This window comes from Schistocerca cancellata, chromosome 10 (genome assembly GCF_023864275.1).
Source record: "Schistocerca cancellata isolate TAMUIC-IGC-003103 chromosome 10, iqSchCanc2.1, whole genome shotgun sequence".
Taxonomy (NCBI): Eukaryota; Metazoa; Arthropoda; class Insecta; order Orthoptera; family Acrididae; genus Schistocerca; species Schistocerca cancellata.
Genome location: NC_064635.1, coordinates 111,821,724 through 111,893,812, shown reverse-complemented (window position 1 = coordinate 111,893,812; position 72,089 = coordinate 111,821,724). Strand labels below are relative to the sequence as shown.

At 42.5% G+C, this 72,089-nt stretch overlaps 1 protein-coding gene across 1 annotated transcript; it reads left to right on the top strand.

Moving 5' to 3' along the window:
* The first annotated feature begins 13,502 nt into the window (after positions 1-13,502).
* Positions 13,503-56,098, top strand: LOC126106828 (uncharacterized). Its single transcript, XM_049913224.1, has 7 exons — positions 13,503-13,637; positions 32,275-32,341; positions 34,283-34,335; positions 37,833-37,868; positions 38,388-38,514; positions 47,482-47,564; positions 55,938-56,098. The coding sequence occupies exons 1-7, from the start codon at positions 13,584-13,586 to the stop codon at positions 55,983-55,985; spliced, it is 468 nt and encodes a 155-aa protein (XP_049769181.1). The 5' UTR covers positions 13,503-13,583; the 3' UTR covers positions 55,986-56,098.
* The last annotated feature ends 15,991 nt before the right edge of the window (positions 56,099-72,089 follow it).

The following is a 72,089-nucleotide window of genomic DNA, read 5'->3' as shown; positions in this document are numbered from 1 at the left end:
CGGACGTGAAAACGAATGGAATTCATACAATCTGACGTCGTCTCCTCAAAAATTGCAGCAGATGAAAGACGTTAACGTCGTGACACAACAAGCACCAGAGAAATGTAGCTCTGCTGGTGGCTGGGGCCACTCGTTATCCTGGTCGCCGTACCCAGGTGTTCGATTGCTCTCGTCCTATTGGCCCCTTTCTCGTTCCGCCGCCTCCTCGATGCACCGCCAGAGATGTTGCTTCACAAGGAGAATCGATACATAGACTCAGACGACTACGGAAGTCAGGGATGAATCGATAAGGAGCCATCGCCACGGTCCACTGCTGCATAGGCGAATAGGCGAGGGTCGGACTAGTGTGTATATATGTTTTGTTTTTTATGCTTTATCCTAAAACCATTTGAGGCATTTTTTTTAAAATTCAATATCTTTGGATTCACCAGTTTTCACACTACCAGAATCATTGTATCTTCAGCATATTGACCACCATCTTAAAAAAAAATAAAGATTTATGCAATCTGTCCACATTTGCCCCATGGTGGGGCAAATGTGATCACTGACTCATACTGCCCTGCGTGGGGTAAAAGTGGACAATATGTTTGTCATATAAAGCGAAGTTCCCAAAAGAGCAAAAGAGAAGTTTTATTTATTACTTGATAAGTGTGAATCATCAATATTAACCCAAAGAATTTCTTTTTGTTTTTACTTTTCAAAATGAACATTAAAGAGCAGTATCCTCCCATGCTATCGTGTCCCGCTTGTTTTTGAAGAAGACAGGAGACAAATAATATCAGAACTCTCCACTATTGACTCATCTGCGACAAAAGGGAATACAAATCGAGATCCTTTTTCCGCAGATAGGAAACATACACTTCCTCTTTCCGAACTATATTCACAACTTGCCCAATATAATATTTAAAAGTCTTCTTGGTGGCAAAACGAACCAAAACAAAATCACCAGACCTCAGTTCTTCATCATCTGCCAGCATATGTACAGTTTGGGCTTCATCATTGTATCTTTCACAACATCCCTTCTTCTCAGTTTTCAGCATAGTGAATGAAAGGGTTTCCAATTCGCTATCTGTATCATCACTAATTTTATTTTTTGGAGAGGTCTTGAGGTTCTTCTTGCTCTGAAACAGTCTTCTTTAAAGCTGATCTCATTTTACCCACCACTGCCGCTTCCAATTCGTCTTTGATTGGAGTATTAGTGTAAACTGCAGTTTCCTTTGTTTCCATTTTCCTTCTCATCTTCTAGCTTTTGGGGAAGATCTACAGTCTTCAGGAGTTGGAATTTCAGTTAGGACTACACCTGAAATGGAAGGTGAAGCATCACAGAAACTCGCAAGTTCCACAGGAGAAGGTGTTTCACAACTTGATGTAGAGGCTGCTGGCTGCTCAGTTACTTTCAATGGCCTAAATTCGTCCTCAGTGAATGCCAACCTATTAAGTGGCCACAATCCAGGCACTTGAAGCCAGATGCGATATTTTTCTTTGGGTAAATGAAAGTGGAAATGCTATCCCACAAAACATAGCGATCTCAGGAATAGTGAGTGGGCGACCAGGATGCATTCTCTCCCAGTCAGCCATTTCTATTCTTAGATCTCCCTTGAATGGCCCAAACACAGTAATATCTAGTGGCTGCATCCTGTGGGAACAATGTGGTGAGAATGTAAGCAGAGTGAGTACAGCATCTCTGGCCATATTGCTAACATCAATGCTGATGTGACTTGCATCATTGTCCAGAAATATCAGTAGTTGATTGTCTTCCGAACCGCTTATCTGCGTAGCTATATGCTTCAAAACTTCGAGCAACAATTCGGCTGCCATGTATCCATATTTGTTGGCGAATCCAATACTACCATTTGGCGCATCATGCATAAATTTGTCTTTCGTATGGACTCGTGGAAAAATGAACACTGTTTGTATGGCCGTCCCTGAGGCTGAACGGAAAGCACACATGGTGACATTTTCCCCTCTCTCTTGTGATGCTACCATTCCCACTTACTTCTTACCATGTTCTGCAATAACTTAGGAGGCTGCATTATGGTACGAATGTCACATTACCAAAGTTCATTACTCTGTCTGAAGTGAACTTAAATTTCTGCAGTACACTCAAACAATTGTCAAAGGAAAGGTTAACATTTACTTTGTTACATGCTGCATCCCTCCTGAAGCTCTTATTTTCAGGTCTACAAAGAGGTAGTTTCGGTTGCATATCTAAAAATCAATATTACAATCCTTTCCTGCCATACGTCTTACAGTCCAGCTCCTAGGCAAATTGCTTTCTATCATACATAGACGCCAGTAAACACATAAATATTAAATTTTTCTTAGTCTCTTCATTAGTTTCAAAACCTGCGAGTGGCGTAAGACATACAAAACAAAAACTTTTACTTATCTTCATTTTCTCTTGTTGGTTCCAGTTCTTCCATCTAGGAGTACATTCCTGCGGCTGAAATTTTGATTTATAACGTTCTGGGTTCCTGATAACTAAATAAGTGATGAAGATTTGCGTGTATCATCCTTGAATTTTATTCTTTGTCACTTTTTTCAAAATCAAACCGTCATTACAATTTCCACTTCTACCACACCACAAATTACATTATTAGTGACACAATCAAAAACACGTCTGATTCCATTAGAGGCAAAACCATTATTACTATCTACTTTCTGTGGTACTTAGAGTATTCCAGGGAGTTAACGAAAGAGTTTACAAACTTTTTTGACAAAAGAAGAATCTGCTTCAACTTATATCATTATTTTATAAATGAGTCCAGAAATGAGTTTAATAAATATCGTCAGATTGTGCAATTAGTAATAGGAATTTTTATGTATGCCAGATATTTCGTAATTTCAAATATTTATAAAGAAACAGTAATTTAAGATGCATCGATTGTAAAAACTGAATTTCTTCAACACGATACCACAGTTCATCAATACTAGTGACTGGCGTATTGTGACGAGCCAGTTGCTCGGCCACCATTGACAAGACGTTTTCAATTGGTGAGAGATCTGGAGAATGTGCTGGCCAGGGCAGCAGTCGAACATTTTCTGTATCCAGAAAGGCCCGTACAGGACCTGCAACACGCGGTCTTGCATTATCTTGCTCAAATGTAGGGTATCGCAGGGATCGAATGAAGGGTAGAGCCACGGGTCGTAACACATCTGAAAGTAACATCCATTGCTCAAAGTGCCGTCAATGCGAACAAGAGGTGTCCGAAACACGTAACCAATGGCACCCCATACCATCACTGTAACCAATGGCTCCCCATACCATCACGCCGGCTGATACGCCAGCATGGAGATGACGAATACACGCTTCCAATGCGGGTTCACCGCGATGTCGAGAAACGCGGATGCGACCATCATGATGCTGTAAACAGCACCTGGTTTCATCTGAAAAAAATGTTTTGCCATTCATGCACCCAGGTTCGTCGTCGAGTACACCATCGCAGGCGCTCTTGTCTGTGATGCAACGTCAAGGGTAACCGCAACCATTGTCTCCGAGCTGATAGTCCATGCTGCTGCATCGTTGTCGAACTGTTCGTGCAGATGGTTGTTGTCTCGCAAACGTCCCCATCTGTTGACTCAGGGATCGAGACGTGGCTGCACGATCCGTTACAGCCATGCGCATAAGATGCCTGTCATCTCAACTGCTATTGTTACGAGGCCGTTGGGATCCAGCACGGCGTTCCTTATTACTTTCCTGAACCCACCGATTCCATATTCTGCTAACAGTCATTGGATCTCGACCAACGCGAGCAGAAATGTCGTGATACGATAAACCGCAATCGCGATAGGCTACAATCCGACCTTCATCAAAGTCGGAAACGTGATGGTATGCATTTCTCCTCCTTATACGAGGCATCACAACAACGTTTCACCAGGCAACGCCGGTCAATTGCTGTTTGTGTATGAGAAATCGGTTGGAGACTTTCCTCGTGTCAACGCGTTGTGGGTGTCGCCACCGGTGCCAACCTTGTGTGAATGCTCTGAAAAGCTAATCATTTGCATATCACAGCATATTTTTCCTGTCGGTTAAATTTCGCGTCTGTAGCACGTCATCTTCGTGGTGTAGCAATTTTAATTTCCAGTAGTGTAGTATACAAAATCAAGTGAGATACTTTCAGCGAAACAGCCAAGAATGCTCCCTTATAACTGACATGGGATTAATCCTGGCATTGGCTACTTCTATACAGGGTGTTACAAAAAGGTACGACCAAACTTTCACGAAACATTCCTCCCATACAAATAAAGAAAAGATGTTCTGTGGACATGTGTCCGGAAACGCTTAATTTCCATGTTAGAGCTCATTTTAGTTTCGTCAGTATGTACTGTACTTCCTCGATTCACCGCCAGTTGGTCCAATTAAAGGAAGGTAATGTTGACTTCGGTGCTTTTGTTGACATGCGACTCATTGCTCTACAGTACTAGCATCAAGCACATCAGTACGTAGCATCAACAGGTTAGTGTTCATCACGAACGTGGTTTTGCAGTCAGTGCAATGTTTACAAATGCGGAGTTGGCAGATGCCCATTTGATCTATGGATTAGCACGGGGCAATAGCTGTGGCGCGGTAAGTTCGTATCGAGACAGGTTTCCAGAACGAAGGTGTCCCGACATGAAGCAATTGATCGGCGTCTTAGGGAGCACGGAACATTCCAGTCTATGACTCGCGACTGGGGAAGACCTAGAACGACGAGGACACCTGCAATGGACGAGGCAATTCTTCGTGTAGTTGACGATAACCCTAATGTCAGCGTCAGAGAAGTTGATGCTGTGTAAGGTAACGTTGACCACGTCACTGTATGGAGAGTGCTACGGGAGAACCAGCTGTTTCCGTACCATGTACAGCGTGTGCAGGCACTATCAGCAGCTGACTGGCCTCCACGGTTCACCCAACAATGTGTCAATCCTCATTTCAGTGCAAATGTTCTCTTTACGAATGAAGCTTCATTCCAACGCGATCAAATTGTAAATTTTCGCAATCAGCATGTGTGGGCCGACGAGAATCTGCACGCAATTGTGCAATCACGTCATCAACACAGATTTTCTGTGAACGTTTGGGCAGGCATTGTTGGTGATGTCTTGATTGGGCCCCATGTTCTTCGACCTACGCTCAATGGAGCACGTTATCATGATTTCATACGGGATACTCTACCTGTGCTGTTAGAACATGTGCCTTTACAGGTACGACACAACATGTGATTCATGCACGATGGAGCTCCTGCACATTTCAGTCGAAGTGTTCGTACGTTTCTCAACATCAGATTCGGTGACTGATGGATTGGTAAAGGCGGACCAATTCCATGGCCTCCACGCGCTCCTGACCTCAAACCTCTATATTTTCATTTAAGGGGGCATTTGAAAGCTCTTGTCTACGCAACCCCGGTACCAAATGTAGAGACTCTTCGTGCTCGTATTGTGGACGGCTGTGATACAATACGCCATTCTCCAGGGCTGCATCAGCGCATCAGGGATTCCATGCGACGGAGGGCGGATGCATGTATCCTCGCTAACGGAGGACATTTTGAACATTTCCTGTTACAAAGTGTTTGAAGTCACGCTGGTACGTACTGTTGCTGTGTGTTTCCATTCCATGATTAATGTGATTTGAAGAGAAGTAATAAAATGAGCTCTCACATGGAAAGTAAGCGTTTCCGGACACATGTCCACATAACGTAATTTCTTTCTTTGTGTGTGAGGAATGTTTCCTGAAAGTTTGGCCGTACCTTTTTGTAACACCCTGTATATAAAAAAAAAAGGTTATGTTAGAAAAGGGTGTCCCATTACACCGTGCTTGTATGTCAGTCCAGAGTGTAAATTTAAAACTTTCATGAAGTATTGAGCTAGTAATTTCTCTAGAAGATCTATAAATACCTTGAGAACTCTGTATTTTTACTCTGTCGCATTAAGTGTTTGGATTTCTTCATCTGAATTTCCAGAATCACTTCCATCATATGGATCTGAAAAAAAGTATATAACGTAGTCTGGCACAATGTACGGAATAGAAAAGGATTTTTGCAGCTGCACAACTGTATCTGTTATTTGTCTGAGACAGAGAACAATTGAATCCTTATATGGTGGAATAGTTGTTTCGAAACTCACCTAGACGGATCTGAAAGCTTTAAGCAGTTTATTAGCTGTGGTGATGCGTTTGTGTAGTACAGACTTCTTTAATCAAACTATCTCTGCAGTTCGTTGAATTCTCCCCTTTTTGAACAAAAGTTCTTTTACTGCTTTCTGAACGTTTTCTTCATCAATATTAGCCCTGACGCTTTTCTGGATATATGTCCTCACCATCTACAATATAGATAATTTACTAAAATCATTCATAAACGTAAAATTATGAAGTTGGCTCCCGCTCTAAATCAGGACTGGCGTAACTGTGGACACCATCCACAGTTGCCCCTCTTCAAGTGTCCACAGTTGACCCAAGGAGACATTTTGGATATGAAATCAAATTTTAGCAAATGTGTTGTATTTAGATGAAACATTACAAAAGCAAAATCTTTATAAATTTATAAACCACAACTGATGATATGTTCAGTACTAACCTTTTGGAGTAATCTTGGGAACTGTTTATGAGAGAAATCGAATAGAAAGGGCAGACATCCAAATTTCACTTTTCTTGCTTGCAACAGTAGCCAGACCGGCACCAAATTTTGTTTGGTTGTTTACTAGATTCTACAGAACTACCAACATGAACATACAAAAATTCCAAAGATTATTTCACTGAAATAATTATGTGTCCAATCTTACCCACGTTCACACTATCCCGACCCTCCGGGTAGGTAGAGGTCTCTTCTGTTTTCTGATGAAAGCTGGTTCTGCCTCGGTTCCAGTGATGGCCGTGTGTTGGTTAGGAGGAGGCCAGTTGAGGACCTAGACCCCAACTGTCTCCGTGTGAGAGACCTGAACCTACACATGGAGAATGCGAGGTCTGGGGTGCTTTCTGACGTGACATGGCTTATGTGATTATCCCACGCACCCTGGCTCAAAGACTGTACGTCAGTTTGGTGGCTCGACCTGTTCTGCTGCCATTCATGTACAGCGTATCAGTGATGTTTCCTCCGAGAGGATAACAGTCGCACGAACACCACTGTTGTAACCCAGCATCCTCTAGAGAAAGTCGACGAGTTGCCTTGGCCTGCTCGATCACCAGATCTGTCTGCAGTCGAGCACACAATATCGGACTACAGCTTCAGCTTCATCCACAAACAGTATTAACGGTCCATATATTGACCAACCGAGTGCAACAGGCACGGAAATCCATCTCGCAGACTGACATCCGACATCTGCAAAGCACAACGCCTGACCGTTTGCATGCTTGCATTCAGTATCCTGGCGGTTAGACAAATTACTAATGTAACAGCGTTTCTCATTTGCAATGGCATATCTCGCGCTTGTGATCCTGCAATGTTAAACACTTACATATGTTACCTAACAAATTTCATTACCCTGCATTAATTATTGTTTGTTGTTGAGACTGTTTCTTACCATCAGTGTATAAATACAGGGTTATTACAAATGATTGAAGCGATTTCACAGCTCTACAATAACTTTATTATTTGGGATATTTTCACAATGCTTTCCACACACATACAAAAACTCGAAAAGTTTTTTTAGGCATTCACAAATGTTCGATATGTGCCCCTTTAGTGATTCGGCAGACTCGGCGCAGCATGTCCCCATCAATGAGTTCGAAAGCATCGTTGATGCGATCTCGCAGTTATGGCACGTTTCTTGGTAGAGGAGGTTTAAACACCGAATCTTTCACATAACCCCACAGAAAGAAATCGCACGGTGTTTAGTCGGGAGAGCGTCGAGGCCATGACATGAATTGCTGATCATGATCTCCACCACGACCGATCCATCGGTTTTCCAATCTCCTGGTTAAGAAATGCCGAACATCATGATGGAAGTGCGGTGGAGCACCATCCTGTTGAAAGATGAAGTCGGCGCTGTCGGTCTCCAGTTCTGGTATGAGCCAATTTTCCGCGGGCTACGCGTGAAACTTCCCGCACGCGTTCAACCGTTTCTTCGCTCACTGCAGGCCGACCCGTTGATTTCCCCTTACAGAGGCATCCAGAAGCTTTAAACTGCGCATACCATCGCCGAATGGAGTTAGCAGTTGGTGGATCTTTGTTGAACTTCGACCTGAAGTGTCGTTGCACTGTTATGACTGACTGATGTGAGTGCATTTCAAGCACGACATACGCTTTCTCGGCTCCTGTCGCCATTTTGTCTCACTGCGCTCTCGAGCGCTCTGGCGGCAGAAACCTGAAGTGCAGGTTCAGCCGAACAAAAGTTTATGAGTTTTTCTACGTATCTGTAGTGTATCGTGAACATATGTCAATAAATGGAGCTACAGTGAATTTATGAAATCACTTCAATCATTTGTAATAGCCCTGTATTTTGCCGGCCATCTCCAGTAGAGTTCGTAAACCCGTTTTACACAATAAAAAAGAAGTGATAATAAAATGGCGTAGTGTATACCACGAGTCGAGCTCGGTTGTAAACGGCGGCACGAGACCAACAACATTTCACAGTGGTGTTTCAACGTCGTTAGAGTCCAGGCAGCGAGTTCCATAACAACATAGCTGTAGCACCTGACGAAGACAACTTAGTCGGTCCTCGCAACACCGTGCATAAACGTGGAATCAACAACCCGACTGATGATGATGATGAGGTCCCATACCCCGAGGAGCGTAGGGGACGATACGGGAAACCCGCACGCCGCACTATGCAAGATCCTAGCGGAGGTGGTTTGCCATTGCCTTCCTCCGACCGTAATGGGGAGCAATGATGATGACGACACAACAATACCCAGTCATCTCGAGGCAGGGAAAAACCCCTGATCCCGCCGGGAATCGAACCGGGGCCCCATGAGAAGCGAGAACGCTACCACAAGGCCACGAGCTGGGGACCAACGCAACTGTAGACCCATAATTCTACACAGAGTACGCGAATGAACTTGCCCCCCTTCTAACAGCCGTGTACCGCAAGTCTCTAGAGGAACGGAAGGTTCCAAATGATTGGAAAAGAGCACAGGTAGTCCCAGTCTTCAAGAAGGGTCGCCGAGCAGATGCGCAAAACTATAGACCTATATCTCTGACGTCGATCTGTTGTAGAATTTTAGAACATGTTTTTTGCTCGAGTATCATGTCGTTTTTGGAAACCCAGAATCTACTATGTAGGAATCAACATGGATTCCGGAAACAGCGATCTTATGAGACCCAACTCGCTTTATTTGTTCATGAGACCCAGAAAATATTAGATACAGGCTCCCAGGTAGATGCTATTTTTCTTGACTTCCAGAAGGCGTTCGATACAGTTCCGCACTGTCGCCTGATAAACAAAGTAATAGCCTACGGAATATCAGACCAGCTGTGTGGCTGGATTGAAGAGTTTTTAGCCAACAGAACACAGCATGTTGTTATCAATGGAGAGACGTCTACAGACGTTAAAGTAACCTCTGGCGTGCCACAGGGGAGTGTTATGGGACCATTGTTTTTCACAATATATATAGATGACCTAGTAGATAGTGTCGGAAGTTCCATGCGGCTTTTCGCGGATGATGCTATAGTATACAGAGAAGTTGCAGCATTAGAAAATTGTAGCGAAATGCAGGAAGATCTGTAGCGGATAGGCACTTGGTGCAGGGAGTGGCAACTGACCCTTAACATAGACAAATGTAATGTATTGCGAATACATAGAAAGAAGGATCCTTTATTGTATGATTATATGATAGCGGAACAAACACTGGTAGCAGTTACTTCTGTAAAATATCTGGGAGTATGCGTGCGGAACGATTTGAAGTGGAATGATCATATAAAATTAATTGTTGGTAAGGCGGGTACCAGGTTGAGATTCATTGGGAGAGTCCTTAGAAAATGTAGTCCGTCAACTAAGGAGGTGGCTTACAAAACACTCGTTCGACCTATACTTGAGTATTGCTCATCAGTGTGGGATCCGTACCAGATCGGGTTGACGGAAGAGATAGAGAAGATCCAAAGAAGAGCGGCGCGTTTCGTCACAGGGTTATTTGGTAAGCGTGATAGCGTTACGGAGATGTTTAACAAACTCAAGTGGCAGACTCTGCAAGAGAGGCGCTCTGCATCGCGGTGTAGCTTGCTCGCCAGGTTTCGAGAGGGTGCGTTTCTGGATGAGGTATCGAATATATTGCTTCCCCCTACTTATACCTCCCGAGGAGATCACGAATGTAAAATTAGAGAGATTAGAGCGCGCACGGAGGCTTTCAGACAGTCGTTCTACCCGCGAACCATACGCGACTGGAACAGGAAAGGAAGGTACTGACAGTGGCACGTAAAGTGCCAGGGAACAATTCCTAAAATGCTACAAGGAGGCACAGGAAAGACAGAGGTTGGAATACATCTACGTCTACACGGTTACTCTGCAATTCACAATTGGGGCGTAACGCAGGGTTCCTCGACCCATCCCCCGACTAGGGTTGCACAGTGGAACCCCGCGCTGCAAAAAAGAGCACTCAATCTTTCGGTGTGACTCTGACTTCTCTAACTTCATTACGGTGATCACCTCTATCTGTGTGGTGGGCGGCAAAAAATATTTTTTGCCTTCCAATGAGAAAGGTCGTGATTCAAATTTCGTGAAAGATCTCTGCGCAACGAAAAGTGCCTTTGTTTTAAAGATCGCCACACCAGACCATCTGTCATATCCCTGACACACTCTTCTCTGTTTCGCGATTGTAAAAAACGAGTTGGTCTTCCTTTTGGCCAGTGTCGTCCTCCTCCGTCAGTCATATCTGATGCGGATCGCACACCTCAAACCAGTACTGTAGCAGAGGATAAGTTGAAACAAAGTCGTTAATCTTTTTTATTTGCACTGACTGACCAACAGAATTTTCCCTGACGAAGACAACTCAATCTTAACCTATTCATTTACTATCCACAATGTACAAGCCCAACGCAATCTGACTGTTGTACATTGATAACATAACTTCTAACAATTAACACAAAAGAATAGCTGTGAATTGCAAGAAATCCTAACAATAATACAAATCCACAAATACGAAATTAAAGAAATATGAAACTACCTCCAACTCTGTTAATTGCTTAAAATCATTTCAATCACGAATCCCGACAGCGAAAATCCCATTCTTTTTGATAAGTCACTTACCTCACAGAAAATCTTCATAAGACTAACTACAGGAATTACAGCAAGTAGCAGCAACAGCCAGCTTAATAAAAGGATTCTAACTACTATAGACTCTAACTACTAGGAGGTATATGGTTAGCGAAAGTAAGATTTTGAGGAAGATCAAACAGTCTATTTACAAAATCTTACGTTATTCATGTGGCATCCAGTTCCAAAAATTATATAGTTGTCAATAATTCCACTACTCAAACATTATCAACCATACATCCATTATCATATCTTTCCTTGCATATTTTCTTATAAGAAATTTAATCTCACTTTACATGCGTGTCCTACCAACACAGAGTCTCCAATAAGAAAAACATGTCCATACACATCTATTTCCACTCGCATACTGCTAGTTCATCCAACCACAGAATCGCTTGCCAAGGGCGCAAAGCACTGTCAGCGATATTAACACAATCTATAGCGCTGCCAGCATACAAACAGGCTACTTACGAAGTATAGTGTATCAGACTCTTTGGAAGGCCTGTATGTCTTCTAAATGTTCTGCCATCAAAATTCAGCCTTCGGTTCCCTCCCCACAAGATTTTCTATGTAGTAGTTCAAACTTAAAGTTTTCTCAATTATATTTCCTAGGTATTTAGTCGAACTGACAACGTCTAGATCTGTGTGATTTATCATTTACTGAAATTTAATGAATTCGCTCTTTTACCCTTGTGGATGAACTCACACTTTTCACTACTGGGCGTTTTCACATCACACAGGTATCATGTCTAAATCAATTTTCTATTGTTTATGATCGTCTGATGACTTTACACATGATAAATGACAGAACCATCTGCAGACACTCTAAGATAATTGCACAGATTGTTTTCTAAATCGTTTATATAAGTTATACACAGCAGATAAGCTCTTACACTTCTTTGGCGAACGACAGATATGACTTCGGTTGCACTCTGTGACTTCCATCAGTTACTAAGAACAGAGACGGTAATCCTCAGGTACGTAATTTATTTAGTAGTCCAATTTGATGAACACTTCGAAAAGCCTTCTGGAAATCTACAAATGCGGAATCAGTTTCAGACCCCTGTCGATAGCACTCATTTCTAGGTGTGAATAAAGAGATAGTTGTGTTTAAGAAGAGCGATACTTTCTGAATCCGTGCTGATTGTTTGTCTGTAGATAGTTTTGTTGGAAGTAATTCATAATGTTCAAGCACGTCATATGTCCCAAAATCCTAATGCAAATCGGCGTACGTTATGTGGATCTGTCATTTGTCGGATTGCTTGCGTTGACTACTGGTGTGACCTGGGCAGGTTTCCACTCTTCAGGTACAGGCCTTTATTAGAGCGAGCGGTTTTATTTGATTGCTAAGTATGGAACTATGTATCAGCGTACTCTGGAATTCTGGAATATTTAGTTCGCTTTCTTAGGTGAAGGAATATCGTAACACCTCGTTTAGTAGCTTCGCCCTGCCATGGTAAAATTGCAATTGTTGTCGAACAGTAAAGATACTGATTGTCTTAGTGCTGGTGTACTTTACGACAAGAGTCTCTTTGGATTTTCTGCCACATTTAGAGACAGAGTTTCGTTCTGGATATGTTAAAAGCATCTCTCATTGAAGTCCGCACTAATTTTCGAGGTTGAGTAAAACATCAGTAGTCTTAGAGATTTGACTTTCTTTTAAATTTGGTACATTTCTTTCGTTACTTCTGCAACGGTTTTATGGCCTGTTTTCTGTGGTATGATTATTTGGTATAAATATCTCAACAGTCACCGCTACTATTTCATGAACTCAAGCCACATCTGGTCTACTCTTTCATGGTTTTGAAGGGGGGGGGGGGACTGTCTCTTAGGAAGGCAATTTATATCTCTATGACTAATTTAGAACTTTGGGTAACAGTATAGAAGAAGAGGATGGCAAAGGAGAGAAAGTCGTGGCGGGATTGGAAAAAAGAAAGGAAGATTAATAGATGAGCTGCCTCCTAACTGAAGCCGCTCGACAGTACGGCATGCGAAAAGCTCCATGACTAAGTCACAGCCCACCGGTGACTGTGATGGGTCGTTTGTGAGGCCTTGCGCTCATCTCTGTCAGCCCGCAATTACGATAAATGACGCACAATAGCGCGGAAGGTCGAGTGACATCAAATATCGTCGCTGTCCAATCGCCATGTAATTACTCTGGAGCATGGTGCGTGTCCGCACGGTCGGCGTAACGACAGGTTTTAGCAAGGTCGGGAACAAGTGGTGGGTGGGGAAGTAGAGAGAAAAAAAAAGAAGGTTGGGGAGGCCGTGGAGCGGAATAAATACAGCGAACAGAGTCTCTGTTACGTGTGCACCGCAATGAGCCAGGGCGGTGTGGGCGGAAGGAAGGGACAGGAAAGAGACATAAATACAGGCGGCAGGAGCTGCGCGCGGCCAAGTTGCGACGGAAAACATAGGATATCACCATGATGCGTGCCGCGACAGCCGCTGCAATACTTCTGCTGGCCACCGTCGCCAAAGTAAGTTCTCCTCACTGAAGACAGGGATGTGGGTCGAAACGTTTCACATTCACTTTACTGAGGAGCTGAATTGCAGTTCATTCGTTGTATATATAATCCAAGTCTGCATTGATACCACACACCATATTGCATACGCTATGCTTTACTCTTCTCATTGTAGTATTGGCATTTTTGTACGGGAACAACGACTGTCAATAAATAAATTAATAATGACGGCGAGCTTGATTACGAGATAAATTTTCCACGCAGGTTGTGGTAACTTCTCGAAGCGTTTGTAGAACAAAGTATCTATTGCCTGACTCCTCTTGGTAGGTGCATTCTCGACATTTGAACACTCAATCGTTTGAAACGGACTAATACACTGAAAACAGTGTGTACTAGTTTTACCTACGCCAGGAATACACGAGGCTCATTCGATAAATAACGCTCCACAGTTTTTTTGAGAACTTATTCATTGTTAAGAGTTCGAATTTTATGATTGTGTCAGTAAAAGTTTCTTTTACTTGTACTGTTTTTCTACATACTCTATACCACGTTCTGTGCCCTTACGCCAGCGGTGTGTTTGAGAATGTTTTCCTGTTGGTAAGGACTTTTCCCGTGGATTCCGCTCTCATCGCCTTAAAAGTATGTCCCAATCAGTGAATTCCTAAGGGACGACTTTCACGAAAAACATATACTACTTAAAAGACGCACCATATCCACAATTTGGGGATACAACAATGAAATTTTAAGCCACGCTTAACACGAAATTAACACTTTTTCCTTGTATTACACATATATCACTTTTTAATACATATTTCACGTTGTTCATGAAATCCACAAATTTTATTTTAAAAAAATAACGTATATGCCTTTTCCTCAGAAGCTGTTCAAGAGATTTCTATAAAATTTTCTCTCTTTAATCCCCTTGCATATAGTAAGCTTCTCTCATGAATTTTTTTCGAATAGGCGAAATTTAATGATTTTATAATTCTGTAAGCATAACATAAAATTCAAATAATGTTGTGATCACTTCGCCACATAGCTTGAACTCACAATTTCAAAACTTACTCTTGAGACAACATTTATCGGGCTTATAGAAGTAGGTGTAAAAAAATCATATATAAAGTCTTAATAGATTATGAGAAAAAGATGCATAAACTTTAAAAAACATAATTTTCAGTAAATGCAGTTCAAATTACAACCCAACGTTTTTTCTTTTCACCTGTTCAGAAGGCCCCAGATTTGTAGTCGGGGTCCTCTTTCCCTTCAAGGATTCTCTTCTGGTTTCTTGTTTTCTGCTTTCTTTCCTTTACCAGGTCTTCAATTGACACTTTAACTGCAGAGGGGTGCTGGAAAAATATTTTTCTGAAAATATCTAGAGTGAAATATCCTATCTTAAAGCTTATCCTTTCTAATACCTTAATCCTCCGTATGTTTACACCATTCAATACGAGAATTACATCACGAGTTGCTATTCTGAAAGCAGTAGCAGACGAAAATGCTGTTTTATGGTCTCATATCCGTATGAGTGAATTTTAGGTGCTGTGTTTTGACATGAACACATTTTTTTGAGCTTAAGGATCAGCCAGAAAACTGCGAGATACTATTTGTAGGCCTCTCCTCGTGAATGTAATCCACGGAGTCGCTGTTCATCAAGCTAGTACTAAACTGTAGCTTTAAGAAGTGGGCGTGGTAGGAGGGTTGCCCCAGACATTTATTTATTTAGACACTTCGGATGCGTTTTCATCATTGAAACATTGGAAACTTATTGTGCTCGAGTTCGACTAATAAATAAGATATGAATTGAAAATTGACATTTTCTCTCAATTTCATAAACGTCTGCCCTTAAGTAGCCCAAAAAGATGAAGTATTAGGGAACCAAGTCTGCGCTATAGAATGGATGAGGCAGTTCAACACAATTTGGTGGTCTGCTCCCGGGTTCTGAGACTAGTAAGTGATCGTGCGTTGTCATGTTAGAACAAGATTTCTTTTAAATTCTCGTCAGACCGAACGCGTTGGAAAGGGTTCTGGAGCTTGTACAGACACATCACATATCTCTGAATTTGTTTACCTTTTGGCAACTCATCCACGACAAATACGCCGTCACTATCCTAAAAGACTGTCATCACGAACTGTACCTTGAATTTCTTATTTTTGGTGGCTGCCGGTGGTACCACTCCAATGTCTGCGTTTGTGCGTACGGCTCAAAATGATACAGACAGGTTTTGTCATGTGTAACAGTCCATGTGAGAAGGGTGCCTCCGCTGGCCTAAAACTGCTCCAAAAGTTCATATCAAATGGCTTTTCTTTGAATCTTTTAGTGTGTTGCGAGAATTCATGGAACTCACCCTGAGCATATCTTGGAACATCAAACAGTCCCAGTTGATGCACACTCACTCTCAATGCTCAGAGCTAGAGACAGCTTTTAAGCAGACACGGCTGTACGTGCGTGTCGTGTGTTTACAGAGGGGAGAGTTTTGAATGGCGGCCTACCTAGACGCGATGCCAATAGATGGTGACGCCATAAAATGTTTACAAGTACTAGATAAATCTGTGTTTGAGTAAACTGACAGACAGTGTATACATATTGGTGCTACGTTCATATGCGGATCGAAATTTATGCGTGTCAGTCTTATTAATTTCCTCCAGTGTCAAACCCTTGCATGTATCTAAGTGCTTATGCATGAGATAGTTTACTATGCACTGTCAGTGTAACTTAATTTTTATAAAAGATTCGATAATATGAATCAGTTCAACAGAAATCCTAGAGAAACTGTTGGTTATCACTTGTTTTAATACTCCTAATTCGAGCATTGTCTTTGTGTTTTTTATTTTTTGTGCGAAGTGTATGGTTCTTTTTTTTGATGAGATAGTGATAAAATGTTATAGATTAGTTACTCGTCTATAGAAAGCAGAAGGGTAAATAAAGAAAAATTGAAAATAATATTGGAGAAGGATGTGGTGCAAGTCCCTTACCGAATTTACTGTAGCAATTTCATACTTCCAAGTGCTTTGCTTGTTGGTGTCAGTTCGACCCCGTCTGCAGACTCATTTTAACCGTGTTAATTAGAATAGAGAATAAGTGGAATGAATGTGTACGAAATGTTGACTGATTCGTTTTACACCATAACGGAAATAAACCTAAATTAAAGCTGAATCTGAGCTATGATAATGTGGCAGAAAAGCACAATAACATTAAGCCAACTTCAGTTCCTTGTAACAGACCTCTAAGATGTTTGTAAAACGCGTGTTCAAAGTTTCACGGTGCTTCTGAAGATGATTTGTCTGTTGCAGCGAAGTGATTTCACTCAAAAATGCGTGATCTTCGGCTGACACAAGAATATTTGCAATACCAATACCCATGTCTCAGCTCCTAGTCGCTCGTAACACGTGATGGTCTCGGGAAACATCCATAGCCGAGCGATGCAGGAGAAATATAGACTAAAACAGTCGAATGTTCCATAAAAATATCAGACAAGCGATACAAAACCAGCTGTGTCATATTAAAGAGAAAACTAAGATTATTTTATTAATGTTCTTACACCCTTAATCGGTGCAGTAGTTTGCAAGATATTGCAGTTTGAGGATGTTGAAGTTCATATCTCGAGAATGGATAACACATTTTTAAAGAACAAAGTGTCAGTGGACGGAGGATGGCAAATGGTGTTAGGTCACAGTCATGTGTTTTTTGTAAAACATACAAAATTTTAACTATGGTCCGGAATATTATATCCGCGCTGTTAAGACGAGACTAAAATGTTGTTTAAGTAGTAAAAGAAGCCGCAGCAATTTGGGTAGGAATGCTTATAGGTGTAAGTATAATGTCCTTTTTCTTCATTATTAATTTTTGGTAGATGAAAATGACGAAGCAGCCATGCAAGGACTAAATCGCTAATAGTGTGAAAACTATGCTATTGTAAATCTGAATGCAGCACTGAAGAGCTGGAGAAATTTCGGACTATTCTGATTTGTCATATAAACATCTAAGATAGAAATAAGTAGGTCTAGTATACTGCAGGAACAGTCTTAAACAGAAGTGAGAAATGGTGACGGCCATCTTTTCCAGGCCGTTTTTAGTCCCGAGGAAGTCAGACCGAGAGGTTGTTTGGAGCAGTTGGTGTTGGTCAAGCATCGCCTGCGCCTACTCAAACGCGAGTAAACCAGTTTGAAATATTCCAAGTGTTGGAAGCAGAACTTGAAACTTTTTCTTTTTTAAGAAACTTAGCAGAAATTCAGCCAGTTTAACATGAAAATATTTTAGCGTTAGGACAACTTCAATGTGAATATCAGGAATGCGGTAAAACATCCAATCTCCGACATCGCTGCGACCGGAAAAAGCTCCTGCAAGAGCGGGACAAACGACGACTGAAGAGGATCGTCCAGTGTCACAGATGTGAAAGCCATTCTAAATGCTGCAGATTTGAATGCTGGGCCATCAATAAGTGTCAGCGACAATACGTCCAACGAAACATCATCGATACTGGCTTTCGAAGCAGAAGGCCCACTCGTGTACCCTGGATGACTACACGACACAAAGCTTTATGCCTCTCCTGGGTCTGTCAACACTGAAATTGGATTGTTGATGACAGTAAAGAAGTTGCCTCGTCGAACGACTCTCGTTTCAAATTGTATCGAGTGGATGGACGTTCACAGGTATGGACACAACCTCATGAATCCATGCGCCCTGCACGTCAGCAGGGGACTGTTTACGCTGCCGGAGGCTCTGTAACGGTGTGGGCCGTGTGCAGTTGGAGTGATATGGGACCCCTGATACGTCTCTGATTCGACTGTGCCCGGTGACACGTACGTAAGCATCCTGTCTCATCACCTGCATCCATTCGTCCATTGTGCAGTCAGACAGACTTGGGCAATTCCAGCAGCACAATGCGACCCCCCATACGCCCAGAATTGCTACAGAGTAGCTCTGAGAACACTCTTCTGTGTTTAAACACTTCCACTGGCCACCAAACTCCCCAGACATGAACATTATAGAGTATATCTGGGATGTCTTTCAGCGTCCTGTTCGGAATATCTTACACCGTCGTTAGAACTCAACAAAGTTAACATGTATGCGCTGTACTTGATTTTTGTAAATAACTTGATTGTGGGACTGCTTACTTATGAATCGACAGACATTTTGAAGACATCAGCCTGCCAGTTTATTGCGTCTGACCACTGCTAGTAATAATTGTAACACTAAAACATGGTAGTTCTTACAGCGAAGTAGTTGCAGTTACATAGTTACTGTTGTCTCCTGAAGTTAGTTATTTCGTGTATGTGTTACGAAGTGAATCAGTACCGGTAGTTAATTTCTGGCCCCTTGTCGGAACTTTCAGAAACTATTTTGATGAGATATTTAAGCATGAGTGATTTATTTGTCTCAATTTTACATGGTGAAGAGTAAGAAGCAAGTCTGTATTGCTGGATTGTGTGAGAAAGACACTATTCATACACTCGTTATACAAGATGTAACCTTCACCACAGCATTCAAAAATGGTTCAAATGGCTCTGAGCACTATGGGACTTAACTTCTGAGGTCGTCAGTCCTCTAGACTTAGAACTACTTAAACCTAACTGACCTAAGGACATCACACACATCCATGCCCGAGGCAGGATTCGAACCTGCGAGCGTAGCGGTCGCGCGGTTCCAGACTGTAGCGCCTAGAACCGCTTGGCCACTCTAGCCGGCACCACAGTGTGTCACGCGTTACTGTTCGTATTTGGAAAAATGTTAATTCTGGCAATTTAAGTAATTCCATGAAATAGTGACGATAGTAACGAAAAGTAAAAATAAGTTCTTTCGTTTCGTGACTGAAGCACAATCGAACCCTTTTCCATCCGGCCATCAGAAAATTTCATTTTACCTCCTCTGGGGGTAGCTTATGAGTGACCTACTCCACCACTCATTGTGACAGCTAGAATCCTGGTAGTCCTTTGGAAACTTACGAGTCGTTCCTTCCTCAGATCTGTCACGCCTTTTACGAGGATTATCCAGAAAGTAATTTTTTCTCAGCCGAAAACAAAGCTACGAATGCGAAACGTTACGTATGTATTATTTTAAGTCTCCTGAATGAGCACGCCGAGTTTCCGTCAGTTCCGATAGATACCGTAGCAGCAAGACAGTTGCAAAGGGGCGTTTGTAGGTGATGTACGTTACAAGCAACGTGCCGTCATTGGATTTCTCACTTCAGAGAAAGAAACTGTGGGAAATATTCAAAAACGCTTGTGTAAAATCTATGGAGCGTCTGCTGTCGACAGAAGTACAGTTAGTCGCTGGGTAGGAAGGGTTAGGTCATCAGAAGGCGGTTCGGCGTAGCTTCAAGATTTGCAGCGGTCGGGGAGACCATCGACGGCTGTCACACCTGACATGTTGCAGCGAGCTGATGTCATTCGCGAGGACAGACGCATTACGACTTGGCAGTTGGCGCTGCACCTGTCAATCAGCAATCAGCTGCAATTATCCGCGCTCTTGGATATTAAAAAGTGTGTGCAAGATGCATCCCGCGGTGTCTATCGGTGGATCACAAATCGCACAGAAAAGAACATCTGTCTTCGCAACGTTTTGAAGCTGATGGGGAGGCTCTCTTGTCCCGGATTGTGACAGGTGATGACATCTGGGTTTAACATTTTGGGCCCGAAACGAAACGACAGTCGATGGAATGGCGACATTTCCAGTCCCACAGACGATGGAAGCAACTGCTACCGACGGTAAAGTCATGATCACAATGTAGCGGCAGCCGCGGACCCAGGAGGACCCGCAAAAACACTTGTATGATAAACAATAATTTAATTTAGTGTTTGTATTTCTCACGTATTTCTGCAGAGCAGTGAACTATACGTGTGTATTTTACTGTGTAGACTAGTGGTTAGAAGAATGGTATTTTCACTCTGCAGCGGAGTGCGCGCTAATATGAAACTTCCTGGCAGATTAAAACTGTGTGCTGGACCGAGACTCGAACTCGGGACCTTTGCCTTTCGCGGGCAAGTGCTCTACCAACTGGGCTACCCAACCACGACTCACGCCCCGTCCTCACAGCTTTACTTCTGCCAGTACCTCGTCTCCTACCTTCAAGACTTTACAGAAGCTCTCCTGCGAACCTTGCAGAACTAGCACTCCTGAAAGAAAGGATACTGCGGAGACATGGCTTAGCCACAGCCTGGGGGATGTTTCCAGAATGAGATTTTCACTCTGCAGCGGAGTGTGCGCTGATATTAAACTTACTGGCAGATTAAAACTGTGTGCCGGACCGAGACTCGAACTCGGGACCTTTGCCCTTCGCGGGCAAGTTGTCTACCAGGTGGTTAGAAAATTAATCGTAGTTTTTTTGTTTTTGCGTAAGTCTTGTAAATATCCTTGAATAGGGCGGCCTCCTAGTGTAAACTTTCCCGTCCTCATAAACTCAATCACACAACTAAGTTTTCATTTATTTTGCGCTAGTAGACAGCATACAGTTTAGGTCAGTGCATTCTAGTTTGAATATTTATCTCATGCAGTAACTTTTCGGTAAACAAGATTTCTAATAACAAGTATCTGAATTTACATCAACTTCAGTAGAGAAATTTCTTTCTGTTGCGGTCTCGGATTACAGTGAGAAATCTGCTCAGAAACTTTTAGTGTTACTTTATTCTCGCTTGGTATATTTTGTATACATTTCTAACTCATTAGCGTCAATTGAGGCCTTACACATATTTTATACACAGTACGATAGGGATTGTGCTCGTTGTTAGAGGACACAAGGTGAGTTGGCTGCTGCCCGTAAACAGATGGAAGCTGCGTTGGCTACCGTCGACAAGCTTCTAGCTAGTGCTAGGAATTGCGGTGACGTCGGGGCGCCAGTGACGAGACCTGTGACTCCTTTGGTGCCACTGGAATTCCCTGGAGACCCGGACGTCACTTCAGTTTCCGATACGCAGCATCTGACCGGTCCGTCCTCACTCCAGAGTGGGTGGCAGACATTGGTGGGTTCACGTCTCACTGGGCGGAAGGCGAAAGAGAGAGCAGGTGGTGCGGTTGGCTGCCTACGTCCAACAGGTACGAGGTGCTACGCTGTGTTGATAATAACTCCGAGCCAGCACGTGATACCTCTCCCATGGGGTCAGTGGTCGATTTTCCTGCCCAGACCGGACAAGTACAGGGGGTGGGTATGCTAGTCACTGGGAGCTCCAACGTTAGGCGGGTGCTGGAGCCCCTAAGGGAGATAGCGAGCAAGGCGGAAAAAATTCCAGTGTGCATTCGGTATGTTTGCCGGGAGGCCTCATTCGTGATGTGGAGGAGGCCCTGCCGGCAGCTATCGAGCCCCCTGGGTGCAATCGGCTGCATGTAGCGGCACATGTCGGCGCGAATGACGCCTGCCGCTTGGGTTCTGAGTCCATCCTCGGCTCCTTTCGGCGGCTGGCTGATTGGATGAAGGCCACTAGCAGCGCACACGGGGTGTAGGTTAAGCTGTCTATTTGTAGCAACGTACCCAGTGTTGATCGCGGTCCTTTGGTTTCGAGCAGAGTGGAAGGTCTAAACCAGAGGCTCAGACGACTGTGCGACGGTACAGGATGCGAATTTCTCCACCTCCGCTATCGGGTGCAGAATTGCAGGGTTCCCCTTAATAAGTCAGGCGTGCACTACACGCAGGCACCGGTTACTGGGGTAGTGGAATACGTGTGACGTGCACATAGGGCTTTTTTACATTAGACAACCCCTCCCTTTGGATCAAAGAGGATTTGCTTGTTCAGTTAGTCACAGTGACCTTAGAGAATCTTGGTCCTCATAGATCAGAGACAGATTCATAGGCTTTTAGTAAATAGCAGGAGCATCCAAGGAAAGGTCCCGGAATTAGTATCTCTTACTGAAGATTATAATGCGCAGATAGTACTGGGAACAGAAAGCGGATTGAAACCAGACGTCAATAAGAACGAAATCCTAAGTTCAGATTGGAATGTTTATCGTAAGGATAAGTTAGTCGCCAGTGGTGGTGGCGTGTTTATTGCAGTAAAAAATTCGATCGAATCTAGCGATATTATCACGGATTCTGTATGTGGGTGAAACTGAGTATCAAAGAAAGGTCAAATTGGTGATCGGATGCTTTTATAGACCACCTCGGTCAGGACCTACACTTGTAGAGACAGAACTTGTAGAATATCAATAGTAGTTTTCCTGATCATGCCGTTGTAATAGGGGTGGTTTTAACTTGCCAGGTAAAGATTGGGAGTGTTATGCCATTAAAACTAGTGCCAGAGGCAGGGATTCATGTGGCTTTGTTCTGGATGTCTTGTCCGAAAATTACCTTCAGCAGATAGTTAGAGAACCCTCCCGGGAGGATAGCGTCTTAGACCTTCTGGCAACAGACAGACCTGTACATATCGAATCAGCTAACTTAGAGGAAGGTATCAGTGCGCATAACTTTGTAACAGAATCTATGACGACGGGTCCTACAAGGAATGTTAAGAAAGGTAGGAAGATATATTTGCTCCACAAGGGTGACAGGATACAAATTTCAGAATATCTGAGCAGTCAGCCTCAAGTATTCTGTGATGAGGACGTAGATGTGGACAACAAATGGAATAAATTCAAATGCATTTTTCAGTAGACCCTAGACAAGAACGTTCCGAGTTATGTTTTAAGGGATGGGAAAGGTCCACCATGGTTTAATAGCCGTGTTATTAAAGCGCTACGTAAACAAAGAGCACTTCATCTCAGATTCAAGAGAATTAAAAACCTAGCAGACAAACAAAAGCTGAACGAAGCAAAAACGAGCGTGAGGAGAGCAATGAGAGAAGCGTTCAAGGATTTCGAAAGTAAGACGTTCTCAACCGATCTGACTAAAAGCCATAAGAGATTTTGGTCTTACGTAAAATCAGTAAGCGAGCAAAATCATCTATTCATTCTCTCAGCGACCACACCGGTGCCGAAACGGAAGATAACAGAGAAAAGGCAGAAATACTAAAGTAGGTCTTCCGAAGTTGTTTCACCACATAAGATCGTACCACTGTCCCTCCTTTCAATCATCGTACGAACGTCGAAATGGCAGATATTGAGATAACCGATCGATGAACTGAAAAGCAGCTACAACGCTTAGTAGTGGAAAGGCATCAGGACCAGATGAGATACTTGTAAGATTCTATAAAGATTATGCGAAAGAACTTGCTCCCCTTAACTTATCGTAGATCGCCTGAGCAACGAAAGGTACCTAACGACTGGAAAAAAAGCGCAGGTCATTGCCGTTTTTAAGAGAGGCCATAAGAAAGATCCACACAATCATAAATCTGTATCGTTGACGTCAATCTGTCGTATAATTATGAAACATCTTTTACCGTGAAGAATTATGACGTTTCTGGAAAATGAACACCTCGTCTATAAAAAGCAGCATGGATTTCGCAAACAGAGATCCTGTGTAACTCAGCTCGCTCTGTTTCTACATGAAATCCACAGCACAGTGGACAACGGCGATCAGGTTGATGCCGTGTTCCTGGATTTCAGTAAGGAATTTGACACCGTCCGCATTGCCGCTTAATGAAAGAAATGCGAGCTTATGGAGTATCGGAGCAGACTTGCGACTGGATTAAAGACTTTCTTGCAGATAGAACTCAACACGTCGGTCTGAACGGCACAAAATCGACAGATATAAAGGTAATACGCGGAGTACCACAGGGAAGTGTGATAGGACCGTTGCTGTTTACAATATATATATGATCTAGTAGAAAGCGTCGCATGCTCTTTAAGACTATTCACAGATGATTACATCTACATCCATACTCCGCGAGCCTTCTGACGGTGTGTGGTGGAGGGTACCTTAAGTACCTCTATCGGTTCTCCCTTCTATTCTAGTCTCGTATTATTCGTGGAAAGAAAGATTGTCGGTATGCCTCTGTGTGGGCTCTAATCTCTCTGATTATATCCTCATGGTCTCTTCGCGAGATATACGTAGGAGGGAGCAATATACTGCTTGACTCCTCTGTGGGCCGGCCGGTGTGGCCGTGTGGTTCTAGGTGCTTCAGTCTGGAGCCGCGTGACCGCTACTGTCCCAGGTTCGAATCCTGCCTCGAGCATGGATGTGTATGATGTCCTTAGGTTAGTTAGGTTTAAGTAGTTCTAAGTTCTAGGGGACTGATGACCATAGGTGTTAAGTCCCATAGTGCTCAGAGCCATTTGAACCAATTGACTCCTCGGTGAAGGTATGTTCTCGAAACTTCACCAAAAGCCCGTACCGAGCTACTGAGCGTCTCTCTTGCAGAGTCTTCCACTGGAGTGTATCTATCGTCTCCGTAACGCTGTCGCGATTACTATATGATCCTGTAACGAAGCGCTGTTCTCCGTTGGATCTTCTCTATCTCTTCTATCAACCCTAACTGGTACGGATCCCACACCGGTGAGCAGTATTCAAGCAGTGGGCGGACAAGTGTACTGTAACCTATCTCCCTTGTTTTCGGACTGCACATCCTTAGGACTCTTCCAATGAATCTCAGTCTGGCATCTGCTTTACCGATGATTAATTTTATATGGGCATTCCATTTGAAATCACTCCTAATGACTACTCCCAGATAATTTATGGAATTAACTGCTTCCTGTTGCTGACCTGCTATGTTGTAGCTAAATGATAAAGTAGTCTATACCAAAGTAGCATCGCGAGAAGATAGTAAGAATTTGATGAACGACCTACAGAGAACTGATGAATGGTGGAGGCTTGGCAGTTGACGATGAATGTAAATAAATGTAACATACTGAGCATACACAGGACAAACAACTGGAGACAGCGGATGTCGAAAAATATCTAGGCGTAACTATCCAGAGCGACTTTAAGTGGAATGACCACATAAAACAGATAGTAGGAAAAGCAGATACCAGATTCATCGGAAGAATCTTAGAGAAATGTAACTCATCCACTAAAGAAATGGCTCATAAGGCGTTTGTTCGCCCGATTCTTGAGTGTTGTTCAGCTATCTGGGATCCATATCTGGTAGGACTGCTGGAGGAGATAGAGAAGATCCAACGAAGCCAACGAAGAGCGGCGCGTTTCGTCTCGGGATTGTTTGGCTGGTGAGAGAGCGTTACTGGGATGCTAAACACACTCCACTGGCAGACGTTACAACAGAGATGTTGTGCATCACTGAGAAATTTACTACTGAATGTTCTGGAGAGCACTTTTCACGAGGAGTCAGACAACATATTACTTCCTCCCCCCCCCCCCCCACATGCATCTCACATATTATCCACGAGGAAAAAATTCGAGAAATTAGGGCCAATACAGAAGATTACCGACATTCTTCCCAAGCACTATTCACGACTGGAACAGTGTTGGAGGGATCAATAGTGCATCCAAAGTACCCTCCGCTACACACCCTTAGGTGGCATGCGGAGTGTGATTTAGTGACAGCTAAATTCGAGGCTTGCATTTAGGCGCAACATAAATGACCGCGCTCTGGGACTGTAAAGGTACGATGCTCACTGATGTGATGCCAAGAGGCGGTACCATTAACTCACAAGCGTACCGTATGTGAACACATTAACAAAAGTCAAGATGCGGTTCCGGTTGCCACACGCTAACGCTAGGCCCCACACAAGTCTGTGGAATGTTGAAGCATCCCAAAAGAGGGTTGGGAAACGTTACCCATCTACCATACAGATCTGACCTCGCCCCCTCGGACTTTGACTTCTTTGGACCCTTAAATGTTGCCATTCGTGGAAGACATTTTGAGGACGATGAGGAGGTGATTGATGCAGCGAAGCACTGGCTCCGCCACCAGGACAAGGACTGGTACCGACAGAGCATACACGGCCTTGTTTCGCGCTGGAGGAAGGCCAAAGAACGGGGTGGAGATCACGTGGGAAAGTAGGGTGTGTAAATAAAACACCATTCTTTCGTGTGTGTAATTCTGTTTATGTTCAATAAAGAACTGTCGAAGAAAAAAAAGTTGGATGCGTTACTTTCTGGACAACCCTCTCACAATCAGCCTCTGCGACGTTCCACTGGACCTGTCCGTCATGACATCGGTTCTGTATCGTCTTGGATTAGCTATATTTGTTGCTTCACGTTTTCGCATCGCAAACACGACGCCAAGACTCGACCTCTGCACCTTTAGAATGGTTTAAATATCCCTGAAGGGTCTATCACCAACGCTACTTCCAGTGTCCAGACCAATCCATGTTTGCAGTGGGCTGTGCTGATCGAGCTATTTTGCTGTTACAGCTTCTCTACTGAAGTACTGGTGGCTAGCGACATTTAGTGATCAATTCCTCATGACAAAGGGCTATCCTAATAATTGTGATCAGATACTGTGTATCCACGACAGGTATATGTATATGGAGGTGTGGTCTTCACTAAAGTTACTGAGTCCAATTTGGTGAGATGAACGGCGTATTCGAGTCACTTTTAAAGCTTGTATCTGCTAAACCACGACACCGATATTTTTAAGGAAGATACACACTTTGGTATGTGGCACTGGGTATAGTCTTCCAAGTGGACTTCAGGAACAAGGCACGTGTGGAACTTGATCAGTAGTAATAAGATAACAGAGACGTCAGAAGACGTCCCACAAACTTACGGCGCTACTGCACTATGTGTAAACAAACACGTAATTCATATACGTTTATATTGATTTTCTGCTCTTCTATTTTTCTGCTCTGGTTTATAGCGGTCAGACTGCTTGCTTGTCCTACCCTTTCTACATTATTCGTCAACAGCTTATTGGCAATGAGTTTCAAAATTCGGATGCATCTCTTCGAATAACATCTACGGAAACTGCTAAGCGATATGTTTCTAGGCAATCTAGTGACAGAAGAACCATGTCCAAATCGACAGGCATTATTCGTCGATTGAAGGTCGACGGTGTTTGAGATAAACAGAAATCGTTGACGTACGTCTGTTGACGTGTGGTGTACGTTTTTGAAGACTGGCTTTGTTGGTCGGTGTTCCACTGATACAACTACAAATAGTCATAAATGTCTGTAGTCCAGAACGAGATTTTCACTGTGCAGCTGAGTGTGTGCTGTTATGAAACTTTCCTGGCAGGTTAAAGCTGTGTGCAGGACCGAGACTCGAAGTCGGGACCATTGCCTTGCGTAGGAATGTGCTCTACCATCTTTTTATTTATTTATTTTTTTCGTGGAACAGGAAGGCAGAGTGACAAACAATCTTTATTCGTATAATTGTGCTGTCCCACAGATAAGAAAAGTAACGAGACAAAAAAAAAAAATTAGAAACTATAAAATCAACATAAAGGACGCCCATTTCTTTTCTTTTTTACATGAATAAAGTAAATGACAATCCTAGTCATGGGAGGGAGTGAAAACGAAGTTATCATCTGCATCACAGCCCCTGCAGCACGTGATGTTGCATCATGAATCTGGCATCCAGCCATATGATTTTCACCATGTCTGCCACTGTTGTCGGCAAGTATTTCTTCTGCGTCGACCATTCGAAGGACCATTATCTGAGGCGTTTTCGGTGTTTACCATCGTCTCTTTTTTAACATGTTAACATAATCCAGTCATAACTGGCGCCAGTTGTCTTCTCAGTGTGCAATATGCCAATATATTTGAACCGTGCAGTACTGTCTCTAATCGTTCTGCTGCCGGAGTCTTCTCATTTCTGGAACACCCCAGCTGTCGGGCAGGTTGTGAAAAACACTTCCTAAAAATTTGGAAGAGTATGTCCTGTATTTCGTATGACTCCGTATGAGCTCGTGTAGTTCTTGTAAATACACCCAATAATCCATCACGGATTTAATATCGTACGAAAACAAATATTTAGTTGCATGTCCAGCGATCCAACTGACCGCATACGTATTTTGTTTGGGGAAAAAAGTGTTGTCCGGTAGAAAAAGTACATACGATGTGATTTCTGTGTAGTTAGCTTCACAGAAGCTTTCATAACAGAGCACACTCCGCTGCAGATTGAAAATCTCATTCTGGAATCATCCCCCAGGCTGTGGCTCCGCAATATCCTTTCTTCCAGAAGTGCTAGTTCTGCAAGGTTCGCAGGACAATTTCTTTAAAGTTTGGAAGATAGGAGACGAGGAAGAAAAGCCGTGAGGACGGGGCGTGAGTCGTGCTTGGCTAGCTCAGATTCTAGAGCACTTGTCCGCGCAAGGCAAAGATCCCGAGTTAGAGTCTCATTCCCGCAAGGAGTTTTAATAATGTTTGTAGTATCTGACAGACATGCTGCCTCATTTACCGAGATGGACAGGTAGCACGGCTTTCACGCTCGCTAGAATTATCACATCTGGACTTTTACCTGTGTGGAACGTTGAAACAAGCCGTGTTCAAGGTAAAACCGATGACCGCCAATTACAAGAAACGCCACATAGCACTCAACTCTGACGAATGCAGATTTTATAACTAAACTAACCTCCGTCCGAAGAGGCCATGAAGGCCCAACGGTACCGACCGGCCGCCGTGTCATCCTCAGACCACAGGCATCACTGGATGCGGATGTGGAGGGGTATGTGGTAAGCACACCGCTTTCCAGGCCGTATGTCAGTTTACGGAACGGAACCCTTCTTCTCAGTCAAAGAGCGTCACAAGGGCTGACTGCACCCCGCTTGCCAACAACGCTCGGTAGACCGGATGGTCACCTATCCAAGTGCTAGCCCAGCCCGACAGCGCTTAACTTCCGTAATCTGACTGGAACCGGTGTTACGACTGCGGCAAGCCCGTCGGCTGCAATGCAATTCTATGTGCGGTAGTACCTAGCAGGAATCTCTTTACATCATTAATCAATGTTATGTTAACTTTATAATAATGAACACACGAACCGTACCTGACATGGTGCGGTTGTTTACATCTGGTACAGATGGTTGAGTTTTGGTAACTGTGGTGTGCGTACTGTAAGACCTTCAGTACACACACCATCAGATTATTTGACTTGGCGCTCTAACGAAGTAGACGAGTGTCAGGAATATGTCTCGTTGTCTTATCGTGGCGTGTTTATCTTCTGCCGTTAGGTCAGACGATAGAAATACCACTTGCACGCTTATAGTAGCAGGTTGACGGTGACCAACTTTAAACAGAACTTGATTAATTTTCACACACGTTTATTAAAATAATAAAAATAATAGATATTACATAACATGATTCTGGATGCTGTTTACAATTGACAATCTGAAGTTCCTTTGGTCTTGGTACGTTAATCTTATTCTCACATATCTCTGATACTTGACAAAGTGTCTATACATTTCTCTTCATGGCTATGTACAGGAATATGATAATCTTATTAGGCGCAGACTGAAACTTGCTATACTGGTACAGACAGATGCAGACTTATGCAGACTGATGCAGACTGACTGATCGTAGGTCTGTACACTCGTTTTAATACCTCGCGCGTTCATGTATCACTGCGCGAGTGTGATACGCGAGGAGAAGAGGTTCTGCGTTACCAGCAATCTCATTGGCTGCGTTACATATTAATACGCGGATCGGCGGAAGCAGAATTTGGTCCGTCTCTATGGCAGCGCCGTCTCGTAGAGCGGAGACGGACGAGCGCTGCTCCTGCACTATTGTGCTTGGCGGGGCGCGCTTTAGTGGGAAAGTTGTGTACGCGCTGACTACAACTATGTACACAACAGTAACCTTTGCTGACGGTGTGCGGCGTTTCTACCTAGCTACTACTGGATCAAGTTCAATACATGTTATGTCTCTCGAAGGCTTATTTCCATGCTAGAGATGAAAGTATATGGTTCCATAAAAATAATCCGCGTCATATTTCGCCTGCTGTAATAGTTAACCTTTACTTGTCCACGTCACTTAATTCACGTTTTCCTTTACAGATTAGCACAACTTAGTGGATTGCGGACCTTGATATACAGGGTGAAGTGGATATAAGAGTTTTTAAGTCACCGTTTTATCGCCTGTTTTTCTTGTTTCTTTTCTTCTTCCGTTTTTTAAAAAAAAGTCTGTAGGCTGTATAGCAGCGTACTAAGCTGCTGCCAGCCCGCCCCCTTCAGGGGGGGGGGGGGGGGAGTTGAAAATCAATAAAGAAAAAAAAGATATAAGAGCAGATATTTCTATTGGTGACTGACGACGGGGTGCTGAACGACATTATATCAGTATTTACTTCATTTGTAGACTAATGATTATAGGTGTAGTATTTTTTTTAAGTTGGTTAGCACCTCCACATACATACCGCAAGAGCATGCCATTAATATTTATTTTCCTCTGGACGGCATGTAACCTGCTGGAGTGTGGACGTGCTGACGAAAAACAGTTAATCTGTAGTGACAGGCAAGGTTTACTTAGTGATGCAGGTACAAACTATTAGGAAACATCACGTTGTAGAGTCTGTGTTCGTGGGAAGACTTGTTCTACGCAAAGAAAAGACAACATGCACACTTGTGGGTGTACGTATTAAGGTATCACATATAAAAGTATTTGCTCTTTAGTCATTACACCCTGTAATTAGTCATTCTGGACAGATTTGTGGTCACCTATCCTATCTCGCTCTAGCTGTGTATCCCATCAATTTAGCTTCTTGTTCTGTCTTACAAATATATTACGGTTCCGTGCAGACACTGGTTTTGATAGCGTGCCATGCATTGACTTCACTTAACAATGTTAAGTCTCTCTCTCTCTCTGTCTCTCTCTCAAATTCACCAAACCACCCACCCATCCACATGCGTCTCCGTCGACCCCTCCCCGCCCCCCACCCGAAGCCTACACACACACGCACACACACACACACACACACACACACACACACACACACAGTTGTATGAAATAGTAGTAGTGGCCAGAAGAATATTTTATTTTAGTTACTTTTAGAAGCTAATTTCATTATACTCTAAATACTTAACTCACAGAGTAAGTGGTAAAAGAGTATTATGGCAGAATTCCCAGTTCTGTTCTGTGCAACACTAAGGCTGAGCGAACAATAGTGCAAATAATTTCTCTGTCCAGAATTCTGTTTATGAATATTATTGCTGTTTTCCAACTGTGACTCATTGTCGACAATAAAATTCATATGGGTGTAAACGTACAAAAAAATGGTTCAAATGGCTCTGAGCACTATGGGACTCAACTTCTGAGGTCATTAGTCCCCTAGAACTTAGAACTAGTTAAACCTAACTAACCTAAGGACATCACAAACAACCATGCCCGAGGCAGGATGCGAACCTGCGACCGTAGCGGTCTTGCGGTTCCAGACTGCAGCGCCTTTAACCGCACGGCCACTTCGGCCGGCAGTAAACGTACACTCAGAGTGCTGTTAATATGGAAAACTGCATAAAGAGCTGTTTACATCATGTTATAGAGTGGCCAACATACATGTATTATCTTTATTACATGTTTTGGTGCAAAAAACGAAGATATTAGCTAAGGAAGAAATAAAATTAAGGCAATTGTTCGAGATTTCAATCTCCTGAATCTGATAATGGTAGACTTTTAAGAAGCTCTGTAACCTGGGACTAAGTGATCGGAGTTTTATGAATGTAAGCTCCTAAATAGTTAGATTATTGTGTTTCATTTGAGGTATACATGCGTCCTATTACAATATGAAGTGGTTTAAAACCATAAAGAATTTTATTTGAAGTTTTGTCTTGTTCTTTAGTCTTTCAGATATTTTTAAAATTGGGACCATGGTGTATTCAAAGTAGACTGCTTGGCGATAGAGTAATCATAAAAATATTTCTTCTCCAGGAACGTAACTTACGCTTTCTTTGTATTTGCTTTCAGGCCGAAGATTCTCTGATTGAGATAGTCACCAGGGAGGTCAAAGGATGTATGGACTCAGAACATCTAGGTAAGCATGGGAATACACACTGACAAGTGCAGAACGTGTGTTATTCTCCTGAACGTACCACAACACATTTCATAGCACTGTGAAATGTGTTCACAATCGTCCTCTCGAAGCCTCCGTATGTTCCTCATGGCAGTAGAAAAAGGTTTTAAACTCTTAATTACGGTATGGTAATCGTGTCTGCTCATTACAAAAAAGAAGCTGTGGACGATAACTCATTTTCTCAATACCTAAAAGCATGGTAAAGACGATTCTACTCACATTTAGTTTTGAACGTTTTCGCTGAACTCAACTTATTAAAGACATTTATAAGGGCCATACAGCCATTTTTGATGTGTTTACCTGAACTTAAACTTCATCAAAAATCCTACTAAAAGCTTAAGCTATAGACTCGATGCTAATATAAGTTGTATTTTCTTAGTTTTACACGTATCGCTTTTTTTATCACCCAACGCAATCATGAGGATACTACTTGCGTCTTACCAATACAGTATTTTTATTTCCCAATTGCATTAGTAGATAATATTTACGCCGCATATAGGAAAAAGAAAAAAAGCATTTAGAGAAAAGAGTAGCGACTTTATTAACATCAAGATTCATCTGGCAGGCCAGTACTAAAGCAAAGACGGGTTGGCTGAAAATTGGAAAGAATAAGATTACTAAATAAATCAATATATTGCCCTGTAACGTCAGCGAACATGACCTTACTGGGCTGGTACTACGACGGCTAAAAGATAAACTACAGTCGTTGTCTCCTTCCCAAAGCATGTAGCTGAACTGATTAGCTTAATGTTGATGCAGTCGTCTTGGGCAAAATATTACGGATGTAACATAGCCTCCAGTTGGGATCTCCGGACGTGGACAACTCAGGAGAATCTCGTCATCAAGAAAAACAAAACTAACGTTTTATGGGACGGGTAGGTCGGTTAGGGAATTAAAAAAGGGAAACTGATAATGTTATAGTAGGAGCCAGTGAAGTGCGATGGCATTAAGAACAGGACATCTGGCAGGATTAAGCCTAATAATGAATAATTAAATAGCAATGCGGATAAGCCACTATAAGAACGATAGTGAATGCAGTATCTTAGCCAAGACAGACATGAAGCCATCACCCACTACAGTAGGGCGTGTTTATATGGCAACTACCACTGAAGGGAATTCCAAACGTTCGAAAACGTAAACGCCAGATCTGACGAATTGAGGTAACATGAAACTAAGAAAAGAGAAAAAAGATAGCATCTCTTGAAATGTGGTGCTACAGGTGAATGCTGAAGGTAAGGTTGGTATATTGGATAACTACTCTAGTGGTATTAAAACATATTGGTGAAAAAAGGAATTTGTGGCACAACTTGATTAAAAGAAATGAAAAGCAGCAGATCGGTTAATAGGGCATATTTAGAATCATAAAGGTACCATCAGTTTGTCAATCGAGGGAAGTGTGGCTATCGTAAGAATATTCTGGTGAATGTAGATTGCAGGAGCTACGCATCGACGAAAGGTCTCGCAAGGGACAGACAAACACTGAAAACTGTATCGAACCATTAGTATGCTTGAAGACCACTGTTAGAACACATAATAATTGTACCATGCTTCACACTGCTCCGGGAATTTCAGAGTTAAATGGAATATACGCCTCAAGGTTACGTTCACCTTTAACTTTTAGATACGTTACACAATGGAATAACTTTTCAGAGGTTACCGCAAATTGACAGTGAGATATTCAATGGTAATAGACAGTGGAGTTACGGAGACCCAAGTGGAACAGAGTATTAGTAGAGTAGAGAATCTTGTACAGTCGTTTAGTTAACTGGTCTATGATATTCCGATGTTTTAAGACACTGAAGACACTACATTGTTTTTTAAATCAGTATGCATTGTGACTGATCAGTCTGCTCTTTTAAGACACTACAGGCGATGACTGACTGAAATCTGTTTGTGTTACAGGCAGTATCGGAGGTTTGCGGTCGTACAACGATCCAAATAGCGCCGAACAAAAGGTGAGGAATAACAGCGTCTTTAACGAAAGAGAAGCTAACTGTATACTGCTCCACATAACACAACATGTAGTTTCTTCTACATCAATAGTTCGCGAACGAAACATAGCCAACTGTTGCTAATCGAATCTTGATAAACTCTCTATAAATCAAATGCTATCAAACACTTGGCAATTAAAACTGTTTCGTCTTTTGTTCACATAACTGTTGCGTTATTTAGCTATTCTTGACACTCTTTTGCTTTCTTAACAGTGCGTAACTTGCCACAGTACCTGAATCAAGTGTAATAATGACTTCAAAGAAGAAGAAGTGTTTGACTTCTCTAGGAAAGAAGCGAACTATTGTCACCGTGATACTTGGAGTGCAAAAAACAGAGGATATAACGACAGATTTCGGGATTCGCTCACACATTCTATGGACAGTCCCGAATTAAAAAGGAATATTGTCAGAAGCGTTTCAGAAGAAGGGAGGATGTGAGCTACCTCTTCTTGACGAATTCTTTTTGAAATGTCTTAGTCAGTGTAGAGGACGAAAGATACCTGTTGGAGGCTATTTGCATAAAAAAGGTTCTTAATCTGGGAATTTAATGGTTCGGCGAAGTGAGATGTGGCTCACTAACTTTAAAAACTGACATATTCGTTTTTGAGACGTTCTGTGGAGGAAATGCTAGTGTCGATAACGTAGTTTATTTAGTGTGGAAAAGTGAATGGAATTAAAGTTACGCCTTTTCAAAAATTTGTTTGTCCCTTTCTTTTTAAACATTTAAGTAATTGAAAAGTAACTGAACTGATATCGTATTAGCTTTATTATCTTTTCTAGTAGTAATTTTTTGTTCCATTTGTAATACAATACGTACGCTAAAGGAGACTGCAGTGCTAATGTTTTAATTCATATTAACTTTTCCCTGGCTCCACCTTGATTACTCAAACCTTCGTTAAATCGATCTCTCAGTTATTCGAAATTTATGTTAGTTCAATTGAACTTGAACTGTCTAGAGCTGATTATTGTATAACGAAACATATCGTTCAAAACCTGGTACGTATGTGTTACAAACAAGGATTACTGTATTAAGGACGTAATAGATTTTTCTCTGAACCAGCTTCTCCTCCATGTGATCATATTTGCCATTATGTGGGAGGGGAGTGTTAGTGAGGATATTAAATCTGATTATAGAGATTGTCTTTCAGTACCCACTCATACTGTTTTTTGGTCCTGAATAGTAACCATGGCGGAGGGTGGAATGGTTTCCAAAAATCGCGAGTAATCAACGGAAGGAAGCTTTCGTGAATATGAAAATGCTACTGCAGTCCAGATAGCTGAATGGCTGTGTGTAGGGAGTTAAAATGAATGGGGTACAGTTACCAGCAGCTCCTTATAAGCCACGTATTCATGTAGTCAGCACTAAGTGACCCTTGAGATAGAGTAAGGAACACCGTCACTATACAATGGATGTCTGGAAACGAGTGATCCGGAATGATGAATCACTGCGGCAATCCAGTGGAAGGGTCTGGCTTGACGAAAGTCTGGGGAACACCACCGGCCATTGTAAAGTAAGGAGGAGGAAGTCCGGGGGACTTTTTTTTCGTGGTTGGCTTATGGTCACCTTATTGTACTTGATGAAATGGCAAATCCTGAAGCAGATAAATACATTTTACAGTTTTGTGTTCGGAAACAATGATTCTGTCGGCATGACAATACAGCCTTTCATAAAGCAACATATGTGAGCCAATGATTTGTAGACAATAATACTCCTGAAACAGGATGGCATAACCAGAGTCCCGAGGTAAACTCTTTGGAATATCTTTGTTATGCGTTAGGACATCAACAATGCTGTAGACCAGGGGTTCTGAAACATTTTCTCTGCCGGAACGCTTGGAGAATCCTGGTACTTTGGTGGAAGACCTTGTGTATTTTGAAGGTTGAAACAATTAAAAAAAATTGAAAATAGGGAAAACCTGTTTTATTGTGATAAATTTTAAATCGTAACAAATAACACAGAATCGTATTAAACGTTTTAAAAAATAAGAGAGAAATAATTAATTAATTCAAATGTTCACCGCAATGCTATTAACAGTTTATCGCAGAGCATTTATTCACTTCAACCGGAACAAAAGTGTGCTGCAGAACACAGTTTGGGATATTCTGTTCTAGATCCCAGAGTCTAAAATCACCACTTTCGCAGGCTTTGGTTATCCCCTAAGGAGATGAAGCAGTTATAAAACGGAAGGGTGGACGCACTGCATGGTAATGTCCCTAACAGGCCTCTGGATAGTTTTGCTCAGATAGGGTATAAGCAGTTCGGAGTATTAACAACAATATATTAAAAGATCTGGTATAGTGGTTAGCGAACTGCAAACAGGTTCAGAAATATCAGCGTTCATATATCCAGATTTTCTGTTTACCATGGTCTCCCTAAACAGAATGAAATGTGCTATGAAATCTTCACTGGTTATAGGTCGAGTGGCATCGTGTTCTAGTCGTAACGTGTCAATGGATTGCGTATCCATCATCTTCAGGCATGTCTGAAGATGATGGATACGCAATCCATTGACACGTAGCGACTAGAAGATGACGCCACTCGGCTGATAACCCGTGAAGATTTCGTAGCTGAAAGACGCCGAGAAAGCCTGAAATCGCACTGAATGAAATGGTTAATATGATGAATGCCCGTTGATGTCTTGCTTTCATTCTCTCCAAGACCCTTTAAATATTTAAAAACTCGTGGAAGAATATAGTTTTATTTCCGTAGAAATATTCACTTACAGAATTTATAACTCTTGTATTTATTCTAACCAATTCTGATAACGATTCACTCCACTTCTGTTTCAGAAAAATGAGTTTTACAGTAAATATTAGAATATACTGTACTGTTCGTGAACTAAACGCGTTCTACGCAGAAATAAATATTGGACTTGGTTCTCAATGAGTTGAAGAAGATACAGTAAGGGAGTAAAAGTAACTCTCGATTTTTTTCGAGCATAAAGATTATTCCATGAAGTTTTGGGATTCCAGCCGTATGACGTCGAATTCTTGCCATGATATTTTGGCTGAAAAACGTTCAGTCATCTTCAGGTGTATGTTTTGTACTGCGGAATACTCGCCTAAACATGGCTGAATTACTTTCAGCCAAAATATCGAGTCAAGAAGTGGAATTCATACAACTGGAATACCAAAACTTCATGGAATAGAATAAAAGTAATTTTAATAACTAATGGGAAACATTAATGTTTTTTTTGCATATACCATCATGTTTTATAAAATCTAATTTCACTATTTCTCTCCTCCCTCTCCCGCACCCTCTCTCTCTCTCTCTCTCTCTCTCTCTCTCTCTCTCTCTCTCATACACGCACACTCTCTCTCACTATGTGTGTGTGTGTGTGTGTGTGTGTGTGTGTGTGTGTGTGTGTGTGTCTATTTGTGTGTGTGTCTATCTGTGTTTACATACGGATACCTTGCTGCGACATAATTAATAACTACAGTTTACATCACTCTTGTTTCAGTGCTTCCTTGGTTGCATGCTGAAGAAATTCAAAGCGGTAAGTGCTCACACAATTTATGCATTAGTGTGAGTCTGATGCTTTTAAGGCATCGGAGGCTCTATGCGAAGCTGAATAATTTAATGAGATGTACATTCTAACGTTCCTGACTGTATAAATCTACTTTTTACGTATAAGAGTATTAGTTGTGATACCATTGTTCTGACATCATCTGATTTATCATTCAGAACTGTTATACCGGCAATTCATTTGAACATTCATTTATCATTAACTGTGTATTGGGAAGAATTATCATTGTATCGATGGGACACAATTATAAAAATAATTTACTTATAACAAAATACCACAGTAATTTTTCTTTATAAGAATGATATAAAGTTAACTATGACTTACAAAAATACGTGAAAGTAAGGTCTTTTTGCGACAGTGAGAGAAGCGAAGTGGTGAGCTAATGAAACAGCGATGAGTTGCCTTCCTGCCGTCGAGCAAAAATCCAGCGGTAATTACTGCTTCGTAAGCCAGAGCTGTACGCTAACATGTGTATGTTTCCGCTTCTAGCTTGACGCTGACGGCCAGTACAGCGCCGAAGGTCTGAAGACAACCATCCAGCACTGTCCCAGGATGAAGTCCCATCCTGACATTCAGAAAGCTGCGTTACAGGTGGCCGATGAGTGTAACGGCAAAGGTATGTCACATTTAAAGTAATATTTCCTGATACAAGCAGCACAGGAAATTCTGGCATTTACATTGAGTAAAGGAAAGCATGGGGTCAGCGACCGATAAGGGCTGCTTTGTTTAGTATTTTTTGATCAGTTGTACAGCCTATTCACTTAGTCTCTGTTGATAGAGACTTTTTTTTTACATGCAAGACGTCGTACATACACGCCATTTGAAGCTCTTTTTGTTCATGCAAGACGTCGTACATACATGCTATTTGAAGTTTTTTTTACATGCAAAATGTCGTGCATACATGCCATTTGAAGCAACAGGGAGTTGATTGGCGAGTGGAAAAATTCTGCGACCACGAAGTACAGTATATACAAAGTACAGTATACTTTTATTAAAAATAATTCAAATTATTACAATAAGCAAATTACATCAATACTGGAATGACAGGAAACGAAGTATTTTGAAGTTCAAAATTAAAATTAAAAAAAAAATTGCAGTGAGCTGTTGATCAAGGTACAACAAGTAAACAAGTAAATAAATAAAAGAACTGCCCAAAGTCAAACGACAAGTGCCTGCCACAGTTGCAGTACAATGAGTTATAAATCAAAGACATTTGAACCACAATATTAGACTACTGATCAGTGACGGTTTAATACTTTGACAAACTAAGCAAATGCTACATTCATTTGAGGCCCAGTAAAGAGTATGTTTCATCAGCAAGTCTAATATCCTAAGACTACAAGGAAGCGCAATACCTTCCGAAACTTACCGACTGTCCCAATTAAAGATAAATTTCATCGGTAGCTAAAAACATCAAGGTTGGTTGGTTGGTTTGGGGAAGGAGACCAGACAGCGTGGTCATCGGTCTCATCGGAGTAGGGAAGGGTGGGGTAGAAAGTCGGCCGTGCCCTCTCAGACGAACCATCCCGGCATTTGCCTGGAGTGATTTAGGGAAATCACGGAAAACCTGAATCAGGATGGCCGGACGCGGGATTGAACCGTCGTCTTTCCGAATGCGAGTCCAGTGTCTAACCACTGCGCCACCTCGCTCGGTCAAAAACATCAAGTTACAAGCAGGTGCAGTACAACGCATTGCAGGATTTTCAGCAAGGTAACAGTGCAAGCCAAACCCAAACTGCTCCTAGTGACTGCACCAACGGCTTACCACAGTGAAGTAAGTGGTAGCACTGAGGATATCAAGAACAGTTACAGATTATGGACGTAAACGCTAATACTAAAATTATAGCCAGAACCAGATCTTAAATTTTTCTTGCCAGGAACTTGAATAGTTTCTTGAAAGGAATACACGTTCTGAATTAGTGACCAGGGGCTATGTAAATAAATTTTACAATTTGCAAAAATGCCTTAGGATTTGGTAAAAATATGAGAAGTCCGTAAGTACAGTTTCCTGACACACAGCGACCACGCCAAAACAGTAGCCTGAAGGCTAAAGGACGCCTTTACGCGGAGTTTCTTTAGATTTACTTAAAGGTTTAAGGGTCAAATGAAAACCTTCGAAGTGCAGTTAAAAACCGACAATTCGCGCCATTGCTCTCTACGTTGGCATTACTGTTCCGATTGATACAAGGAATGCCCTACAGGTGGCTGCATACTACAGACAAGCGAAATGTGGACACAATACCAGTTCAAAATGGCTGCCCCAAGCACCAAGGAAGAAAAGCGTTTTGTCATACGTTTTCTGAGCGGTGAAGATACTAAACCTGTTGTAATCCATCAGTGAATGAAGCTGCATACGCACTATTGCAGCAAGCGTATCAGTGGAGTGGAAAATGCGGAAATAGTGTGACTTCTGTGATAGACGCTAAGCGCCCGGATCAGGCAATAGCTGAAGCCATTGTGATGCAAAATCGCAGTGTGACAGTGGATGAAGTAGCCTCAGATCTGAGCATAAATCACGATTCAGCACACCACACCATTCACGAAGTGCCCAAATTTTTGCAAACAATTTGCAAGTTGGTGGTCATGGCGTCTCACTCCAGAACTGAAAGAGCGACGCATTGACGTCTTCGAAGAACTTTTGCGACTTTTTGAAGCAGAAGGTGTTCGATTCTTCACGAGAACGGTCACAGGAGACGAAACGCGGGTACACTATCACCAATACGACGCAAAGATTTTAAGTACGGAATGGTACTATTCCCTGTCACCATACCCCAATTAGTTCCGGATGCAGCAATCTGCAGGAAAGGTTTTGCTGAACCTCTTTGGGATGAACGAGGGGTTGCCTTGGAACACTACACGCCTAGGGGAAACATCACCATCATCATTGCGTCACATTCCAGTATGCACTTTAGTAACTTTTCTTATGTCTTGACCATACTTCTTTTTATTTCCAACATTCTGTTGACGTGATAACATATATCTAATGGGCAGTGTGACTCCGAGCATTGTCATAATGGAAAATGAGACTTGTAGTCAGGAGTCCATAACTACTGCACGATCAAGACGATTTTTTAACGTATTGGAATACAACAGCAATATCAACAGCAATTTCATGAAAATATATTGAGACGGAGCGTCCATTAAGATGAACTTTAATAACTCTTCATATGTCTTGGACACATATTTCTTATTTCCAAAAGCACATTTCGCATTTCAATTTTCCGTCATTTTGAAAGGCAATGTTATCTCAATCATTTCAGTATTGAAACTTCCTGGCAGATTAAAACTGTGTGCCAGACAGAGACTCGAACTCCCGAGTTCGAGTCTCGGTCGGGCACACAGTTTTAATCTGCCAGGAAGTTTCATATCAGCGTACACTCCACTGTAGAGTGAAAATTTCATTCTACAGTTCACTATTGTTCATTAGATACATTGTATTCTATTCAAAGTAGAAACGCGTAAGGTTGTGGGTTGTGTGTGGCCTCAGTATCCCGGATAGCAAGTCCGAGTATCTGTTATTATACAGTTTTCCTCTTTGTGCCCCCGGTTGGACTGTACGGGGGAACAGTTTTTATGGAATTGATGTCAGTAATTCAACACGATATGTCATTTCCGTTCCACTCTTTTAATTCGTAACTACGTTACATGACAACATTCTGGTGGGGATGTCCACATACGGTTAAGTGTTTTTATCATTTTATTTGTAAGTAACGCCATGTTCTTTCTTTTAATGTATTTTATTTTAGAAATCTTAGCTGTATAGATCCTTATATGGCTTTTTTTTACTTGAGGAACACCTCCCATTGTCTTGTAACACAATGTTTCCATTATTTCACTTTAAACTAGATAATGGAACTTTCAGTGTTCGTCTGTTCGTGTATGCAGTAAAATATTGTTCATTCAACAACTGTTGTGCAGTTTCTTCAGTTTGAAAAATGGACTTTTATAGTTGCGGCCACTCTACGAGAAGAAAAAGAAATGAATGAATATTATTTACATAAAAGGTAAGGCAATACAGGGAAGTAAGAAAATTGTATGGCACCTGAACAGTAGATGCCTAACAAAATAGCAAACGCCTCAAAAACAGTGGCAGACAAGAGGCGCAACAAATGAGCAGGTAATCTACAAATTAATATAACAGAAAGCGCACATATGCAAGAGAGTCAGGCTGCTCAGTAACGTGGTGAATGGGTAGCAAATCCTTAACGTAATGCCCAGTCCCCACAGCTTGTATTAAGACGCCAAAGAGTGTCTTTAGCTGACTACTTGCGACCGGAGAATTCGTACCAATATCAAGTAGGCGCGGAGAGAACGAGGATGCCGCAATACAGCTCAAAATTTAAACCCTGTTAAAGTGAGGAATGACGAGGTTCTACTCAGAATCGGAGAGAAAAGGAATATGTGACACAGACACGGAGAAGGGACAGAATGGTAGGACCATCTGTCAAGACATCAGGGAATGACATCCATGGTACTAGAGGGTGCTGTAGAGGGCATAAACTGTAGAGAGAGACAGAGATTGGAATACATCCATCAGATAATTGAGAACGTAGCTTGCAAGTGCTACTCTGAGATGAAGAGGTTGGCAAAAGGAGAGGAATTTGTGGCCGCATCAAACAAGTCAGAATACTGAGTATTCAACGAAACCAGAAGATGTCACCATAGCCCACAGTATGGGCGGTTAAGCGTGCCCCAAGCACGCTCGCTTCCTTCAACGGTCGGATAGTCTGCAGAGTGGAGTTTTCAGGATTTACAGAAATCTAGGTGTGCAAATTACATACAGACCAATCACTACTAGACTGAATCAGCATGAAAGGAGTTGGAGGCTGAAAAAGACAGATTTACCTTAGCTGAACGTGATGTGAAGGAAAGTCATTCTTATGACCTCCATAGAGGAACTAACGGCATAAAACTAACATAACTCGAAATACTGGCCATTAACAAAATATCCTGATCTGGTCTTTAATGACCAAGTAGAGTTTCATCATTCGCTCTTACTAAAGCAGCGGCCAATTAATTTCTGACCATTAGATGATACGATTATAATTGCTATTTCACATCCACATCTATAGACGCATTTCTCCGCTCTGCCCTGCCCCTCCCCCCTTTACGGCCTTTTAATCACATTCACAAGTCTGACCCAGAGTGCTGTCGGGGGAAAGACTTGATCGCACTACATTTTTATGAAATATTACGCTTTCCGAAAAATCATATACAGACGTAAGTTGTAGAACGATGTACAGATATTATGAAAAATTAGTATAACCAGTATAATGCATGATCATGACAAACACTGTATGCGCAGCTATGTCGGTACTTACATGCAGATCTAGTTTTAGGCTCAACAAAGCGAACACGTGGAATGTGTGTGGTAATGCAATTTTCATTTCATGAAGACTGCATACGTAGTGGTATTATGAAATTAAGTTTCTGACTGGTTGGAGCGTATTAAACTGTTGCAGAAGTAAACTACAGCGACACAGGGCGCCTTTTACAAGACTTACACCATCTGTCGGCGTATACTACACTTACAGACTGTGTCTTTCATTAATGCTTACGCCATCTGTCGGCGTAGTACTTCTTTGACCGTTGAATACTCTACAGCTTAATACGGCAGAGGCGGCAGAGCTGTACACAGCCGTACACGGTGTATTACATTTTGTGCCCCTGTTTGAGGCGCCAGGCTGAAAGGGCGCCCAATTGCCAGATTTGTGTACAGTACATGTCACAATTAGTAGTCGATTAGTAGTGGAAGCTGACATGAGCGAAAGAGTACGGGGAAAAGAGGGACAGGACGTGGTTGCTAAACGAGCAGCTGCTTGTGTAGAAAAAAGTTCTGGGACTGATCGCGCCAGTAAGATATTAGTGAATAAGAACAATGAAAGACCATTTTTTGACATTTTAAACTCCAAAAAGTCTGCTGTTATGCACAACACAAAAATCGCAGCTCAGAGGCGTGCGAGAAGATCTATGATTTGTGGCTCATATTAGTATAAAATATAAATGCTTAAGAATATAAAATATTTTGTTTCATTTGCCGCTTCACACTCATGTATTATTTCTAATGGTGTGGTCAAGAGCTTCTGCAGTAGTGAAATCTATATATTTCATGTAAATTTAGTGACCGTCTTCGCAGAGAATGTGCTATTACTTTTCAAGAAAGTATTATTAAAATTTTCTAGTACTGTAGTTACTCCATTATGCTTGAGTGTAGTATTTGCATTATTAACAAAGATAAGTACTTCTGCTTCTTTCATATATCATTGAACATAATTTACACTGACGGAAAATCTCACCCAAAAATATTTAATGTGGGGTAATGAAACATTTGGAATACATTTGTCTAGGTAACTCATTTAACTGATTAAATCTGCAAGCTCACAGGTTAATGTAAGCGCGAGATAAGACACTGAAAATGTGAAATGCGAGTACAGTAATAACCGTCGCAACCGCCATAATGCGAGCATGCAGACGTGCGTGCACTGTGCCGTACAGGTGCCGGATGTCAGTTTGCGGGATCGAGATCCAAAAATGGCTCTGAGCACTATGGGACTTAACATCTGTGGTCATCAGTCCCCTAGAACTTAGAACTACTTAAACCTAACTAACCTAAGGACATCACACACATCCATGCCCGAGGCAGGATTCGAACCTGCGACCGTAGCAGTCGCGCGGTTCCGGACTGAGCGCCTAGAACCGCTAGACCACCGCGGCCGGCGATCGAGTTCCATGCCTGTTGCATTTGGTCTGTCAGTACAGGGCAATCGGTGCTGGTTGTGCACGACTGTACTACTCATCTGATGATGTCCCATTTCTGCTCGACTGGAAACAGACCTAGTCATAGGACAAGCCTCGGAGACATTTCGACCCTCTGTAGAGCATGTTAGGCTACAACGGTGGTACGTGGTCCAGTGTTATCCTGTTGGAAAAAACCGCTTGGAATGGTATTCATGGTCGGCAGCACAAAAGGTCGAATCATCAGATCGATGTACAGATTTGCAGTTAGGTTTCCCGTGATAACGACGAAAGCTCTCCTGCTGGCATACAAATCGCACCCAGAAATCCATGTGTAGGTCCAATGTTTATAGCACGCAGACAGATTGGTTCCATGCCATCAACAAACCTCCTTCTAACCAACACACGGCCATCACTAACGCCGTGCCACAACTAAAAAACTCATCAAAAGACACAACAGATCTCCACCTTACCCTCCAGTGAGCTCTCATTGACACAACTCAAGTCCCAAATGGCAGTGGGTTGGGATTTGTGGAATGCACGCTGTAGGTTGTCAGGCTCGGAGCTGTCGAAGTAACCGCACGAACGAAAAAAATGGCTGACATCGAAATAAGTGTTCAAGGAATAGAAAAGCAACTGAAATCACTCAACAGAAGAAAGTCTACTGGACCTGACGGGATAACAATTAGATTCCACACAGAGTACGCGAAAGAACTTGCCCCCTTCTAGCAGCCGTGTACCGCAAGTCTCTAGAGGAATGGAAGGTTCCAGGTGATTGGAAAAGAGCACAGGTAGTTCCAGTTTTCAAGAAGGATCGTCGAGCGGATGCGGAAACTATAGCCGTATATCTCTGACATAGATCTGTTGTAGAATTTTAGAACATGTTTTTTGCTCGCGTATCATGTCATTTCTGGAAACCCAGAATCTATTCTGTAGGAATCAACATGGATCCGCAAACAGCGATCCTGTGAGACCCAACTCGCTTTATTTGTTCATGAGACCCAGAAAATATTAGATACAGGATCCCAGATAGATGCCATTTTCCTTGACTTCCGGAAGGCGTTCGATACAGTTCCGCACTGTCGCCTGATAAACAAAGTAAGAGCCTACGGAATATCGGACAAGCTGTGTGGCTGGATTGAAGAGTTTTTAGCCAACAGAACACAGCATGTTGTTCTCAATGGAGAGACGTCTACAGACGTTAAAGTAAGCTCTGGCGTGCCACAGGGGAGTGTTATGGGACCATTGCTTTTCACAATATATATATAAATGACCTAGTAAATAGTGTCGGAAGTTCCATGCGGCTTTTCACGGATGATGCTGTAGTATACAGAGAAGTTGCAGTATTAGAAAATTGCAGCGAAATTCAGGAAGATCTGCAGCGGATAGGCACTTGGCGCAGGGAGTGGCAACTGACCCATAACATAGACAAATGTAATGTATTGCGAATACATATAAAGAAGGATCCTTTATTGTATGATTATGTGATAGCGGAACAAACACTGGTAGCAGTAACTTCTGTAAAATACCTGGGAGTATGCGTACGGAACGATTTGAAGTGGAATGATCACATAAAGTTAATTGTTGGTAAGGCGGGTGCCGGGTTGAGATTCATTGGGAGAGTCCTTAGAAAATGTAGTCCATCAACAAATGAGGTGGCTTAAAAAACACTCGTTCGACCTATAGTTGAGTATTGCTCATGAGTGTGGGACCCGTACCAGGTCGTGTTGACAGAAGAGATAGAGAAGATCCAAAGAAGATTGGCGTGTTTCGTCACAGGGTTATTTGGTAAGCTTGATAGCGTTACGGAGATGTTTAGCAAACTCAAGTGGCAGACTCTGCAAGAGAGGCGCTCTGCATCGCGGTGTAGCTTGCTCGCCAGGTTTCCGAGAGGGAGCGTTTTCGGATGAGGTATCGACTATATTGCTTCCCCCACACTTATACCTCCCGAGGAAATCACGAATGTAAAATTAGAGAGATTCGAGCGCCCACGGAGGCTTTCCGGCAGTCGTTCTACTCGCAAACCATACGCGAGTGGAACAGGAAAGAGAGGTAATGACAGTGGCAATAAAGGGCCCTCCGTCATACACCGTTGGGTGGCTTGCGGAGTATAAATGTAGATGTAGATGTAGAACCGATTTGTAGCAGTTCGTTACGTTACAGGGGTAGCAACTGGTGCAGAGATTGCTGCTGCAAATGCAGTACGATGCGCCAGATCCATGCACCAAACACGATGGCCTTCCGTCTCGGTTGTGCCACGTGAGCGTCCAGAGACTGGTCCTCTTGCGACTGTACTTTCTCGGGACTACTGTTGGCAGCAATGGTGTACAGTAGCTACATTCCTGCAACATTGCAGAAGGAACATCAGGGTTTTCGTAACCATATTACACGATCCCATGCAAACTCAGTGAGGTGTTCAGAATGGTATCTTTATCCCAATGCAGGTATTTTGACTTCCACCAACCCACCAAGTCTATTCTCAGAAGTAACTAATGCCCATGTTACAGGCTGTATTGGTAGCAAATCTGATTTGCATCGTCATAGTAGCGCTACAAACGCCATTGTTATACGACTAACACAAAATTTCAGATGTAGAAACACGCCTGCCGACTTCCGTCAATGTCGCACAAGTCTGTGATAGTGTTGCGATTGTTTTCCTTCAGTGTGTATAACTTGAATGGACCCAATATCGATGTCTGTGGAACACCTGTATTTATTGTTTTGCATTCTGAAAATGATGTTTCAGTGTTAATACTTAACGAGTAACTGTCTATGTCTGGTATAAGGGATTTCCAGCTTGAAGCCTGACAGTTCATTAAGTCACGTCTTGTGTTTTGTGTTGCCATAGTTACCGGCTGCAGCGACTACTGCTCGTGTGCACCGCTGGTCGCCAAGTGTCTCCATGAGGGAATGAAAAACAAATCCTTCCAGGTACGTAGCCTACCAGAACACTGGATCCAATACCAATTTGGTGCCAAAAATTTTGTCTATCACGTAAATTTCAAAGAGAATCTTTTTATATCGCACTATTATTTCTCACTTTCTCCGTTTCTCACACTTAAGGACCTTGAGTAGACTTTTTACTTATCTTGATGTGTTTTGGATTCTTCTGCGTTCTTATTCCCCCAAAATCTCTTCAAGAATTTTTTTTTCTCTTCTACTCTTGTGACCTTTTATTTTCTATCAAATGTTTACGTTTCTCCTTGACTCTTTCCTTTATTATTAGTGTTCCAAACGGTAGAAAATGTATTGATTTTTCTTCCTATATAATGAAATAATAACTAACCAGTTGCATAAAAGAAATTTAATTTCCATACCATTTTCGTGCACTAAGTGCTCTTCTTCAGAACAATGGAGTTCACAGTGTCTGCATATAACTAATACAAAGAAGCGAAACAAAATGCGCAGACATCACGCCACAACATGCGAAAACAAGCCAATAATATTTTTGGCTGATTGGCTCGTGTTATGGCGTGATTCTGAACTTTATATTTAGATTCTTTTTTTTTTTTCATACACTGTGAACTGTATCTTTCGGAAGAAGGGGACTAAATGCCTGAAACCCGTAAAGAAATTTAAAATTTCTTTTATGCAACTGGTTGCTTATTATTTCATTACATACGACAACAGCAGCTGAAGATCGATAAAATACTAAATTTTCTTCCTGTAAATATTCCTTAGTTTCTTTGAACCAGCCGATTTTGACTGTCCTTGCGCGAGGAATTTTGAATAGCCCTCTGCTGACGCTTTGGGGTATGTTTTTTACGTACGGTAATTTGATTTCAAGCAACTGTTGTGCACGTGGTCCGGGAACCTAATTCTTTACGTGTTGAAGTCAAACAGTCTTCTCTTCAAAATTAATATCCCCATTTGGGAGCACACAGTTTCCTAAAATTTCTTACGCTGCCCTAAGACAGTTACGGTCTCCGATGCATATTTTGATTCAGATAAAAGAATTGTCTTTTAATGCAGCAATTTGGCATTGTGCGATATTAATTTTTTGCTGTTGTGGCTTTCTGCTTTTTGAAGTGTCCTGGGTCGTTACAAGTGTACACTAATATCCAACCCAGTTGATTGTATGATCTCTCAAAGTATTTAAAGAGGGCATCTGTAAAATCGTTTCGCTTCCATTTTTTGTGTTACGTTCCCACTGTTTTGATGCAGTTTTTCACGTATTATGGATTCACTCATGAAATATCTGGAGGCCCTATTTGGAGCTACGTTAGATCGTTTCTCCTGAGGCATAAATTTTTCTTGAAGTTTGTGAGAAATGTAACGAGACTGAGAACACCGCGGACGATCTGACAATGCTGTGTTATTCCATTTGTGTAGACTCATCTATTAATTTGAGATCTGTAGACCTATCACGTGATTTCTTAAAGGGCCATCAGAAAAGTTGTGTTTCTGTCGTGTGTTACAAAAAGGGAACAGCGCCTTTAAGTTTTGTGTTAAACTTGGGGAATCCAGGAGTATGACATCTGGAAAGTTCAAACTGGCCTACGGCGAATATTCCACATGAAAGCACAAGTTTTTCGCTGCAAAAATCATTTTTGAAGACCGAGAACACGTTGAAGTTGAACCTCGATCAGGGAGACGTTCAACATAAAAAACCGACGACAACGTCGAACCCGTACGTGGTTTTGTGAGTTTGATCCTCGAGGACAAACTGTCAGCTAAATGTTATACAACGCTATCATTGAAAGACTCAGGAAAATGGTGAATCGAATGAGATCAGACATTGCAGACAAGTGGAAGCTGCATTATGCCAATGCCCCATGTCAGACGATCACTTCCATCACGAAATTCACCGGATTTGAGTCCTTGTGATTTAATCTTTTCAAAAATTGAATAATGTCTTAAAAGGATTTCATTTGGGAAGTGTGGAGAACATGCAAGAGAATGTGACAAACATGTTAAAGGCCCTACCTGCTGACGATTTTCAGCTTTGCTACCAACACTGAGAACAACGACAGCACCGCTGTGTAGCTGTCGAAGGGAAGAACCTTGAAGGGGATAATGCTGTTGTTTGAAAAAAATAAAAACTTTGGTAGATAAAAGTCGGCTTCATTACTTTTCTCACACAGCTCGTACATAGTAATCACTGAGGAACCATTTGCTGACCATTAGCTGACACATTATCTGCGAATCTAGTAATGCTGGCAACTACTGGGTTATGCATGGGGATTGTATCAACCTGTAAGGCATCAAAAGAGCCTGAAGATGACACAATGAAGCGTCGATACTGGTAGCGACAGAATAAAATAAAGTCATAAGGACGGCTGTAGGTGTTTTTATTTTTTATCACCATAGTAAACGGCCGTCGTCCCCGAGACGTCCTGCTAAAAAGATGGACATACAAAAGATTAGCAAAGGAGTCCTCTACTATTATTATCCAGCTTTATGCCATACTGTAGCTTGCGACGCACTGCAAGGGAGACTTCAGACCTTTTGTCTTAGCTTTACTTACAAGGGAACCTCCCCATCGCACCCCCCTCAGATTTAGTTATAAGTTGGCACAGTGATAGGCCTTGAAAAACTGAACACAGATCAATCGAGAAAACAGGTACTAGTTGTGTGGAACTATGAAAAAAATAAACAAAATACACAAACTGAGTAGTCCATGCAACATCTAGGGGAACGTAAGCTAAGGTGCGCCGTGGTCTCGTGGTTAGAGTGGGCAGCTGCGGAACGAAAGGTCGTTGGTTCAAATCTTCCCTCGAGTGAGGAGTTTATTTTTTTATTTTCAGTTTATGTGACAAACTCTTATGTTTATATCACTTTTTTGGGAGTGATTGTCACATCCACAAGAAAACCTAAATCGGGCAAGGTAGAAGAATCTTTTTACCCATTCGCTAAGTGTACAAATTAGGTGGGTCGACAACATATTCCTGTCATGAGACGCACATGCCGTCACCAGTGTCGTATAGAATATATCGGACGTGTTTTCCTGTGGAGGAATCAGTTGACCTATGACCTTGCGATCAAATGTTTCCGGTTCCCATTGGAGAGGCACGTCCTTTCGTCTACTAGTCGCACAGTTTTGCGGTGCGGTCGCAAACACAGACACTAAACTTATTACAGTGTTAGTAAGCATATTACTTTTACTCTCTGAGAATGAGTACTGTTCCTATCACGTCGGACCAAGCTGTTCAGGTATTCTTGAGTTTTACAGCTCGCTCGCTTCTCGAGTCACGAAATTTTTGCCTAAATTTTGTTTGTTCTTTGTTATTTCTTGTTGTATTATCCTTTCTTATTTCAGATCTCTTGTGACGACTGCGATATATTTCCTTGTTTCAATGTTAGCTGTAGCGAAAGTTTTGTGAAACTGTAAAACCTTTTAGTCAATGTAGCTTTAATGATTGCAGAGAATTTTAAGCTGTTTTTCTAATATGTGAATAAACTTTGACAGGCTTTTAAATTTCTTGTTTTGGTCTTTGTCTACATGTTACTTCTTCAAAGTAGTTCCGACCTAAAAAATTTTAAATTAGTTTTGTTCCCACTACTGTATTTCTTCAATTATCTGTCTGTTTAAGACGAGTGTTTCAGATCAGTACAGTTATTTTGGCTTAATGAAGATGTTGTAATGTTTCAGCTTTTTTTTCCTGGGTTGACTTCTTTCTGTAGGTAACTTTGTTTCAAAGGTAAATTTAACCAGTCAGTATCAGAAAGTCATTTAGTACGCTGTTATCCTTAATTACATTCTTCACATAATTTCTGAAATGGTCCTTGCAGTGGCTTATCGCCGTGGCTTATCATTTCAGTTGCCCTCATGTTCTGTTGTGATTCATGCAGTGTGTACAAGGAATACTTAAAAGACAGTCACAGTTTTTTCAGGGAGATTTTGCTAAACGAAGACAAACTGCAGGTAATGGTCCCTGAAAGTGTAAGGAGCACAAGAGATCGTACGGACGCATGCCTGGAAATGCATTCCAAGGAAGGTTTATCCACTTGAAGGCGGAGGCATAAAACTTTTGGCATGATAGGTTCCAATGGCTGAAAACACACATCAGAACGCACCAGGTCACTGGGAACTTTGTACTAGTGTCTTAGCTGCAAACTCAAAAGGTCAGTGACAGAGCACCATCGTGTAGTTGCCGCATTACCCTTCGAGCCTCCAAATGCGCGTGGAGGCTGGATCACCTGCATGAAATACAAAGACGCTAATAATCCCCGGCCACACACTGATGATGAAGCGACGCTGATGGTTCGCTGCTACAAATCCAGAGAGATTCTCTGTAGCCCGCAGGTGGGTGTTTTGAAGGTTGTCGATACTGCCCCACGTAAACGCGACGTCATCGACGATTTGAGTGGCTGACAGAAATCCTAGCACCGAAGTGGCTTGCGCGACGAACCAGAGACAAAATCGTCATCGCAGAGGCAGGTTCAAGTGGCTCTGAGCACTATGGGACTCAACATCTACGGTCATCAGTCGCCTAGAACTTAGAACTACTTAAACCGAACTAACCTAAGGACAGCACGCAACACCCAGTCATCACGAGGCAGAGAAAATCCCTGACCCCGCCGGGAAGCGAACCCGGGAACCCGGGCGCGGGAAGCGAGAACGCTACCGCACGACCACGAGCTGCGGACACAGAGGCAGGCCTACACGCGTTGTAAATCACACAGATAATGGCAGCTGTCATGGAGAATGTATCTCACGCTCGTTTTGCTTATCCCATGCTGGCAGACCCTCTGCCTGGTCCTGAGACCGAGATCATTGCCAAAGACACACTCATGCTCAGAAAAAGGAGAAAATCTTGAAGCGCGTTCATATTTACAGGACATGTACATGTTCTGCAGAAATGATTGGTATTTGAAGAACCTCGGCCTGCGGGTTCAAGGTTAACATCGATACCTCAGAGCAACACCACCTACTCGTTTTCACTATAAACCGGATATAATGGATCAGTTTAAGTTGAGCAGACATGCAGGATGCCTTGCAGACGTTCGTGCGAACCGTACTGTCAAATCAGTGAGTTTGAAAAAGTGTGCATTATTGGTACGAGAGGGTGATGCATCCATCCGAGAAATTGCTGTTCGTGTGGGACAAAATGTTTCGGCAGGGAAATCAGTGTGCGCAGAATGGTTCACGGTAGGTCGTAGAACACGACGAAATGGGGCCAGTTACGCCACTCAGAACAACCCCGGAGAAGATCGACATATCCGAATAGCACTGCAGGCAGATCTGCGTCCTCCTTGGATCTGGCGCAAAAGATCTTCGTTCTCCTCGGCTCTGGCGCAACAGTAGAAGAGTGTAACACATCGCACACTGTCTAAGGTGACAGCCCGTAGCCGTCGGCACGGGTTATGTGCCCGTCGCCCACTTCTCCGTTTACCTTTGACGAATGTGCAGAAACATGCTACACGGCAAAGGTATGAGAAACGACGTCACTGGGGACAAGAATTGCATCAGATATTAATTATGGACGAACCCAGGTTCTTTTTGTTTGAAAATGATGGCTCCACTTTCGTTCCCTGCAGATGGGGTGAGCGCCATCACAGTGACTGCACTTGCACTTGTCATACAATGCCAAATCAAGGCCTTTTGATGAGGGGTACTATTGATTACAACCACAATTCCTAGGTGGAGCCTGTCCAGGGCACTGTGATCTATGCAAATGACATCCTATGATCCGTAGCCATACTCTTTCTACACTACACCCCAGACGCCAATTTTCAGCAAGACAATGCACGACCATAAGTTGTTGTCAAAGGATGTCAGCCTTTTGCTCTGGGCTGCCAAATCATCGGACCCGTGGCCAATGGAAAATGTATGGGGTATGGTGAAACGACGGGTGCAGCACTGTGATCCAATGCCAACCCCCAGAGATGAACTTAGAAACCAGGAGATGGCAGCTTGGATGGCTATACCACAGGACGCCATTCACACCTTGTAAGCCTTGTACGCCATCACGCCTGGAACAAGTTACCAGGGCCCATGGTGAACACTGAACACTGTGCTTACTAGGCAACAGGACCCTTGCTGCTAATCACTTCTGCATAACATATTACTGAACATGTCCTGTGAATGTGAACGTCCTATCTCTAGTCATTCAACGACCTCTGTTTTTTTCTGAACTTGACTGTATTTTATCTCCACTGTCAAATGGTTGTACTCCGTTGCAACGCATTTCCGACCAAACGCCCATATGACCTTTATTATTTCTGACAAATAAAAACACCTGCAGCCGTCCTTATGATTTTATTTCATTTTGTCGCTACCAGCTTCAACGCTTTAGTGCGTCATCTTCAGGCCTGTATGCATAAAACATTAAACATAGCACTATCAACTTATCAATTAAGTTACTAAGAAACCGATTAAAACAGAATGAGAAACAATAGCAAGACTCTACAAATGAATTTATATCGAACATTTGACAGAAAGAACAGATGCATCCATTGTCACACATCTAAAATCTGTCATCACGAATTTCCACTCAATACATTGTACAGTCATACTATTTATTAAAACTTTTTTAAATACTATTCATGATTTTTATTGGACAGTCGAACACACATTATCTGCACCACCCTGAAATAACCTACTGTAGGACAAAATAACTGTAAAAGGTGATGAATGGAAGGAAACAATACCTCACAAACAAGTAAGGTCACGTTCTTTCTTTTTATTTGTTTGTGAGGTATTTTTTCCTTGCTTTCATCACCTTTTACAGTTACTTTGTCGTATAGTAAGTTATTTCATTGTTGTGCAGGTAATGTGTATCCGACTGTCCAATAAAAATCATGAATAGTATTTAAAGAAGTTTTAATAGATAGTATGATTGTACAATGTGGTGGTGGTTAGTGTTTAACGTCCCGTCGACAGCGAGGTCATTAGGGACGGAGCGCAAGCTCGGGTTAGGGAAGGATTGGGAAGGAAATCGGCCGTGCCCTTTCAAAGGAACCATCCCGGCATTTGCCTGAAACGATTTAGGGAAATCACGGAAAACCTAAATCAGGATGGCCGGAGACGGGATTGAACCGTCGTCCTCCCGAATGCGAGTCCAGTGTGCTAACCACTGCGCCACCTCGCTCGGTCGATTGTACAATGTATAGAGTGGAAATTCGTGATGGTATATTTTAGATGTGTGACAATGGATGTATCTGTTCTTTCTATCATATGTTCGGTGTAAATTCATTTCTAGAGTCTTGCTATTGTTGCTCATACCGTTTTAATCCATTTCTATGTAAGTTGATTGACAAGTTGATAATGATATCTTTCATGTTTTATGCATACAGGCCTGAAGATGACGCACTGAAGCGTTGAAACTGGAAGCGACAAAATGAAATAAAGTCAGAAGGACGGCTGTAGGTGTTTTTATTTGTCATGATAGTAAACGGCCGTCGTCCCAGAGACGTCCTGCTAAAAGGATGGACATACAGATGTTTATTATTCCTTGTTTTCTCTGTGACGGTTTCCTGCTTTTTGTTCCCAATTAACAAACTAACCTGCATAAAAAACTGTGAAAAAAGTTGATCATGGTCGCTGAAAATTGTGTGTGCATTTCAATTGATAGTTTACATCAGTCTTTTGTTCCTGAAAGTAGTCATCAGTTTACAAAGGCTACAACAGATATTAATAATGCCAATATTTGCTGTTTAAACTCTTTGTTCTTCTTCCGTCTCTCTCACTCTCTCGACCCAATTTTGCTTTAGTTGCTAGTTGCTGGAAAAAAAAAAAATACCGTCATTCACTCAATAACGACAACGTGCGCATACCAATATCAGAACACTCAAATCAAAAACAGTAAACGTACATTGAATTTATGTTTCATATCTTTAGAGAATAACGGTAAGTCTTATAAATTCTGTTGCAAATTAGAAAGGACAACTAAAATCATCATCAATAAGGAGCTGGGCAAACAGAAGATCTGCTCCCCTGTTTGTGCTAAAAAAAGTCAGTAAATGCTATTGACATGCGTTGGTGAACTTTAACTTGTTCTTGTTCTGAGTGCGGTGGGCAGACATAGCGGTTACAGTCTCCGGTTGCGTGAATGAAATTCCCACTGCCGAGAAAAAAGAGTGAGGCTCCCAAAAGTTCGATCGGCTCCGAAGTAATTCCTTCCTGCTCCTTACCACAGCATTACAAACTCTGACTGAAATGTGTTAATCTTAATGTATATAATCTATCTGTACACCGTATTTCATCTATTTTATGATACCACTGAGCCAACATTTTAGACGCACAATGTATGTAAGCAGGTAGCCTTGACACATGGCTTTGTGACTCTCAGAAACACATTGGGGATATAAGTTTCAGGAAGTGCTATGACAATGTATAATACAAATTTTGTTATTTTTCAGACAATATTTATTGCTCTGGATGAAGCACTGGACAAGATGCAATCCTAGGCGCTGGAAACGCCAAACGATTGACCCTGCTGTTAAGATATATGGAAAATTGGATGTAAAAATACAGAATAATGGCGACCTTGTTGGAATCAATAAACAGTGTTTGATTTAAATGTGGTTTACAATATTTCCTATGAGTCCACGTATATCTGTAACCTAGTTCAGAGAAAACCACTAGAAAAGTAGTTTTAAACTCAACCAAGCGGAGATACTATCTGTATTCCTTAATAAAGAGCAATGGCCAAAACTGAAGAATAAGAGACTGAAAAGTAAGTAGTTAATTTAACTTTCGTTCACAATATGAACTACGTAACAACATGAACATTCCATAAGTTAGGATATTTTTCTCATGAACATCATGTGACACTAGTTTGTAAACAGGTTTCGAATCTTTAAATTAGTCCGTTGGACAGCATGACGAAACTGAGATTCCCCAAGCTCTGGCAAACAGTTAACGATAGTGACAGACAATATCCGCCCGAATCATAAAGCTTAGGTTACAATTCCAGTAGGGTAGTAATAATGCCGGCCGCTGTGGCCGAGCGGTTCTAGGCGCTTCAGTCCGGAACCGCGCTGCTGCTACGGTCGCAGGTTCGAGTCCTGCCTCGGGCATGGATGTCTGTGATATCCTTAGGTTAGTTAGGTTTAAGTAGTTCTAAGTCTAGGGGAATGATGACTTCGGATGTTAAGTCCCATAGTTTTTACAGCCATTTGTAGTAATAATGTGATAAGGTATTAACAACTATAATTATATTGCCTTATCAAATAAAGAGGAACACTATCATGTATTGTCAGCTGCAATAATAAATGTGAATATCGTGAACATAGTATGACAAGTAAAGTGTAGTTCGACACACAGAATATTAATTATAAAACTATAAATCTTCTCGATCGTCGAGAATTGAATGCTGCAATGCTGTAGTTGTTGTTGTCTTCAGTCTTGAGACTGGTTTGATGCAGCTCTCCATGCTACTCTATCCTGTGCAAGCTTCTTCATCTCCCAGTACCTACTGCAACCTACATCCTTCTGAATCTGCTTAGTGTATTCATCTCTTGGTCTCCTCCTACGATTTTTACCCTCCACGCTGCCTTCCAATACTAAATTGGTGATCCCTTGATGCCTCAGAACATGTCCTACCAACCGATCCCTTCTTCTGGTCAAGTTGTGCCACAAACTTCTCTTCTCCCCAATCCTATTCAATACTTCCTCATTAGTTATGTGATCTACCCATCTAATCTTCAGCATTCTTCTGTAGCACCACATTTCAAAAGCTTCTATTCTCTTCTTGTCCAAACTATTTACCTTCCATGTTTCACTTCCATACATGGCTACACTCCATACAAATACTTTCAGAAATGACTTCCTGACACTTAAATCTATACTCGATGTTAACAAATATCTCTTCTTCAGAAACGCTTTCCTTGCCATTGCCAGTCTACATTTTATATCCTCTCTACTTCGACCATCATCAGTTATTTTGCTCCCCAAATAGCAAAACTCCTTTACTACTTTACTGCAATAAAAAGCATTAAATGTTTTGCCAGAACACTATTTGTGTAATGAAAGTGCTGGTTCTGTCGTAACATTTAACATGGTCGCCTTTTCGGCGGGAAAAATTAAAAGTTGTTCAAACATCCCACTTATACAGGGTGTTACAAAAAGGTACGGCCAAACTTTCAGGAAACATTCTTCACACACAAAGAAAGAAAATATGTTATGTGGACATTTGAACTTTCCATGTTACAGCTCATTTTATTACTTCTCTTCAGATTACGTTAATCATGGAATGGAAACACACAGCAACAGAACGTACCAGCGTGACTCCAAACACTTTGTTACAGTAAATGTTCAAAATTTCCTCCGTTAGCGAGGATACATGCATCCACCCTCCGTCGCATGGAATCCCTGATGCGCTGATGCAGCCCTGGAGAATGGCGTATTGTATCACAGCCGTCCACAATACGAGCACGAAGAGTCTCTACATTTGGCACAGGGGTTGCGTAGACAAGAGCTTTCAAATGCCCCCATAAATGAAAGTCAAGAGGGTTGAGGTCAGGAGAGCGTGGAGGCCATGGAATTGGTCCGCCTCTACCAATCCATCGGACACCGAATCTGATGTTGAGAAGCGTACGAACACTTCGACTGAAATGTGCAGGAGCTCCATCGTGCATGAACCACATGTTGTGTCGTGCTTGTAAGGGCACATGTTCTAGCAGCACAGGTAGAGTATCCCGTATGAAATCACGATAACGTGCCCCATTGAGCGTAGGTGGAAGAACATGGGGCCCAATCGAGACATCACCAACAATTCCTGCCCAAACGTTCACAGAAAATCTGTGTTGATGACGTGATTGCACAATTGCGATCGGATTCTCGTCTGCCTACACATGTTGATTGTGAAAATTTACAATTTGATCACATTGGAGTACATACTGACGAAATTGAAATGAGTTCTAACATGGAAATTAAGCGTTTCCGGACACATGTCCACATAACATCTTTTCTTTATTTGTGTGTGAGGAATGTTTCCTGAAAGTTTGGCCGTAACTTTTTGTAACACCTTGTATAGAAGTGCTAGATGATGTAACTGGACCACTTCGTCTACATCTGAACCCACATGGGCTTGCACACCTGATAGATCTCAGGTTTGAATCGTATTTTTGGTATATTTTGCTAATATCTGACCTTTCCCAACAATATTGCTTTTTGTGGAAGTCGTAGAGGGCTGCAGTGGTTCCGCATAATTAAAAAATTAATGTTGGCAATTATGAATATTTATGTTAGTTTCCCACCGGTTGCACCTACGTAGATGACAGTCATAATAGAACTGCAGACATGCTGTCATTTTCCAGAAAATAAACTTGTTTCTTTAAAGTGTACATAAACAGTCTCGACCACAAGAAACGTTTACTTTTGTGCTTACCGGTTTCGGTCAGTTACTGACCATCTTCAGGCCTCATTCCACGTTGGTAGGCGATGGCAGTGAACAGAGCAGGAGTTACGAACTCCAAGAATGTCAACTGCGTAAAGAACGTGGAGTAACCACAAATGTAAAGCTTTCTTGTGGTCAAGACTGTTCATGTTCTTTTTAAAGTACTAAGAAACAGCCGTTCTCAAAAATTACTGAAACATTTGCACTACTTTTGCAGCTTCAATATTTCACAATCATCATTCACAGATGACCACTTCGTCATATTTGGTACAGAAGAATCGGAATTCATATTCAGAAAGGTGGCTAGCTTGGAGCACAGTCATTTCCAGGGGCTTCGGAGAGAGCCCAGCTGTTGTTTGGAATGGCACCGACATGGCGAAATTGATGGAACGTCAGGACTTACCAAGGATCCTTTTTTTGGAAAAGTGGGAGAAAATGGAGACTATTGGCTATTAAATTTTCGCCTCCTCTTGGTAGAATATCTTGTTAAGGAAGCAATCACGCCAGTGGTGGGCCGATACAGCTTTACAAAGGAGTGGTGGCCGAGATTGTTGTGTGGAATAAGGGTGCAATCATTGTTCTTTACTAACTACAAATAAAGGACTGCGTCTCCAAACTTTGAGCTGAAATCATCGGCACCCTGCACGCTGCGCTCTCGACTGCAGCAGCGGGCTCCATCAACAGACTTGGGTCCAGTGGTCAAGTCGATCTACCATCGTACTTGATGGTAGCCAGTCACTGCGTCACTGTTTGCTCATATCGCATCGACGATGTGTTAGGACCATGATCGATTTCCCTCTACCACGTTTGTAACATCATTCTCATTTGCCTGATTTACTTCGGCTTTCCATGCAGACAAACAACCACTGTAACTGATGTGGAGACAGGTCGACATATATTTCACAAAATCAGATTCACACTGACGGAAAGAGCAAATCTCAGCACCAACAAGGAGTTGTGCTACGCAAATGAATGTTGGTAGACATCTTATATATAAAGCCTATTCAAATTTCGAGCCACTACCTTTTTTTATTGTTTTTTTTTTAGTACGCAAAAACAATTGAGTTCATTAATGCCCACGTCATACCCTTAGAATACTAATAAAAAATGTGTTAAGAGCAACTATACATTACGCCCAATCGACGGATGGAAAGAGAGCTAAAAACATGGACTTCCTCTTGGAGAAAGGTCCAGAAAACACTACGTACAGACAGCGAACGTCCCGAACCAAAGATTACATGTTCTTCACCATATTACTAAAGCACTCCACCTTCAGGCCATGAGTGGCCTATCGGGACCATCCGACCGCCGTGTCATCCTCAGTGGAGGATGCAGTTAGGAGGGGCATGGGTCAGCACACAGCTCTCCCGGTCGTTATGATGGTATTCTTGACCGAAGCCGCTACTATTCGCTCGAGTAGCACCTCAAGTGGCAACAAGAGGCTGAGTGCACCCCGAAAAATGGCAACAGCGCATGGCGGCTGGATGGTCACCCATCCAAGTGCCGGTCACGCCCAACAGCGGTTAACTTCGGTGATGTCACGGGAATCTGTGTATCCACTGCGGCAAGGCCGTTGCCTACCATATTACTAAGATAAAAAGTAAAACGCGGTTGACAGCCAGCGCGTCGTTCGCTGTAACGGCTGATATCTCTGACGCAAGCACACTCGTACACTAGAGCGTATGCGCTTAAGAAAAGGCATTCGGTCAGGAAATAGTGAACTATAAAACGTCGACGACAATGAGCGCAGAGTGGTTATGGGTCACCATTTAAGAAATGACGATGACTAAAATACGGTGCCTATTACGCAACCTAGGTAACCTGATGTCCACGTGAGGAGAGGAGGTCGGCCAAGCCATTGGGAGGGGTTTCATTTCCCGAAGCTTGTTCGCATGTACAGAAGGCCAGTGGTGATGCCCAAGGTTGCACCGCCTGACGACAGAAGGCAACAAGGGGCTCATCGGAAGGAATGGATGGGCTAGTGGGCCGAGGTAGGACGACTGCAGCCTTCGCACCAGCGTCAGCAGCCTTGTTACCCGTCAGACCGACGTGGGCATCACTATTCAAGTCAGGTTTACTCCAATTACACGCTGTAACCATCACGCTGGAGAGAGCAGATAGATGGAAAGAATACATTGAAAGCCTCTGTGAGGGTGAAGATTTGTCTGATGTGATAGAAGAAGAAACAGGAGTCGATTTAGAAGAGAGAGGGGATCCAGTATTAGAATCGGAATTTAAAAGAGCTTTGGCGGACTTACGGTCAAATAAGGCAGAAGGGATAGATAACATTCCATCAGAATTTCTAAAATCATTGGGGGAAGCGGCAACAAAACGACTATTCACGTTGGTGTGTAGAATATATGAGTCTGGCGATATACCATCTGACTTTCGGAAAAGCATCACCCACACAATTCCGAAGACGGCAAGGGCTGACAAGTGCGAGAATTATCGCACAATCAGCTTAACAGCTCATGCATCGAAGCTGCTTACAAGAATAATATACAGAAGAATGGAAAAGAAAATTGAGAATGCGCTAGGTGACGATCAGTTTGGCTTTAGGAAAAGTAAAGGGACGATAGAGGCAATTCTGACGTTACGGCTAATAATGAAAGCAAGGCTAAAGAAAAATCAGGACACTTTCATAGGATTTGTCGACCTGGAAAAAGCGTCCGGCAATATAAAATGGAGCAAGCTATTCGAGATTCTGAAAAAAAGTAGGGGTAAGCTATAGGGAGAGACGGGTCATATACAATATGTACAACAACCAAGAGGGAATAATAAGAGTGGACGAGCAAGAACGAAGTGCTCGTATTAAGAAGGGTGTAAGACAAGGCTGTAGCCTTTCGCCCCTACTCTTCAATCTGTACATCGAGGAAGCAATGATGGAATTAAAAGAAAGGTTCAGGAGTGGAATTAAAATACAAGATGAAAGGATATCAGTGATACGATTCGCTGATGGCATTGCTATCCTGAGTGAAAGTGAAGAAGAATTAAATGATCTGCTGAACGGAATGAACAGTCTAATGAGTACACAGTATGGTTTGATAGTAAATCGAAGCTAATGAGAAGTAGTAGAAATGAGAACAGTGAGAAACTTAATATCAGGATTGATGGTCACGAAGTCAAGTTAAGGAATTCCGCTACCTAGGCAGTAAAATAACCAATGACGGACGGAGCAAGGAGGACATCAAAAGCAGACTCGCTATGGCGAAAAAAGGCATTTCTGGCCAAGAGAAGTCTACTAATATCAAATACCGGCCTTAATTTGAGGAAGAAATTTCTGAGGATGTACGTCTGGAGTAAAGCATTGTATGGTAGTGAAACATGGACTGTGGGAAAACCGGAATTGTAGAGAATCGAAGCATTTGAGATGTGGTGCTATAGACGAATGTTGAAAATTAGGTGGACTGATAAGGTAAGGAATGAGGAGGTTCTACGCAGAATCGGAGAGGAAAGGAATATGTGGAAAACACTGATAAGGAGAAGGGACAGGGTGATAGGACATCTGCTAAGACGTGAGAGAATGATTTCCATGGTACTAGAGGGAGCTGTAGAGGGCAAAAACTGTAGAGGAAGACAGAGACTGGAATACGTCAAACAAATAATTGAGGATAGACTGATGACAAAAAAAACGACCATCATGAGCTTTACCCATCTTTGAGACTGCACGTGGTAAAAATGGAAATGAGCGTTTGGCGTCATTGACCGAGAGCCCATTGCGGGGTAGGTCCGGCCGCCTTGGTCTTATTACATTCGACGCCACATTGGGCGACCTGCGCGCCGGATGGGGATATGATGTGATACTGAAGACAGTACAACACCCAGTCCCTGAGCGGAGAAAAACCCCGACCCAGCTGGGAATCGAACACGGACCCGTAGGACGGCAATCCGTCACGCTGCCTACTCAGCTATCGGAGCGGACACTGGACGTGGTGAGTTGATGTTGGTCAAGAATGCCTTTCAGGTGACTAAGATGCCATCATTAACGCCTCACTGAGTTGCAGTGAGTTCGTGTTATAGGGTTACGAAAGGTTGGATGTTCCTTCTACGATACTGAAGGAATGTAGCCACTGTACGTGATTACTCGACAGCGATGATCGTCACTGCGTTTACATCCTGAGCTACTCTCCTCTTGTAAACTTTCATTAATGGCAGATGCAACTGGAATATGGAAAGCTTCATTATGTGTAAGTGGCCGTAAGGCTGAAAGAATGTTTGGTTCAAATGGCTCTGAGCACTATGGGACTCAACTTCTGAGGTCATTAGTCCCCTAGAACTTAGAACTAGTTAAACCTAACTAACCTAAGGACATCACACACATCCATGCCCGAGGCAGGGTTCGAACCTGCGACCGTAGCGGTCTCGCGGTTCCAGACTGAAGCGCCTAGAACCGCACGGCCACTTCGGCCGGCAAAGAATGTTTGGATGTCTTATATCCTTCTTCTTTTTTGCCTTATGATCTTCAACGTTAACCATAGAAAGAAAACATTCATAACTTGCGGATTCCTCAAAGCCATGAGAAATGCAAAAGGCACTGACTTGCTTTTCGCATTTTGTCAGTGTCTCAGTTCCTCAACACACCGACACCATACCTTTTGCGGTGCCCAGATTTTGTCTTGATCACCAAGCTATATAACAAAGTATGTATTCCAGATATTTTCCACGAACCTATTGCTGCCCCATCTTTGCTTAGCAATTGTGTAGCTGTCACAGAAAAAAAAAAAAGTTTTCATTATTCAAAAAATTGTATGAAATTATTTATAAGAAACTGCAAAACCACAATTAACCGTAGAAGTATAAACTCATAGCACTATAAAGTTTTCTGCCTAAGAGCAAGATGATGTGACCAGGGTGGCCAACTACTCCATCCTAACAAAAAAAAAAAAAATATTTCTTACCGTTTCACAGTCAAGTGAAAGTATCGCACACCCAAATAAAGGAATATTTCAATTATGCATTTGGATATTCTCACACATTGTTGAGAATACAGGTTATGCTTTTCTTGACAAATGCCTTTTGCCTAATTTTTAAAAACCAAATACTACTTGTGTAATGGCTTCCAAAAAGCAAGTTATGTGCATAGAATTAAAAACTAAATAAATGTATTTTCAGGATAAATGGAAAACATGAGAATTTATTAGGTCCCCTTTAAAAAATCAGCCCACTTGACAAAATCCAGTCTACGTCCTTAAGTGCAGTGAATGCATATGTGATATATGACTCTCACGAAAACAGTCTACGACTTTCCAGATTAGATTTCATGAATATGCTTGGAAAGGCGCTCGTTAGAACTCTTATAGGAATTCGAGTTGCAAACACCTCACTATAGAAACTCGAGGCTGCGTTTAGTAGGATTTTGGGCAATCTAGAGTAGCCACTATGCTTCGATGAGACACTTCAGAAGCGGAAAGAGTGCTATACGTGTCCTCCCACCAAAAGGAGAACGACTACATACTTGTGCCGCTCCTGCAGAGAGCCTCTATTTCTGGAATATTTTGTAAAATCTTATCGAAATTTTCACAAACGTGAAGACATGTCTCTGTTTGTGTGTGTCTGTCAGACAAGCAATGCATAGACGACTTGTAATTATGTGTAATGGAATAAAAAGTTCTTAATTTTTCTGAATTATTATTATTAATATTTTCAGTTACTAAGTTAATCTGTTTTAGAAGTTTCAACGTTGTAATTCATATAGTATGTAAATCCTAAGACACAAACTCGACGCACCACGAAGGAATTATCCAGATAAGACAGAAATCAGTACATGTATACGTACAGACAAAAGAAAGATTTCATTTTCAGAGAAATTGGAAGATTTATGCGGGACAAAAAGCTTGACAAACTGAGGAAGTCAATAATGGGTTAATCCACCTCTGGCTCTTATGCAATCTGTTGTTGGGCTTGGCATCGATTGACAGAGTTGTTGGATGTGCTCCTGAGGTATAATGTTCCAAATTCTGTCCAATTGACGTGGTCGATAGTCAAAAACTCGAGCTGGTTGTAGGGCCTCAACCATAATGCTCCTAACATTCTTAACTGAACGTGCAGGCCAAGGTAGCGTTTGGGCACCAGGATTGCAAGCAGTAGAAACTCTCGCCATTTGTGGGTGGGCATTATATCGTTAAAATGTAAGCCCAGGATGGCTTACTCATGAAGGACAACAAAACTGGACGTGGAATATCGTCGACGTTCCAATGTGCTGTACAAGTGTGAAGGACGGCAACCAAAGAGCTCCTGCTGTGAAACGAAACGTCATCTCAGACCATCACTGCCGTTCATCGTGCAGTATGGGGAGTGACACTGACGTTCGTATCCGAGTGCTGTCACGGGTGTCTCCAGACACATCTTCGCTCGTCATTGCAAATCACTTCGAACTGTGTCTCAAGTCAGTGAGATTCCGGGCCGAGTATGCGCGACACCTCAGCAAATGGGCATGTTGGTGGACATAAATCAGGTCGGTACAAGGGGCGCTGTGAGCTGAGAACCCTTTCCGTGAGCCACCTATATTTGGCCCTTGTGGTCACTTGAAGCACCAGTTGCACGTCGGATCGACGGTAATGATGAATGCAAGGCTCTGTGCCCCTATAAGAATTGCTCAGTCCTCCCGTTCTTCGTGTCACCAGGTCGACCGCTTCGCTCTTGACGCTGTCTTCGGTCACCGTCCACTCATTCCTGGCAACATTATCGGATACTGACATGGCTTCAACGGTCGAACAATTCGCCTATTACCCCCAGACAGCTCCTTTGAGAGCACCTACACGTCCTCTCTCAAATGCTGACATCTGCATACACTGGTCAACAGCAACATCATGACCACCGACCTATTATCGATATAAAACCGTCCAGGTGATAACACGTCAACTAACGAGGCATGACTACTACTCAGACACACAAACTGTGCTGGTAGTATCAGTGAGTACGCTTTCTGTGAGTAGAATGGGTAAGGCGCGCGATCTGTCTAAGATGGCAAATTTCGATGGCCCGGAGGTTCGGCAGGAACATCTCGGGAAGTGCACGATTTGTCGGGTGTTCGAATGTCTTCACCATGTGGCGAAACCAAAGTGAAACGACGTCCAGACGTCGTAGGTTCGGGCTGCCACCCTCCTTACAGATGTCGGGCGTCTTAGGCTGGGAAGACCAGTAAATGAGACAGGCGGTGAACTGTGCCGGAACTAATATCATGCTGGAACTAATATCGGACTTTAAATCTGGCCAGAGTACAAGTGCGTCTGAAAGTACGAGGTGTATTCGAGTTCTAAGGCCTCAGATTTTTTTTCTAATTAACCACTCACCCGAAGTCGATGAAACTGGCGTTACTTCTCGACGTAATCGCCCTGCAGACGTACACAGTTTCCACAACGCTGACGCCATAATTCCATGGCAGCGGCGAAGGCTTCTTTAGGAGTCTGTTTTGACCACTGGAAAATCGCTGAGGCAATAGCGGCACGGCTGGTGAATGTGTGGCCACAGAGAGTGTCTTTCATTGTTGGAAAAAGCCAAAAGTCACTAGGAGACAGGTCAGGTGAGTAGGGAGCATGAGGAATCACTTCAAAGTTGTCATCACGAAGAAACTGTTGCGTAACGTTAGCTCGATGTGCGGGTATGTTGTCTTGGTGAAACAGCACACGCGCAGCCCTTCCCAGACGTTTTTGTTGCAGTGCAGGAAGGCATTTGTTCTTCAAAACATTTTCGTAGGATGCACCTGTTACCGTAGTGCCCTTTGGAACGCAATGGGTAAGGATTACGCCCTCGCTGTTCAAGAACATGGACACCATCATTTTTTCAGCACTGGCGGCTACCCGAACTTTTTTGGGTGGCGGTGAATCTGTGCGCTTCCATTTAACTGACTGGCGCTTTGTTTCTGGATTGAAAAATGGCATCCACGTCTCATCCATTGTCACAACCGACGAAAAGAAAGTCCCATTCATGTTGTCGTTCCGCGTTAACATTGCTTGGCAACATGCCACACGGGCAGCTGTGTGGTCGTCCATCAGCATTCGTGGCACCCACCTGGAAGACACTTTTCTCATTTTCAGGTTGTTATGTAGGATTGTGTGCACAGAACCCACAGAAATGCCAACTCTGGTGGCGATCTGTTCAACAGTCATTCGGCGATCCCCCAAAACAATTCTCTCCACTTTCTCGACCATGTCGTCAGATCGGCTTGTGCGAGGCCGAGGTTGTTTCAGTTTGTTGTCACATGATGTTCTGCCTTCATTAAACTGTCGCACCCACGAACGCACTTTCGACACATCCATAACTCCATCACCACATGTCTCCTTCAACTGTCGATGAATTTCAATTGGTTTCACACCACGCAAATTCAGAAAACGAATGACTGCACGCTATTCAAGTAAGGAAAACGTCGCCATCTTAAGTATTTAAAACAGTTCTCATTCTCGCCGCTGGCGGTAAAATTCCATCTGCCGTACGGTGCTGCCATCTCTGGGACATATTGACAATGAACGCGGCCTCATTTTAAAACACTGCGCATGTTTCTATCTCTTTCCAGAGAAACAAAACTGGAGGCCTTAGAACTTGAATGCATCTCATACAGTGCACCAAACACTTCTAAAGATGGCCTCTGCAACCAACCATCCATGCATGTGGCAATGTTAATACCACGACAGTGGATTCTACAACTGAAAAATGTGCACGTGACAATCGACACTGGACGTTGGTGCAGTGGCAGAGAGTTGCGGGGTCGACTGAATCCCGATATCTTTTTTTTTTTTTTTTTTCATGCAAGTGGGAGTGCGTGAATCCGTCGTCTTCCAGGAAAACAGCTCCATGACACCTGTACTGCTGAACAGGGACAAGTTGGCGGCTCCATTATGCTCTGGGCAGATGTCACGTGGGCATACATGGGTCCAGTGGAGCTCGTGCAAGGGCCCATGACGGCCAAGGAGTATCGTGCACTGGTTACTGACCATGTACTCCTCTTCAGGGCGATCATGTTTCTTGACGATAGCTGCATTTTTCAAGAAGATACTGCGTCATGTTACAAAGCCACTAGTGCGTGGGTAGTGGTTAGAGGAGTACATTGGGGAGTTTTAAATCATATGCTGGGCCTCCAGCTCGCCGGGTCTGAACCCAATGGAACATATCTGGAATGCGAGTGAATGTGTCAGAGCTCATCGCTCCCTTCCAGAACTTTACGGGAATTAGGTAACGTGTCTGCAGACCTGGTGCCAACTGCTTCCATGCCACGACGCGTCGCTGCTGATATCCGTCCTAAAGGTGGACATACTGGGAATTAGATAGGTGGTCATAATGTTGTAGCTGAACAGACTATGTTGTTCAAGCGACTGTTGGTGAGGCATATTTACTGGCCAACTGAGTACACAGAATGAAGTTTACAAAGACTTTAAGCCCTGGCATCGACATATTCCGTGAACACTGTCCTCGCCATTTGCACGGTGTGTCTGTATATGTGTGGATGGATATGTGTGTGTGTGCGAGTGTATACCCGTCCTTTTTTCCCCCTAAGGTAAGTCTTTCCGCTCCCGGGACTGGAATGACTCCTTACCCTCTCCCTTAAAACCCACATCCTTTCGTCTTTCCCTCTCCTTCCCTCTTTCCTGATGAGGCAACAGTTTGTTGCGAAAGCTTGAATTTTGTGTGTATGTTTGTGTTCGTTTGTGTGTCTGTCGACCTGCCAGCACTTTCATCTTTGTTTTTAGGTATATATATATATATATATATATATATATATATATATATATGTGTGTGTGTGTGTGTGTGTGTGTGTGTGTATGTATGTATGTATGTAAATATGATTATTTATATTATTTTGTTTTTTTTATAATTTTTGTTGAACTGAATTGAGATGGACGGAAATATTTAAAAATCGGTGAATATATTTAAACCATCATAAGGTGGCATCGGACATATACTTTGAGAATTTCGTCGCCGTAAGAAGGAGGTTCGTGGGACACGTTATTTCTGAGCTACAATGAGATAAATACTGAAAATACAGTTTACATATAATTTTGAAATTTTAGTATCATGGATTAAACAAATAATGAAATCACAATAGCGTTAATCATAACTATAATTACTGAAGTGCACTATGCTACTTACGTTGGGAATACAATATTAATCACTAGTGATATGTTGATTATCCGCACGTCGGTATCTCGTCCATGCGCTGTGGAAATTTCCTTATATAATTACTAGTATGCTCGAGTATGCGCCCTGCAGTACGCAGTGTCTTTTTATAAAATTAAAGAGTTTAAATTAGAGCCGCCAGTCTAGCGCGCGAGGCTCTCCCTCGACTCCATTCCAGAACAGATAACGGAAGAAGTAATTAACAAAAGACTAGACGTCCTTTCTGTGTGTCACCAGCGATCACAAGCAACCGCGCACAAGATAACTTTCATTGACTTTCATGCTTTACTAAACAGGATTCTCTGATTAAAAAAAATTGATTTACATGCTATGGCTAAAAATGTGCCTTTAAATGTTCCATGGTAATTATTTAATATCTATGTGACAAGTACTTTTTGAGGTCTTCGAGATCGCACCTGAGTAGTTACGTGAATGGTGCTATACCTGCAAGATTAAGGGTAAAATGCCAGAAATGTATTTCAGTCTGCATTTCAGCGCGGAAACTTGCTAAGACTGTGGCTGGACCGTTGGTCTGCGCATGAACATACCGATACTGAAACGCAACCAAGGAACCCTGAGTGATGAAGACAGCTGATCATAAAAAAAGCTGCAGAACCACGTTGTGCGCCAGTAGCTGAGGTCTATGTCCACTACGGTTCAGGACTGTACCCTACGGTGGGGATTTCAGCTGCGGTGACATTTCTCCCTATAGGCACTCCGTATTGTAGTCTGACGGGAGTCCCTGGCTGGTGGAAGCGGCGAGCCGGATTCCCTATCGGACCGACCTGGCTTCTCCGTCCCCGGTCCATTACGGCCTAATATCCCGAGGCAGCGGCAATATTATATTGGACGGAAATTGATGTGCGTTATTAAATTTAACAGCTATAGGGAGAGGGGAGTGGCCCAGTTAACCGTTAGCGGCCTCTGGGAACTGCTGGGCGCCACCGGCAGTGTGTGAAGCCCCACCTCATATTAAGGCAAAGGTCGGCGGTAGGCACAGTGGAGCCCCGTAAGCTCTGAAGCGAACAGCAGCCAGACGTCCGATTCTTCCGTAGGCATCTTGTGTGATTTCTGAAAGGCGCCGCTTTTACCGAGAGCCAGATGTGGGTCAACTTTCCGAAAACGCTTGGGACTCAGTCGGCCTGACAATGGAACTATTAAATACGCTCCAAATGTTGGTTTATGAACTCTCGTCTCGATATGAGAGTGTTGCACGAACAAGCAATATTTCTGCCGGTTAATTCTAAAATCTGGGAAGGATGTAAGTGGTAATTATAAAACAAAATAAAATGGGGGTGGGACGCGTTGCCTGAATAAGGTACTGTTTAATCTAACGAAGTTACATCTGTTATGCATACATTCACACTGAAGTAGCAAATACAAATTTGTACCGAGGTTGGGTTTCGAATTCAGACCTCCTGCTCACACAGAGCTTCTACAGTGCTGTTCAAGTTTAGAGGGAAGTTAGTTGACGCGCAAATGGGAATTTGTACTGAGGAGAGAGGCGATATAAGGTATGCCTTGCAATTTGGCAAAGCCGCTTTGCCAGTGTGTCGTAATGGTTAGCGCATCTGTATACTGAGCAGGAAACTCGGATTCGAATCTGAACCGTCGTACAGATTTTCATTGCTCGCTTCAGTCTCCATATATCCAAAATACCATTTACTTACGCAATGCTCCGATGGTTCATGAAAGATCGTAAACATATTAAAAACTTGAACACATAATACTGATGACCCGCAATAATTGTAGAACATCAGCAACGTGTATTCGATTTTATTTCTGTTTATATTTACTGTTCATACTATTTAATCGCGGTATTAGGATTGGAAACATTTTTATTCTTTAAGGGTTTGTTTACAAATAGCTTTTTTCTGCAAGTCACGATTTCCTTTTATTCACCTTTTACGCAATACGCATCAGCAAATGATTCCCATTCCCAAGTGAGTTTTCCTTTGTATACTATTCCATTTTATCGTTTTTTATGTATGACGTTCGGCTGTGTTCCGTTGGCAGCAATAAGTACATGGCAACTGATAAGCAATATGGGTAGATATCCTGATCAGATACCCTGACGAGACCAAAATTGAGGGGTTGGTTGATGGTTACTGTTAAAGTGGCTCGACGTTATCATTGGGTCGAGCTACGGTTTCATGGTCATTAGAAACAGATATCTAAAGAAACTGTTACAGATTACGGCCCTCAAGCCACACAGTCAAGACGCTGACAGGTAAAGTGAAAAATTTAAATAAATACAAATTGTAAATCAATGAATAACAATAAATGGCTATAAAAGGTTATTATCTGCTGATAATAAATTTATTTAGACGACACCACAAACCTATGTTGAATAAAGTATTAATTTATTCAATTAATTACATGAATAAATATCTAGAATTGGCAGTATTATAGCAATTCAGTTTATACGAGGGCTGTCCAGAAAGTAAGTTACGATTGATCGCGAAATGGAAACGACTATGAAAATCCGATAAAGCTTCGCAAAGATGTGTTGGGCAGTGTCTCTAGTATGACTCTAGGTAGAATTATGTCGCTTTTTTCATTCTTGAGCTCTTAGTGAGCGCGTAAAGAAGTTATAGAAAATAGTGTCTCCCGCCAAGTACGAGGGCCTGGTGAGAATTTTCCCCTGAAGCTATGCAACCAACATTACATAACTGCATGCGGTTTCTTCTTCAAGACAATTCTCAACCTCATTCTGCAGGGGCAATGAAGATGTTCCTGCATCGTTTCAATTGGAAATGTTTGGTTACCCACAATGCAGCCCGTAGTTGTCTCCCACTGAGTTTCATCTCTCCTCAAACGAACCGCTGGCTATGAAGACAACATTTTGGCACAGACAACGAACTTTAGGCCAGCGTAGAGAATTGGCCTAAAGCACTGGCGGCTGCCTTCTATGATGAGAGTATTGGAAAGTTGGTACAACGCTACGACGAATGTCTGAGTCAGAACGGCGACTACGTAGAGAAGTAGCTGAAAGGTGTAGGTAACTCTTACAAATGAAACATTTCTGATTTTAAATAAAATATGGCGTTTCAGTCTTCGA

Bases quoted from the DNA above. Each gene is read 5' to 3' on its own strand.
- LOC126106828 (XM_049913224.1), top strand. From the start codon at position 13,584: ATGATGCGTGCCGCGACAGCCGCTGCAATACTTCTGCTGGCCACCGTC. The intron at 13,638-32,274 runs GTAAGTTCTCCT...ATTTGCTTTCAG, and splicing joins TGCTGGCCACCGTCGCCAAA to GCCGAAGATTCTCTGATTGA. The intron at 38,515-47,481 runs GTATGTCACATT...GTGTTGCCATAG, and splicing joins CGATGAGTGTAACGGCAAAG to TTACCGGCTGCAGCGACTAC.